Source organism: Trifolium pratense, linkage group LG1 (assembly GCF_020283565.1).
Source record: "Trifolium pratense cultivar HEN17-A07 linkage group LG1, ARS_RC_1.1, whole genome shotgun sequence".
Taxonomy (NCBI): domain Eukaryota; kingdom Viridiplantae; phylum Streptophyta; class Magnoliopsida; order Fabales; family Fabaceae; genus Trifolium; species Trifolium pratense.
The window spans coordinates 19,623,146-19,695,234 of NC_060059.1; the positions used below are offsets into that span (position 1 = coordinate 19,623,146).

The window sequence follows — 72,089 nt, forward strand, 5'->3', positions numbered from 1 at the left end:
GTCGCTTCTCCTCGGGCAATCATATGACATATGACCCCGCTCTCCACATTTGTAACAACTTCCACTTCCTTGCTTCTTCTTTCCACTTCCATTGCCCTTGTTCTCATACGGCTTACTACGATCCAAACCTTTTCCTTTCCTATCATTCAGAACCTTATAGTAGTTGGTCTTAGCTTTGCTATCTTCATCACAAATCCTTGCCTTGGTCATAAGGGTCGGAAAATCCCTGATTTCAGAAAATCCAATCAAAAGCTTGATATCCGGACGAAGTCCACTCTCGAACTTGACACACTTATCCTCTTCGGATTCCACCGTGTTGTAGTGTGGACTAAACACACACAAAGCTTCAAACTTAGCCGAATACTCGGCGACCGATAAATTTCCTTGCTTGAGCTCCATGAACTCGATCACTTTCTTATTCTTCACATCAGCCGGAAAGTACTTCCTTAAAAATTCCCTTTTGAAAGTTTCCCAAACGATGGCAACACCGTCCACTCCTATCCTGAGTCTCACATTCCTCCACCAAACGATTGCCTCCTCTCTAAGGGCGTAAGTTCCCAAAGTAGTCTTGTTCTCCTCAGAACAACTCATTGCTTCAAAGATGATCTCAACCTCATCTAACCACTTGATAGCTCCCTCCGGGTTATAGCCTCCGGTAAACAGAGTTGGTTTATGCGACATAAACCTTTCCAATCTTTTCTCACTATCCCTTCCCGGGTCATTATCCCTTACCACCAATGTAGTCAAAGCAGTCAAAGCTTGTGCAATCTGAGCGTTGGTCCTAGCAGCAGCCATGATTCCTGAACGAATCACAACTCGACGTTAGAATGTATTAACAGTGTACCCAACACATGCTTCATACAAGAGAAAGAAAATCCTAATGGCTCACATGAACCGACCTGCTCTGATACCAACTATTGTAACACCCCGAACTGACTACCCTTAAAAACGTGATCTTAAAAACTTTTTAAAGATAAGTAGCCGGAGCGCTACGGAAAACATTTTATAAAACGATCGTGCACATGACACGAAGCGTCGCAGCGGAAAAACATTCTAAATAAAGGATTTTCAAAGCAATGAACAAAATAGTTCAAAAGATAATTCATCTACATAAAACATAAGTTAAGATGTTCACATCGATATACGACGGAATACAAACGATCCCCGACTCGATGTTACAACATACCAGAGCACTAATATACATCACAACCAAACTAACTTAACAAAACTATACAAAGGTAGCCTACACTAGCTCCTCACCAAAAGTGCTCCACACCAAAACGATCTACAGCTAAAGCTCGATCGAAACCTCGACCTGAATACCTGAACCCCCAAAGGTCCAGCACATAACAAATAGGTAGAGAGTTAGTAAACATAATCACATACATACGAATATAGAAACGCACCTATATTCAACCTATCACGTATTACTAACTCACACACATGCCTCAATAAGCAATACACCAAATAACACATACTCACAAATACACAACCAGATAGTTTCACGTCGTCTCGGACAACACAAAGAACTCACATAACACATAACACATAATTGCACATTTACTCAAATGCGACTAATGCCAAACATTCAATGTCATGCCAACCTAGACACGACTAATGCATGTGGTACCATCTTCTTTATCAAGGAACTTACCATTGATATTCTTCTTTATTGGACAAGTCCAATATCCTTCTTTATCAGACAAGTCTGATATCCCTAAATAATGCATGAGTTTATGAATGCCATGCATTTACCAAACATATGATAATCACTTAGCACGAAGCTACTTCTCACTACATGGATAACATAATCCATTAAACTTCTTTATCAGACAAACTGATATTCTTCTTTATCGGACAACCCGATATACAAAAATACATATACTTCTTTGACATTTTATATAAATGCCATCACACAACACAATTATTAAACATGTATCAACAATCATGTAAGGATACCCTTAAACCATGATACAAGTGCCTAATTACACTTACAAACATTAACAAAAATTGCTGTCACTGAGGCCTTCGCTAAGCGAGGGCTTAGCGAGACTTGGCGAACCACACCAGGAAGTCACCTGCTCATGGCGAGCATTGGCGAACTATTCGCTACAGCGAACTCCTGGTCGCTTAGCGAACTACACCAGAAAAATATCTGTTCTTGAGTTTCAATAAGGCGGTTTAACCTTGAATCCACTCAAAAATTCATCTAGACATGTTATAAATTCTTATAAACAGCTAATTCAAGCATATATGGTATCAAGGAACATTAATCATCCCTTCCAAACATCCAAATACATCAAACACTCAGAATCATGTCAATTTCTTGCAAAATAAGCAAAGTTGCATAAACATGCAAAACCATCATCAAACATATACATATTCCCTCCTAGATGTTCATTAAGCATACTAAGATGAAAAGACATGTTTATGATAAAGAAACTTCACCCAAACCCCAAAGAAATTGGATGAGAGAGTTCAGGAATGGAGGCTAGACACCTCCCCTCTCTTGGATCACCCAAGCTTATGCTTAACCACTCTCACCTTAGATTGAACGATGATTCTTGGCCTCTAAATCTCTTCTCCTTGCTCGTGTTCTTCTTCTTGCTCTCCTAGGGTTCTTGCTTTGCTTCTAAGCTTACAAACCTCAAACTTCTCATGAAAAACAAGTTATGAGACTATTCATGGTTTTGACTTGCTACTTATACTAACCTCTAATGGATCATGAACCAAGCCCAATAGCCTAAGCCCATTAAGCTTCTATCACACACCCCAAGCCCACTAACACGACAAAGGTTTCGCTCACAAACTTATGTTCGCGATAAATAATAATACGTCGCGTAAATAAATATTTAACACTAACCCAAAATATATGCATATATATAAAATATCGATTTACTAAAAATCGGGTCGTTACATGGGTCAAAGCTCCATGCGGGCAAAACAATGAGAATATTATGTCACTAAATGATATTTGGTCTTTAGTTCTTATGATTTCATGATATATGCTTGAATCTAGGATTGATTAACTTAGATCAGAATACAAGTTTATTATATTGTGAAACATTTAGTAATAAATTAAAATTAAGAATTAATATAGCTAACTAGACGATCAACACATACTTGTTACTTAATGACTTAGAACATCACAACAAAGAACATTGACACTAGAAACAATGATTAACCTACTTTCTTTGGTGTTTCAGTTTGGACTCTCTGGAAAGAAAGAAATAACCTACTAGTTTTTCCTAAAGACTAAGAGACTGAACTTGGGAATTACATTACTTCCAAGGTGGTTAATATGGCTTATCAGATTGAGAAAGAGATAAAATTTTCTCTTGCATCCAGTGATAAGAATACATCTAGACGCAATACTCAATGGATAAAACTTTCTATTGGTTTTGTTAAAATAAACATTGATGACTCTTACATAAATGGAACTTCGGCTTGTAGCGGCCTCATTAGAGATTACCATAGTTACTTTGTGAAGATTTTTTTTACGTACTCTTGGAATAGGAAATGCTTTGCTTACCGAGTTATGCGGTATTTTATTTGGTTATCAAATGGCTAGAGACATGCAATTGACTCACGTCATCCTAAAAACTAATTAAACCCATGTCGTCAATATGATCAACAATCGGTTTACTTCCATCATTCATCTTTAGTCTCTCTCCATGAGGTTATCTCTCTTATCCATCTCAAAAGTTTGACGATCTATGTCAATCAAATCCACCGTGAATTAAACTCTTGTGCCATCGCCCTTGCGTTTAGAGGTCATGATGTTGGTTTCACGCTTGTAGTTTGACAATCTATGTCAATCACATCCACCATGAATTAAACTCTTGTGTCATTGCCCTTGCGTTTAGAGGTCATGATGTTGGTTTCACGCTTGTTATGCTAGATTCAATTCATCCTTATATTAGTATTCTTCTTGATAAGGACTTAGTGGAGTTTATTTCTATATAGTCGTGCCTTTATTCTTCTCTTATTTTCCTTTATATATTAAAAAAGAATTTAATTTATATGCACCGTTAGTGTAAAGTTATTTTACACATGCATCCAATAATATACTGACACATCATGTATGATATTTAAAAACACATGATGTGTCACATTTATTAAATGATGTGGCAACATATGAATGCATGTGTAAAAAATCTTTACACCAACAGTGTACAACAATTAAACTCATTAAAACAATTGACCAATTAATTTGTAAATTCTTATTTTGGCTTTGACCCTCATTTAATAAAAAAAATTCTTAGAAAATTAATTTTATCATTTGTTTATTGACGTAATCATTTTTTTTACCACCAGTTAAATCTGGTTCGAGGGTCAGTTCCAACATCAAGTGGTTGTCTCCTCTCGATCGCAGTTGCGTGTAATATAATCGTGGTCCTTCATATTAAGTTCAACGTCAATAACCATTAAACCAACTAACGATTAATTAATAAATTTTTTATTAAAAAAAGTAATTTTATCATAAAAAATTATATACTTAATATTTTGTTAATAAAGTGTCCAACCTCTTATCGAAAAAAAAAATATTCAAACCTTACACGCCACCATCTTTAATTTTTTAATGGAGAATACTTATTAAAAAAGGGAAGATCAGATTATTATTAAATACAATCATGCATTTAATAATTCCCCCCATGAATAAAGCAAACGTAATCAAACTAAAATAAAAAGGCCACAATCAGAATGAGAGAGACACAGAACAAGTGCCGTAGTACTCCTTTCACAAAGCCTCTGTCTCATCCCTACCAAATTAAACAACCACCGTAGACGGTGATTTTCCGGTAACAAACCGCCATTTCTATCGGTAACTAATTCGCACTGATTTTGATTACATGAGAGAAGAATTCAGAATCTCATGGATAAAACTAGAAGATCATCCATAGCTTCAATCAATGGATTTCTCAAACGAAAACATCGAAATATTACTCTCAGAGATTCTTCCGGTATGTATTTGAACGATTCTCTTCTGTTTTCTCTTTACGTCTATTTGTGGTTTTTTATACAGATAAATTTTTCATCTCTGACAGAGGAAGAAACAGTGGAGTTGAAGGAAGTACCGAGTAAGAGAGGAAGGAATCACGATAGAGATTCGTTGAATAGGAGTAAGAGGAGAAGAAGCTCTCACTCTTACGGAGACGAAGGAGAACGAAGCACTGAAGACAGGTTCGGAAATGAACTGGACGATCATGCTCGAGATGCTGGTTTATCGCGGATCTGTTTGCCAAATACGACGTCGTTTGTCTCCGATCAAAATCATCGCCGGAAATTTACGCCGTTGAAGAGAACCGACGAGATGATCGGTGTCGTAGTTCCAAGGAAGGCTCGTTCAGGTTGATATAATTCAAATGCGGTTTTTCGTATATTTCATTGTTTTTCTTTTTTCACTCTATTCAACTTTGTTTTTTTTTTTCTCAGTAGACTGAGTTTTATACTTTTATTGTGTTTGTGTTTTTCCGCAGCTTCAGTGAAAAGGACGCAAGAAAGTTGGATCTCCGGCGGCGGCGGGGAGAAGCAGATTTTACGGGCGAATTCCCCGGGGAGACGAAGCGTTGAGCCGTCGGCGTCGCCTTCTAAGAGTGTTTCTGTTCAGCAGAACATGGTCTGCTCAAGTTTTTTTTTTTGTTTTTTTAATATGTTTGAATTAGAACTTTTTTCAATGTTTGAATTAGAACTTTATTTAACATGTTTGAATTTGAAGGACTAAATTTTCAATTTTCATTTGTATGTTATTTGCAGGAAGCTACTGGTGAAGTTGGGAAGACATCGGAATTGTCTTCATCAGAGATGGAGATTGAGATAGCAGAGCTTCTGTACGGTTTGAGGACTTCCAAGAACCATGACTCTTCATCACAAAAAGTTGAACCAACCATTAATCACAACACCTCTACAGATGCTGGTGAGTTTGAATTTTTGGAGTTTTTCTCGTTATTCTTTGTTTGTTTGTTTGTTTGTTTGTTTATATATGTGTGTATGTGTGTGTTTTGACCGATTTTAAATGGCATTTTTTATCACCAGAGAAGAATAAATCGAAAGACTGCAATTCAACTGAAGAGTTGGCTAGAGTTCAGGGTGAGAAACCTGCGGGTGTGGGCAGTCATCATGGTAATTCTACTTGTCATGAAAAGGGATCATCAGAGGTTCCTAAAGAGGACATTGGCGAAGACAAAGTGAATTCCGGTGCTGGAGCAGATGGAAGGCCTTTATCAACCACATGGGGGTCGCAATCATGTTCCAATTTGGAAGCTGATAAACAGGATTCTGCATCTACTAGAGAGTGAGCACCAATGAATAATAATTTTTATTGTATTGCTCTTGAACACACTTATATTGGATAGCTGATCTAAGACCTTATTTTCCTGGGTTTCAATTTATTAGGATGTCTATTGTTCCGGAAGATAAAACCCAGAGAGTAGGCAAGTTTGACATAGATTTGATGGTGAGGATCCTTCTTATTCACATTCCAATTACATTTCCCTTTGTTTTTTACTGTCAAATAGCTGAAGAGTGCCTTTTTTTAACAGGCTCCCCCTCCTAAGATGTTGTCCCCAAAAGGGAATGACTTGTCACGGGGTAATTTGACATCAGAAATAAAAAAATTGGCTCCGGACTTAGAAATGGTGAGTAGGTTTGACTATAAATCTTGCATTTTTTTTACTGTCCCGTTTTTCTGTACTCCAACTTAGAACTTCTGATGCAGAAGAGCGAAGCTAGTATCAAGGTTGAAGACAAGGTGGAAATGCTAGTCACAGTAGAGAAAGTTCCTGAAGAAATTGAAGACACGGCAAAGATGGCCGCGTTTAAGGATAAGTTGGATGTGCTAAAACATTATTTGGAGATGCCAAACAATGACATAAAGATAAACAATAAATTAGAAGAGCAGGATAGGTATAAGGAACAACCTACTGCATTGTCAAATCCCAAAATGGAGAAAATTGGTAAGTTTTTCAATTTTGATTTTAATAATACAGGATGAGTAACAACTCTGATTTTGATATTTGTTGATTGTGTAGAAGTCTCTTATGTTTCTTTCCTTATTCAGATCATTCCAGTTCAGCGCCTCTATCAGCAGTTGTATCAGGACCGCCAAGCAGTCTCTCTCCTATTGGGTATTAGATCGCCATATTTTGAAGAATATGCTTTTTCTTCATTCTTAACCTCTCTAAACTTACCTAATAATGTTCATATCTTTAATGTGACTTTGCTCAGGTCAATGATTATGATTGGCAGATACACGCCGCCCTTGCAGACAGCTGTGAAGACAAGTAAAACTACAGGATCATCAACAACCACACAGGTATTATAACTTCTCGCAATTTTGTTCTTCTACCTGTGATCATCTGAGTCCTTTCTTTATTCTCGCTAGTACCAATAATCTGATATACTAGTATCCTACACCTATCTACATGTAACAGTATGGTTAATAATTCCCTTCATAATTCAAACATGCAGCATGTGGATTTTGCTCTCTCTGAATCACAACCTAAGAGATGTGCAACCCATTATCGCATTGCTCGTAACATCCTACACCAGAAGTTGACAAAGATGAACCCCCTCTTGCCAGCAATTATTGGCTCTGGTTCACTTTGTGCCACAAAAACCAACAATGTCAACTGTCTTATCTCAGCAGAAAGTATGGTCGTTAACAAGCAATCTCAGAAACACTTGCCGAGTTCTGACCAAAATGGTACACAAGAGAAAGGGTTGGCTGCCACAGGTAATCATAATCTCACTGCAACTGAAGGTTCTAATTATGTCAATCCAGTACATAAGATGCAGTTTGTGCTACAACGGGGTCCACACCCCGGATCAACTGGGAATCTAGTGGTATGGTCTTATCATTTTATTGCTTCTATACAGTTGAAAAATAAGGTGTTAATATCCATTTTACATATGCTCAGATGGGTCTTTTTCTAAAGTAATGTGCTATAATTTTGAATGCAGCATGGTCCTGCTTTCTTATTTTCTCAAGCATCAGTTGCAGCAGCTACTAATCAGGCAGGAGGTGTGAATTCTTCTAACAATGCATCCTCATATAATAGGTCCCAGAGTTCAGTTGCCGGATCTCCTTGTACCAACTCAACTTTGCCAGCTGCTGCTACTGCAATGAGCTTTAGCTACCCTCAATTTTCAGCCAATAATTCTCCTTATGCAACAATAGTTCACAATAACGGGTATTCGTTCCCCATTTCAACTAATTCTCTTGGAGCAACTGCAGCAATCAGAGGTGCAAGCTCTGCACAAACAACACATATACTCGGTGGGCCTTTGTACTCTTCTCAAATATTCCATCCTCTTCAGCATCCACAACAGCACCCACATTTACTCGGTGTGCAACCAAGTTATCTTACTGCACAGACATCAAGTAGTTCATCTTCTCATATGCAGTCGCATGGTGCGCAACTAAATGGTAATAATATCTTGAACTCCACATCTGCGGAACGACAGTCACAAAAGCAACAGACTCTACAGTCACGCCCTCACAAGCAAGAGACTGAGGTGAATGAAAAGAATGTAACATCTGTTGCTAATTTAACATCTTACCCCCTAAAGAATTTGCAAGGGCAGAACTACACAATTCCAGTTCAGCCAGTGAACTTTTCTTTCAAGCCATGTGCAACATCCGATATTGTTGGTGGCAACAGCGGAAACTTTGGTGACAAGCAGCAACAGGTTTCAAAGGGTGGAGTTGAAGTTGTACCATCTCAAGCATTTGCAGTATCATTTGCTTCATTTAATGGAACCAATCTTCCTTCAAACCTTAACTTCTCATCCATGAAACAGAACCCACTGGTAATTCAAAGCCTTCCTGATGTTGCACGGCAAGGATATCAAACCGCAAGTGCACCTCATAATGTTCAGCAGAAGGCTTGTTCAATTACTGTAGAAAAGAGAGGAGGGAATTCCTCCCACCAAGATGATGAAAAGAAAACCACTCATGGTAAGTCGTCAACTAATGGGCCAACCACCCTTGTTTTTGATAATTCGTCAAAGAATATTAACTTTGTGCTATCTCCTTCAAATGGATGTTGGCCTAGTCACTCCGTTGCTTCAACTGTGATAACAACCATGCCTTTTTCCAGTAATACTTCAAGTTCTCAACAGTCATCACAATTGCTTCAGCTTCAGAAACAACATGGTGTGCAACAGCATCAACATTCCACGGCTAATCGAAATAAAGCTTCATCCACCAATACCGCTTCTGCCACAAAGTTTGCAAACAACGTCCCCATTTTGTTACAAAGTCATTCTCAATGCAAAAGTTCTAACCAAACTTCTCATTCTAAGATTACGGGAAGAACCACAGGTTCTCATGTTCATCACACATCTAGTATAACATCCAAGACTCCAACCACCAAAAATGTTTCGGAGAAAGGAAGGTTTTCACAGGGTCATATGCAAATTTCTTTTGGGGGAGATTACACAACTTCTCTGCCACCTGAAGTGCAACATCAACTCAATAACAGCCAGCATTTGTGTACAAAAGCTGCAGGACCTCCATTTAATGGGGGAAACTTGAAGCCAAATTCGGAAGGTTGGAAAATCGATTCGTCAGCGAACATTTCACAGTTGCAACAACCTGAGAATTCTTCTGCTGGGAGTAGCCAAAAATCTTCCCCAGTTTGTGGGAGAAATGTTCCATCAATATTAAGCTCAGGTCTCAGCCATCTATCTGAGCTGAATTAATAGAAATCAAATTGTATCCTGTAACAAGGCAGTATATATTGTCTCCAATTCCACTCATAATCTTTTGTAATCAGAATATTCTTGAGGTTGTTGCTGCTACTGCTTCATGTTCAAACTGCAGTTGTTGGGTATGTTACCGTCCTTGTGGTGGTTCTCCACATTCATCAAGGTCGCATGTAAATTTGAAGGAAAAAGTCCATGTAGCTTATATCACACTCATGGAAGGTACACAGGTTTTCTCATAGCAGCCAGGTCCTAGAGTTTCACTTGTCGTTCTTTTACTTAGGTAGCAATGATAATGTGGGATACACTCAATTGAAATTTAATGAGGTGATAGGACCGACGTATGATACCACAGTTGCTTGCTGGTGGGAATTGACAGAAATGGTGGATAATGAAAGGAAGTTGGAATCTATTGGGCCTGAAATTTTGAAAAAGTAGGGACCTCTCGTTATAATGTCATATTTCTTGGTTGGTTAGCTTCTTGTAAGCTTCAACATTGTAGTGGGGTCTAATTAATTTAACATAGAAAAGGTATTCTATTAATATGTATATATGATTTTTTTTTGTCTCCCACATGAGATGTACTTACTATATTAATTCATTAATGAAAAAGCTGCAATTATTTCTTTCATTTTTACTTCTCCTACAAGCACAATTATGTGAATGTCTGGTTCATTTCTTTGCTTTTTGCTTTCATGTTGCATGATTCTTTATTTAACGCAATCTCAATATCCTGAAAGCATAGCTCACAGTTTACGGGCAGTTTAATTTCAATGTTATACAGATGTCTCAACTTTTAGTTTTCTATGGATATTTTTGGATTTGTCTGTTTAGTTGTTCTTAATATCAGCTGTCACTTTTTTCTGGGGTTAAGTTCATTTGTAGCTTAACTTTTTTTTATGAAAGGCAAGAACAAACAAGTAAAAAGCTTTAGAAAAGCCACCAGAGTTACATCAGTGAGTAGAGAAAGATGAATACAATTAGGGGAATTAAACCATGAGCTACTTTGATTGGCTTCTTGGAAGACATGCTTTCAATGGATAGTTCCTCCCTGGTCCTTTTAGTGCTTGCAAATGAGCATCGAAACAACCACCATTCAGAAGATGAAATTTTAACAAAAATTTCTGGATACCACAGCCTCAAGGCTCAAGCTATAGGCAAGCCATGAAGAATACCCTGAAGTTCACTTGTTGATATTGACAGTCTAACTCAGCAGCGCAGATGGAATTTAATCTGGAGTTTTCAAGTTCTGACGTTGGTTAAGAATTTTCTGAGGTGTGAACTGTCGTAAATTACGCTGGCAACAACAAACAAGCAGCAAATGAGTTGCTTGCATGATGACAAGTGTTTGTTGTAATCAGGAGGTTAAAATAACTGGCATAGTTTCTTCAAATGTTTCAAGGTAGACGGGCAACATTGGTTATGTGGATTGCTGAATAATCTATCGGAATCTTCTGATAGTTTTGAGCACCTCATTTTCCATTCTTTCAAGGCTTTGAAAATTTCCTTCATCACACTTGTGTAGCTATGTTATTGTAGAGAGTTTTTGGAGATGTTGTAATATGAAATTGTGGGAGATTGTTGATGTGAGCAGCAACAATGCATTGTGGTGTAAACCATCCACATAAAGGTTCAAATGCAACTAAACAATGACGCTTCTTTCTCTACTGAACAAAATCCTATTGGCAATTTGACATGAGAATGTTTGTGGGAGATGATAATGGAAATTTTGTTAAGACATACATAATGCTTCTCTTCTTTGTGTTCAGTGGAAGAATGTGAAGCTTGCGATCTTTTTACTCAGATTCTAAACGAGTTGTTGATAGTTTTTACAATGACAATATGGATGTATACAAGCAGGGACGTCTATAGAAATTTTGGGGCTTAAGAAAAAAAAAATAATTTTTTTTTATATTATACGTACATTATTAATTTTTTATATTTATCTTCCAACCTTTTGAACTGCAAAGTCACTTATCAAAGTTTTATGCTCAAAACTCAATAAATTCTAACATCTCATTTTCAATAGATAAGATGGTTAATTTGTTCGATCTATCTTGTAACATTGTTGATATCATGTAGCGTAAGTAATTTTAATTTTGAAAATTTTGGGAGAGAAGAAGTTGATGTTTTGATGAATTGAGAGAGAAGAGTAAATTTAAGAGAGAATGTGCGTAAAAATTGAAAAGTTAGAGTAATGAAAATTTAATTAAAAATAAGAAGATAAATTTATGGTGACTGTGGATAATAGACATAGTCATGGAGGCTTAAAAAGAACAATAATTTACTAATATTAAAGGAAAAATATATTTTTTGGTGAAGGCTTGAGCCCCCATTTGCTATAGCCTGCATTCGTCCTTAGAGTCATGTCTACAAGTCACGTGCTATATTAGTTAATTGTAGATAGGGACGGAACTCCGTATGGATTGGACAACCACCCCATTAAAATAAATAATAGGGGAAATTACAGTTACACCCTTACTATATGCTTCATCTGGTGCCTTTTATAAGAGACAATTCATCTTTCTAGATTCATTGAATAATTTGTGTACCTAGACTATATACATCAAGAAATGTGAATTGTCTCTTATAAAATGACCGGAGCGAGTACTAATCAATTACAAAAAACTTAAAAACCCTACCTTCTCAACAATTATCTTCTCTCTCTCTTGAGAGTCTCAACCTTGACGGCGCCTCAGGCTTATGTCCTTATTATACCGCCTTGGCCACAAACTCATATCTCTGTCACACCTCATTTCCCCGCTGGTGGTCAACAAGTTCTCTCTCTCATGTTTCACCTCATTGTGCCTTCCAACTCTTCTCTCTTTCGTCCCACCTTAATCATTGACTCACTTTAAGTTCGACAACAAATTATCTTCTTGATTTGATGTATTGTGTGGTTGGTTGTTGATTTCTTGTGAGGTTATTAGTTTATGAATTCTGATTGCGAGGTTGATTTATTGTGAGATAATTGATTTCTGATTTTTATTTATTTATTGTGATGTTGGTTGTTGATTTACGAATTCAGATTTTGATCTTGATATGTTGACATTGTTGTTGTGGATTTGTTATTTGATTGTTACTGTTGAATATTTATTTCTTGATTTTTTGTTGTTCTTGATTTGTTAGGTTTTTAGAATGTTGATTTCTTGATTTATTTCTACAAGTATAAGTTCATAGACATTTATTGATGATTTCAAGGTCTGTTCAACGTTTAATGCATCATTTGAACTTGAAATGTTTTAATGACCAAGTATGACTTATTTTTTTACAAAAGAGGACCGAAGCTCAATTGTATGTTTGCATGCTTGTATACTTATTTTCATAGTTTAGATTTTATGCATATGGTGAGATCAATCAAATCAAATTGTGTGTCAAAAAAAAAAATCAAATCAAACTGTCTAATATTTATTAAATTTTTTCTTACTTAAATATTTATCTAAATATATATATATATATATATATATATATATATATATATATATATATATATATATATATATATATATATATATTTTTTTTTTGGTGAGTTAAATATATATTATTATAGTGTGAATTATAATACTAGTATACAATAATAATATTTGTTGTTGGAGTTTCTTTAAAATCGGAGAATATAGTAGCCGAAGATAGAGGCAACCCTATATAACACACAAAGTCCTCTGTTTGGACTTCAGAATTTCGGTGGAAATTAGACATTCAATTGAAAAACCAAAGAAAGCAAAAAAAAACAACGAGGGAGACGGAGAAGACGAAGTGAATCAATGGCGACGAGTACGACTAGCAGCAACGGCAACCAACCATTCAAACCGTACCGTCACCTCAAAACCCTAACGGCACACACTCGCGCCGTTTCCTCCGTCAAATTCTCCAACGACGGTAAACTCCTCGCCTCCGGTTCCCTCGACAAAACCCTAATTATTTGGTCCTCCACCACCCTCTATCTCCTCCACCGTCTCACCGGCCACTCCGAAGGTATCTCCGATATTGCCTGGTCATCCGATTCCCACTACATCTGCTCCGCCTCCGACGACCGTACCCTCCGCATTTGGGACGCCAACAGCGGTGACTGTGTCAAAACTCTCCGTGGCCACACACACGTTGTTTTCTGCGTCAATTTTGATCCTCAGTCCAATTTCATCGTTTCTGGTTCGTTCGATGAAACCGTTAGAGTTTGGGAAGTGAAAACTGGGAAGTGTATTCATGCTATTAAAGCTCATACTATGCCTGTTACCTCCGTTCACTTCAATCGCGACGGTTCTCTCATCGTTTCTGGTAGTCATGATGGTTCTTGTAAGATTTGGGATACAAATTCTGGTGCTCCGTTGAAAACTCTCATTGATGATAAGGTTCCTGCTGTTTCCTTCGCCAAATTCTCCCCTAATGGAAAATTCATACTCGTTGCTACTCTCAATGATACCCTTGTGAGTTTTTTTTCTTCATTATGTTGTTTCTTTCTCATATTTATACTACAGTTTCATAATCAATCATGCTCATAGTTATTTTTGAAATTTTCTGTATGTTTTTACCTTTTTTTGGCTTAGTTTGTGATTTTTAGTTCATGTAGATTGCAGAAATTTAGAATTTTTTTGGAATGTGCTTACAAAGTGAAAAATAACTGAGATTAATTATTAGTGTACCGGCATGTTTTGAATGGAATTCATGGAAGTATTTAGATAAGGAATCGATTGATATGATGTTTTCATTAACAACTTAATTAAGCTCTTGATGTAGAAGTGCTTTTGTGTAAGTTCTTTCTTCAATTGAATAGAGAATTAGGGTAAGTTATTCATAATTTATTCTCATAGAGAATTAGGGTAAGTTATTCTCACAAGTTTTTATGGGCGCTGGATATTTCACAAGTTATTCTCATAATCTCTTCCAAAAGTACATGCCAGTGTTATTGCATAATGTAAGCTTGAAAATTTTATTTGAGAGGGTAAATTTTGTTTAGTGTAAATATAGTTACACATCTAATTTGATAATAAGATAGTTTTGGCATAGTTGTTTGGCATTATTCACTTTTGCATTATTTTAGAGTTTATTTGCTTAAAAAATATAGAAAAAAGGCCAAATGAAAACTTACTAATTCAAACTCGGAAGCAAGTATATGAAACCTGAGTGTAAATCTAAAGGATCTCTTTCAAACATGTATATGTAATCACTACGAGTTTTGTGGTCCTTATGTGGATTGAAACATCGGAAAATATGATCTGTTTGAGGTTTTGTTGCGGTTAATGTGATGGTTTTCTCTATTTTTGTTGTTTAATTTTTAGTGGCTAATGTAGTGTTAGTTTGGTTGATTGCTGGCGGTTTTCTTTGATAATTTTCTTGAATATGAAATTCCTTGGTGCAGAAATTATGGAACTATGCTGCTGGGAGGTTTTTGAAAATGTATTCGGGACATGTGAATAGAGTGTACTGCATAACTTCCACATTTTCTGTAACAAATGGGAAATACATTGTCAGTGGTTCAGAAGATCGTTGTGTGTATTTGTGGGATCTTCAAGGGAAAAACATGATTCAAAAACTCGAAGGTCATACAGATACGGTTATATCTGTTACATGCCATCCAATAGAGAACAAAATTGCTTCTGCTGGCCTTGATGCTGATAAAACTGTGAGGATTTGGGTACAGGATTCTTGAATAATAGCAAAAATGTCTCGAGTTTTTAAGAGTTGAATGCTCTCTTTTTAGAGTCCGATGCATTATAGGGATGCGAATATCGTATGGTGATGTAAAAGTTCGCCGTGATAGAGCAATTGTTATTAGACTATACATTAATAATTAGATTATTTGCAATTTTGGGTCTATAATTATGATTTTAGAAAATTTGAAGTTATGGACATTGCATTCGGATGGTCTGTCAGACCCAAAGATCTGCAAAAGCTGAGGTTAAAAATGAATTCAAGAAGTCTTTTGTTTTGAGGGTTGTTGTAGTGGCATGAAATAAAACCAGTGACAAAAATAATAGCTAACAGATCCAAATTTATTCAAATTAATGAAAACTATGAACATTTCCCTTTCCCTCAACTATTTATGTGCCTAACTTCTACTTTTGCCCCCTGAATCTAAGTTTCGAAAAATAAAATTATGCCCGCGTTTTAGAATGGTAAAAAAATTTCGGAATTTTTGACCAGGAACAAAAGCGTAATATTGGGGAGAGAAAATTTCAAAACTATTGGCTAAGGAAGGACCATATAGTGATTAAAATTAGAAATGTATGGAGGACTGCATTACAAGTAACAACAAAGTTTCCAGGTGCTTTGTAGTTTTCATGTCTACTTTCAAATAAATATTAAATATAACAAATAAAAATGAAGAGTGTATCTTTACAATGAATAAAAAGTCATATTGATAATTAAGGAATTATTATGTATGATTTATTAATATTAAAATTTAAATTTTTAAAATTGAATTTTATAATTGGTTGGTGATGTTATGAATGTAAATGGTAGTCTTCTTGGTGATTGATATGTATGACTTCAAGAGTCATATTTGTTTTTGTACTATGATATTGGTACGAAGTTTTCATCACCGTTAGCGATGATTAATCTTCGTCGGATAACCTGTGGGACACACAAGGTGAAATATTCTCTTCCAACCGAATTTTCTCCATACACATAAGTAAGGAATCGAACCCCTGACCAGATGTTTAAGGGGACCAAAATCCTTACCACTTGGAGCAATTCATTGTTTGGTCTTCAATAGTGATATTTAATATATGAAAATTGTGATAAACAAATTTTATACTCCCTCCGGTCCTATATATAAGGAACGGTTTGAAAAAAAAACACAGACCAGGAGGCCTATTTTTTATTATTATTAAATATTCTAAAATGTCATGTTTAATTCCAAAAATAACCTTGGTGTCTTAATTGATTGTTGTCTCTTGTAATTATCAATATACACAAAAATTTTGATTTCATTTTAAACTAACAATCTCTCGTTATCATGGAATGTTCTTGGATGCGACACAGAATAACGAACTGTTGCAGGCTGAGCTTCATGAAGCTCAGAATCAAATCGTTGCACTGCAAGCATTTATTTAAGAATAAAATGGAGTGATCAACCAGCTTCAGCATGACATATTGGCGATTCAAGATGAACATGTTGTTGATCAAGTTGGAAATCAAGCTAAAGTTCAACAACTTAATGCCCAAATTCAGCATCAAGCTCAAAGGATTCATGATTTAGAGGAACAACTTGGTCGAAGTTATTTGAGCGCAACCTTAAGCAAATCATATTGATAGCAATTAAACAGTTATATAAGTTTATTAAAAATTAATATTATAATATTAATAAATCATACATATTCCTTCATTTACATGTATTAAATATGCATACTAATGTATTAAATATTTTTTGAAAAAGGTAATGTATTAAACATTAAATATGATTTGTTAAATTAGTTGTTTAACCGGTCATCCATGCCTTTTTTTGGACGCCAACCTACATCATATATATATATATATTGGATAACCCAAACTACATCATATTTATAGCAATTAAACAAACATAAAATATAGTATATTGATGTATAAAATTAATGAATGTGAGAAAATTTCCCAATGCATCTAACTTTGTTAGTCTTGCTTAGAGCTGGGAATAGGCTAGACCGAGCTAGGCTTTGCCAAACCTGGTTTATGGCATATCATATGCTTATATTTTAGGCCTAAGTCTGGTCTTTTGAAAGTCTATGTGGCTTGTTAGTCTCTTTAGAAGTCTATTTCACATAAACATATTTAAATAAAATAATTATATTTATTTTTAAATATACTTATGAACTAATAAACCAATGTCTTTTTGATATTTAACATGATATTTTAGAGACTTTGACTATATATGTCATCATATTTCAACTCTAGTTTATAACAATACATTTATATATATGAAAAACTAATGTAGATTAATAAACTTAAACTACTGAAAAAGTTAATAAATTTATAATTTAATGAAAGTACAAATTTTAATAAATAATAATAGTAATAAAAATATTATTCATATTGACTTAAATAGGCCGACCTAGGCTAAAAGGCTTTTTTTAATGGCCTGCAGCCTGACCTATTTAACTAATTAGCTTATAAAAAAATATTGGTTTGCTCTATTTAAATAAATAGGTTGGTCTGACCTGAACCTATGTAGCCTAAACCTTAAGGTCATGTAGGCCCGCCTAGCATATTCCCACCTCTAGTCTTGCTTCACCATTTTGTTTTACAAGAAACTTCTCTTTTAACTAATCGATTTGTCTCAATTACTCTTCTTTTTCTATTTCAGTGTTAAAAATATGTTTAGAAAGGGTATATATCCATTTCATTTTTTCTGTTAAAATTTCATCTAACAATTAATTTATAAATTTAATAAAACTTCTTTAAAATCTGTCGTTGGAAGCAATTTTTACCAGCATTTAACACTTGTTTAGTCTAAATATACATGTTAAATTTATAACGTTAAATTTCTTTCTTAGAAACAACTTGCTTTGAAATTGTTTCATCTATGTAATTGTCAAACTCATGTTCACATGTTCTACTTCATTTCTTAAATATAAAAAAAGTCACATGTATTTAATTTAAATTTCAATCAAATACAAATGACTCTGTAATTATATTTAAGATCAAATGAATAATTGTTTAGAGAGCATGCAATTGATCAATCTGATGATTGATATTTCCATTTTTTCATGTGTTACTCATAAATCATTAAAATGACCATGATACACTCTGAAAAAGTGGATTGATTATATAAATTATGTAATAATATTTAGTAATCTATGTGTTTATCGTATTTTAGTAATTTTGGATAGCCATATAAAATTGTGAGTGTCCAATGCCATTCTCGAAATATGTTAGAATTGGTGGATTACTTTAATATTAATCATGACAAAAATTGTCACCAATGAAATGGTTTTCAAAACACAACTTAATTTTTGAACACTCCTCTTATGACATCCAAATTGTACTTAACGTGGATGCTTAGATCATGTATTTCTTGTATGTTACACAAATCTCAACAATGCTTACAACAATACTCAATTGATAAGGATTCATAACGAGTTTGATATTGAAGCTTCTTCGAACATAATGTTCTTTGCTATATATATATACTAATTTCCGACTATTCTATCTTTTTACAATAGACACATAATCTTTTATATTATAAGCTTGTATACACAAGCAAACTTTAAACCCTAATTTGTTTTTCATGTTTTCCCTCCATTTTATCTTGCAATTTTTATTAAAAAATAATACAATTTTGTCTTGACTTGGATTCGAACCCGCAACCCTTCAATGCAAGGCAATATTTCCAACCATTATGGCAAGTATACCAATTGTGCATAAAAATTATGTGCAATAATTGATAAGCACCATCAATTTTAAAAGTATATCATATCAAAATTATTGTTGACTATATTATTCATCACGAAATATTTTTATGTCTTTCCTGATCAATGATTTTTTTTCTACCGGATCATAAATTTAGAGAATAATTATCATGTGAGATTTGGAAAAGTATTATCACGTGTAATTTGGAAAGTTATTATCAAACTCAATTCTACTAAATCAATTTTTTTTTGCAATACAACCAAACACAACCATAGTCATGTCACTAATCACATTCATTATTTTGTTTTTAATATTGCAGATTTAATATTAACCGATGATCAATTGATATAATATGCACTAGCAGACCAATTGTGATTTAAATTATGTCCACAAAGTGTTAAGCTCCATCAACTTTCATAGGAAAGATTTCATACGACAATTAAGCACCATCAATTTTCATTGCACAATTTAAACAATTAAAAACCGATAATCTCTTATATTATAAGCTTGCTAACATAAGCTAACCCTAAACCAAATTTGTTTCCCCTCATTTTCTCTTTCTTTTTATTGCAGCTTTATATTAAAAATATACAAATTTGTCATCGAACCTGCATCTCTTACTTACAATAAAATCTTTCAACCGCTAAAACATGTGCTTCAATTATGAAAGAATTTAGGAATCCTAATATGTTAACCCTGTTTTCAATAAATTTGAACGGCGAAATTAATCACAATTTTTATTTATTTATGGATGTCTACTTAAGTTTATGTTCTTGATTACGTCTTTAATTTTTTTTTAACCTTTAATTATCATCAATTTTTTAACCTTTAGTTATCAGCAATTTTTTTTAATAAGTAAACAAAACGATGGGGTTCAAAAATTATTTAAAAAATATATAAAATATAAAATAAGCACATAAACAAATATAGAATAATTAGTCCATGAAATTCCCTATACTACTCTTATTGAAAATGCTCTTAGAATTTTTGTATTTTATTTTTTATTATTACATATTACACCTAATTAGACGGACCCATGCACCGCATGGGTCAAAGTTCTAGTCATAATTAATTACTCCATTCATTCCTTTTTATTTGTCGTTTGAGAATCTTGCGCACTATTCATATAATCTACTTTGAACGTAATCTTCTACTAGTATACGAAAATAAATATTAACATATAAAATATTGTTCAATCTGTCTCGACGAGTATTTTCAAAATATAAAATTTTCATAATTTTTTTATAAAAAATAATTAAAAATATTAGTGATCAAAGTCGTGCATTGACATATGTGCATAAATCTAAGACGACAAATAAAAAGTAACGAAAGGAGTAATTAATCTATCAAGAAGACTACACACCATTTTCTTAAATATAAAGATTTTAAATCTAAAATAAAAACTAATTAAAAGAGTGATATTCCATATCATAAATTAAAATATATATTTAATCCTACTTTTTACTATTGAAAATCCATAAAACATTGAAATATTCAATGCCTCAACTTTTTATAGAATATTTTTTGTCTTAACTAAAGTTAATAAATATTTTAATTCATAATTCAAATTCAAACTAAAGCTATCAATAATTGTCTGTTCAGTTTCAAAAAAAAAAGGTTATAGATTCACTCTTTTTTTCGACACATGTTAAAGATTTAGTGCTCAATCTTAGATTATTAATGATGAATATTTGTTTAAGTAATTTACCAAAAAAGAAAAAAAATTCAGTAAAAAATTATTCAATAAAAAACAAAAAGAATAATAATAATTCAGTCAAAAATGAAAGAAAAGGAAATGAAAAGACGAAGAAATATCGCAGTATAAAAATGAGAACACAGGTTTTTTCTCCACAGCGTTGTTTTCTTTTCTTTCTTCAGTCTCTAAACCCCGTTTTTCTGTCTCTTCATTTTCCCTTTGTCTTTTCATTTTCTCGCTCTAAAACCTAACACAATCTTGGAACAATGCTCCTCAAAATACTTTGATTCATCGCACCAACTTCTAGGTTTCGAAAATTTCTCTCCGATCGTTATCACATTGGTAAGGTACGAAACATTTTATAATATTTTTTCTGTGTTTGATTTTGATCTGATAATTTTTGTTTGATTTTCTTAAACTGTTTTTGTTTTTTGTTACAGAGATTTTGTTGGTGAGTTTGTTGTAAATCTTGCAATGGAATTTTCTTCATCTGCACTGTAACTGTAAGGTTTTTCGGTTAAGAACTGAATGGGGGTTTTGTTTTTTCTATTTTGGTTTAGTTCAGTTTTAAGGTGTTTGTAGAGTTAGGGTTTTCTGAAAAATGAGAGAAGGGTTGAGATCTCAGACTCGGTCTGGGAAGGGTTCTGTTCAAGGAGAAGTTGTTCATAAGAAAAGGGTTCGTGTGAAGAATGAGGTTTTGGTTTCGGGTGATGAGGGTTTGGTGGAACGTAAGAAGGCCGTAGTCGAGGCTCTATTTTCAGGTGATGATGATTTAGTGGAACCTACCTCATTGATTGAGAAGAAGGGTGAAACTGAGTCATTAGTTTCGGGTGATGAGGGTTTGGTGGAACGTACGAAGGCCGTAGTTGAGGCTTTATTTTCAGGTGATGAGGCATTAGTTTCCGGTGACGAGGGTTTTGTGGAGCCTACTTCATTGATTGAGAAGAAGGGCGAAACTGAGGCATTAGTTTCCGGTGACGAGGGTTTTGTGGAGCCTACTTCATTGATTGAGAAGAAGGGCGAAACTGAGGCATTAGTTTCGGGTGATGAGGGTTTAGTGGAGCCTACTTCATTGATTGAGAAGGGTGAAACTGAGGCATTCGTTTCGGGTGATGAGGGTTTAGTGGAGCCTACTTCATTGATTGAGAAGAAGGGTGAAACTGAGGCTTTAGTTTTGGGTGATGAGGGTTTAGTGGAGGCTACCTTATCGATTGAGAAGAAGGGTGAAGTTGAGGCTTTATTTTCAGGTGATGAGGGTTTAGTGGAACCTACTTCATCAATTGAGAAGAATGGTGAAACTGGGGCTTTAGTTTCGGGTGATGAGAGTTTAGTGGAACCTACCTCATCTATTGAGAAGAAGGGTGAAGTTGAGGCTTTAGTTTTGGGTGATGAGGTTTTAGTGGAACCTACCTCGTCGATTGAGAAGAAGGGCGAAGTTGAATGTGCAGGCGTTGTTGATTGTGCCGTGAAAACAAAATTTGATTTTGATTTAAACCTGGATTTGAGTGTAAATGTTAACATAGATGAGAATGAGAACAGTAGCCCTAGGAGTTGTTTAAAAGATGGGCATAGTATTGCAGTAGCTGATAAGAAGGAGAATGAAGGGTTGAGTGGGGGTCGTATATTGCGGTCCAGGTTAAAGAGGGGAGATGACAAAAGAGCTTATAATGGAGGGCATGATTGCATACCTTCTGAGAATGATGGAGAACATGGTCAGTTGGAGATGATACAAGTCAAGAAGGAGCTTGAAGAAGCTGATGAAGTTTTAACTGATGGTAAAAAGAATGATAGGGTTATGTTGAAAATGGGAGGGAAGGGCAAGAAGAAATTGAAACGGAAGCGTGGGAGGCCTCCCAAAACAGAAATAAAAGAGAAAGACCAATTAGATGATCAGCCACCACGGAAGCTTGGGAGGCCTCGGAAAACAGAGATAAAGGAGAAAGATGAATTAGATGATCAGCCACGGCGTAAGCTTAGGAGGCTTTGCAGAACAGAGTTAAAAGAGGATGATCAGTCACCGCGTAAGCTTGGGAGGCCTCGCAAAACAGAGCTAAAAGAGGATGTTCAGTCACCGCGTAAGCTTGAGAGGCCTCCCAAAACAGAGTTAAAAGAGGATGTTCAGTCACCGCGTAAGCGTGGAAGACCCCCCAAGACCGAGCAACAAAAACATCTCATGACCCTGGCACATAATAGTAAAGGAAAGGTGAGCCGTGAAGACGGTAAAAAAGTTGTAACTGTAACAGATAGTGAAAGTGAAGTTGATGATACACGCTCAAGGAGATCTTCCGGTAAAAAGTTAAAAAAGAAAGGATTTTCTCCTGTAAGGAAAAATAAATTGCGAAAGGTTTTGAAAACTGAGAATGGTGGGATGGCATCAAATACTGTGGATGCACCTGTTGCTAAACAAAGTACAAGCCGTGAAGAAAAGAAGTTGGTGAGGGATAAAATAATGGAATGTCTCTCGGCTGCAGGATGGACTGTTGACCGTAGACCTAGAAACGGAAGAGATTATATTGATGCAGTATATGTTGCTCTGGACGGAAAAACACATTGGTCAATAACCTTGGCATACAAGAGGCTTAAAAAGCATTATGAAGCCGGGGACGGTGAAGGTAAGTTGTACAGACCAGGATTCAAATTTACACCAATATCGGAGGAAGATTTCAATTCATTAACTAGAGTAGCTACCAAGTCCAGGATAGATAGTAAAGTTAAACGTGTGCCATTTGGAGGAAAGGGTGGAAAGAGAGTCGATGGAGTCAATCGAAAAAAGAAAAAAATAAAACCAGGTTCTGGTGCAGGCAAGGGTAAGTTAGTGAAAGGGAAAAAGAAAAGGAAACGATCACTTCCTGAGGAGGGCAACTCAAATGTTACATCACCTAACAGGGATCGTAAACGGCATAAAACACACAACAAGACTCGATGTGCTCTGTTGGTTCGTGATGCTACAGAGGAGGTAGATTCAGAAGTTAATGGATATGTGCCATACAGTGGAAAACGAACTGTACTTGCCTGGATGATTGATCTGGGCACAATCCTCCAAAATGGGAAGGTCCATTATATGCAAGATAAGTTGGAAATTGCTTTCCAAGGTAAGATCACAGGAGATGGCATTCACTGTGGATGTTGTAATGAAATCATAACAATTTCAGACTTTGGAGCTCATGCAGGAAGCAAACAATCTGATCCTCTGAAAAATATATATACGGAGGAAGAAACTTCACTCCTACAATGCCTGCTAGATTCATGGAATAAACAAGATAAATCTGAACTTAAAAGTTTTCACTTCGTTGATGTTGCGGGTGAAGATCCAAATGATGATACATGCGGTGTATGCGGAGATGGTGGAGACCTGATCTGTTGTGATGGTTGCCCATCAACATTCCATAAAAGCTGCTTGGATATAAAAGTATGTCTCTTGATGCATGGCTACACGGTTTACTTTAATTTTTTTAGGAAAAAGAACTCATTCATTGGCCGTTCAAAAAAAAAAAGAACTCATTCACTGTCTTCTTCAAAAAATAGAACTCTTTCATTGCAAATTTCTTATTAGGATATTAATTTTGACTGTTATGAACTACACTTTTGTTGTCCCTTTTCCTTTAGTATCAATTGTCTCACCACTGGAAAAAGAATTGTCTTATCAGTGAAAAGGGCTGGAATATATGCTAAATTTGGGGAAAAATTTGTTGGATTTGTTCAACATTGTGCCTTTTTCCTTCTTTTTGCTTGGTGAAAATATATATGGTTGTTGATTGTGTTTTTTTTTTCTTTTCGCTTCTGAACTTCTATAAGATTTCATGAGAATCAACGGGAAAATCTTTTTGTTATTTTATATACTTCATAGTTTTCATAGTTTTTAGATTTATTTATGACATCTGAATTTTAAAATTGTGCAACCTAATTATGTTTGTTCTGGAAAATAAGATATCTGTTTTTTAACTTGCAGAAGTTCCCATCTGGTGACTGGCACTGCATTTATTGTTGTTGCAAATTTTGTGGGTTGGTTGATGGAAGTTCAAACCAAACAGTTGTCAATGATGATTTTACTATGCCTACACTGCTCACATGCCATTTATGTGAGGAAAAATGTATGCCCTATAATATATTCTTTTGATATTTAAATACTTATTTCTCATGAGGAGCTGTGTTACTTCCCAGCTAGAAATGAATATGGCTTTTTTACCTTCTGTAGTTCACATATCCTGTATTGTGGCAAATGGCGATAAGACCGATGATTCCATGGTGGCAAATGGCGATAAGACCGATGATTCCATGATGGCAAATGGCGATAAGACCGATGATTCCAGGAATACATTTTGTGGAAACAAATGTCAAGAGGTATGATCTATTTTTTTTCCATCTGCTCGAATCTGGATAACTGTATCTAATTGGTTGAAGCTAAGTTATTTTTAGTTGTAAGTTGAACTGAGCTAAATTCTTACTTGAAATAGACTAATAGAGGCTACAATTTCAATGGTTTGTTAACTCCTGTTGATAAATATATTGCTTATCCTTTCGACATTCTAGTCATTACAATCAAACTTATTTTTATTTTATTTTTATTTTGACCTCCAGTTATCTGAGAGACTTGAAATGCTTCTTGGGGTTAAACATGAAATTGAAGATGGATTTTCTTGGTCTTTTATTCGGCGGTCAGATGTTGGCCTTGATGTTTCTCTGACAAAATCTCAGACGGTAGAATGTAATTCTAAGCTAGCTGTTGCATTATCAATAATGAATGAGTGCTTCATGCCATATATTGATCATAGAAGTGGGACCAATCTGATCCGCAGTATTCTATATAATTGTGGGTAAGATCACATGTCTCTTATCTTTCTTCATATCAAACAAACATTATCCAGATCCTGCATTTGCCTTTGTAGATATTCCTTTTGGTTCAAAGTGGTAAATGAGTGTCATCTCCCACTTATAACAATTATTCAAGTCATATCACTATCTAATGTGGGAGTCTTAACAAAAGGAAATGATCCCACATTTCGATAGCAGAAACTACTCGCACAACATTATTGTGCTAGCCCTAAGAGAGTAAAACTAACATGATATCGGAGCCTATCTGTTAGGAGGTCATCCACCATATCTCCACTCCACACACGAGGTATAATAGTACTAGGCATGAAGAGCTATATTATTGGGAAAATTGAAGCCCCACATTCAAAAGTGATAAGGTTTGAAATTAGTTTATAAAGGGTGATGCCCCTCCCCTTACAGGCCGTTATGTAAGGATGAGTTAGAAACCCAATCCAAAACCTAAAATAGTATAAGATCCTATCAATGTTGGGTGTGAAGAGATAACGCCTGAAAATAATATTCATGTACCAAACTCAATAATGTTGGGTGTGAGGAGATAAGGCTTGAAAATAGTTTATAAAGACAAAGAGTGACATTCCTCATCTTACAATGTAAGGATGGGCTAAGCCTTCTGCCAAATCTGAAAACATTTAAGAAAATTATGGTGTCCTAGTTTCATCTTTCATGCGTCAAAAACTTAATTAATGTGTTAGGATAGATAACTATTATTCTTATATGATACGCGGTGCTTATATGCTTGTTATCATTTTTAGGTCAAACTTCAAACGGCTGAATTATAGTGGGTTTATTACTGCAATTCTAGAGAGAGGTGATGAGATCATCTGTGTCGCATCTATCAGGTATTTGTCCACTGAAATTTTAGATTTGCTCATAAATGTTTGCATAAGCAGTCAATATTTAACATACATATATATCTATATATATATATATATATATATATATATATATATATATATATATATATATATATATATATATATATATATATATATGTATATTCAATTTCCTCTGCAAATGGTCGGGTTTATTGGTTTGATGTCTTTAGTAGGTGTTTCAGTTACCATTCTTTGGAAATAAATGTGATATAGGTATTCTTTGCAAGGTTTGATGTCTTTAGTACGTGTTTCAGTTACCATTCTTTAGAAATAAATGTGATATAGGTATTTCTCGCCAAGATGTAATCAATATTACCTTTCCTTACATTATTGTAAATGGATTAATTATTGGACTACCTAGAGTTGAATCTTCTATTGATCATGTGCATATCAACAGTTAAAACATCATTTAATGATGCATGAGTGCTACACATATTAGGTACATATTCAGGCATTGGTTCTTGTTGGACACTCATTGATACATATCCAATACTCTGTTAACAATAAAGCACAAGCTGGTTCAATTAAAACAGAAAAAATTGTTACAAAAAGATTTGGTTTGCTAATAAATAAAACAAAATTCATGCTTCAATCCGTTCAAAAAACGTGCTTGATATTTTTACTTGAATTAGAAAATCCTGAAAATTATATTTGATTTTATGATCTAAAATACTGCGAAAAGATAGTAATGTCTCTTAACAAAATATGGTATGGTAATGTGTGGAGGAGATCCCTGAAGCATCAGTAATTGTAAGTTTGGTTGTGTTTTACTACCGCCGTCGTACGTTTGATAGTGTTTAAACATGAAAATAGAGAAACCACTATTTGTAGCTTCGTCACAGTGCGTTTACTTTACTCCCACTGCTAAAATACACACTCACTAAAGAGTTAAGAAGGTATACTTGATGGAGGATAGCTCAATAGTTGATGATAGAGCGAGTTCACAGAAAACTATAGGCCATAGGCCAAACATTGACAACAATTTAGAGTTAAATGGTCTATCATTGGGCTTAATTCATGACTGGACATTATATTGTTGTTTGATCCATATGTAGCCAATTTCATCTAGTGGAAAAAGGCTTCGGTTGTAATCAATCTAGTGACTTTAACTTAATTATTTTTGTTTTTTCTGTTTCTATATAATATAATTATTCTGTACCCATGCCCCAGTTTTTGAACTTTTGCTGTACTTATATAATATATGGCCGTATGCCCGTATCTAAGTAATTTAGCCATCAATTTGGTTATATATGTTAGGATATAGAATAGGTAGAATTAGTTAGGATTTTTTTTATTCAATTAGGAAAGTTAGTTAGTTGGCTATTTGGTTGGAGAATAATTGTATACATTGGGGATTACAAGGATAGAGAGGATGATCAGTGAGTAGTGTAAACATTGTGAATAGAGTTGAGGTGCCACCAATTCCTCCAATCTTTGCCACATCAGTGTTTCCCTTCTTCTCGCTTTTATTTTCCTAACATAAACTTCCACATGGCTAGGAAGCATGAACCCACAATTGGGGTCCTAACTTATTGTTACTCACACAAATCCTCTCACCCTACAATTAGCTACACAGTTTCTCTTTCCTTTTCCACCTTCCAGAATTTTTGCATGAGGTTTAATTAATTCTTGACTCACATGGTTACTTGGCTGCCTTCTAGAACTCAACTGTTCTGACTCAGCTACTTGGTTCATTAAAGAAGTATCCAAAAAAGGTTATATGTTATCCACTGCTAACTAATTCGATTTAGGAGGCAGGTTCAGGGGTTTAGTGTGAAATTGGGTGCATGTGCCCGTGATGAGGTGGCTACTGTGCTTGTTTACTAGTATTCCACGTATGGTAGTTGGGGATGGAACATCATCACAGTGAATAAAAACTGGGAAGCAGAAGCAAGGACAGAGGAGAGACATTCTATGAGATGGGCATCACAATAAACCCAATGAGCTTAACCCAACTGAGAGTTCTGGTGGCCTTGTATAAGTTTTCACAATTCTTTTTTTTGTTGAGCCGATTGTATACCTGTTTTGCTTGCAAGCTAAAATTGCACCTAAGGTGTTTGGGAAATATTGCTCTGGTTTGGCACTTTGGCTACTATGGTCAGAAAGTATAGAACAATGGATGATGAATCTGGCTGAAGCTGAAGTTGATTCATCAAGCTCCCAATAGTGGGATTCTGGAGGGGAATTTTATCTTTTTATTTTCTATTAGAACCATTGAACATGTGCTGACTATAGCAGATTTTAACATCAAGGACAAGGTTGTTTTGAGGAGGAGTGTATTGTTAGGATATAGAATAGGAATAATTAGTTAGGGAAGTTTCTAGTTAGCTATTTGTTTAGTTAGAAGATAGAGAGGAGGATCATTGAGTATTGTAAACATTTTGAGTAGAGTAGGGACTAGCGACTCTATTGTTGAAGGGGGAACCTTTGGAGGAGATATTTTTCTCATTCTTTTTTATTTTCCCAATAAAAGTGTTCTTTCTTTAATTCTTGGAATTCAGTTATTTGGTTCCTAACCTCCTACTATTGCAAAACCTTCATAATGTATCACTAATATCTGTTGGTAGGATGTTTACCTTATTTGGTACTTTGAAATATTCCTTTTATAAAGTTTCCTTACTCATCTAGGATAAGATATCATAATCATGAACTTTGTCCTAAATTTTCTGCGCTATAGCTAAATCAAAATTTTCCTTGTATATATATACTTCCCTGCCCAGCTAGCAGGATTGTAATCTATCATGCTGTGTGAAGTATTTTCTTTTAATCGATGCAAGAGAGTGTGATTTTTATTCTGATGGTTTTAGTTTTTTAAATTCATCAAATAGGATCCATGGGAACCAACTTGCAGAGATGCCATTTATTGGAACCCGCTATATGTATAGGCGACAAGGAATGTGCCGTCGGCTTCTAAATGCCATTGAATGGGTAAGTTCAGTGTTTTTATGTCTCTTCAGTTTTAGTTACAGAATTTAACTGGGTCATTATTGAACTCATTCATAACCCTTTTCAATTTTTTTTCTCTTCCTGTTTTTGCAATTATGCTTTTTTAGCCTATAACTTTTGTTTTTTGGCTATCTTTCTTTTGTCACATTTTATAAAAAAAATGATCCGCACCGTGTTAACTTAGGGCTGGGTTTGTTTTTGCGATACAGAAAAAGCAATAAATAAAATTGCTGAGAAATTTTTCACAGATTGTAAGCAATTTCTTTATATTTAATGTGAAAACAAAAATAATACCCAAGCTTAGCAAGCAGTTCAGTCACAAAACCAGATTTTCTGCAAAATACTGCAAGCCAAATATGCCTGAGAAAAAAACATAACATTAACTCCATTAAATACTCTTCCTTGGTCTTGATGACTTGGTCTTTTGTTTCTTTCAAAGTGGACCAAAGGTAGTATGTGGCAAAGTAAAACAGAGTTTTAGGTTTTTAATTTGAGGGAAAGAGCTAGTCTTATTGTAGGACAACTGGAAAGAATCGTGCTGCACTTTCACGTTATCTGTTTTCCTTTGGATATTTCATTTTGCTCACTTAAAAACTCAATCTCTGACTGTTTTCAGGCACTTAGTTCTTTACATGTTGAGTTATTGGTCATACCAGCTATATCAGAACTCAGAGAAACCTGGACCTCCATTTTTGGGTTTGAGCCACTTGAACAAACAAGCAAGCAAATAACAAAGAACATGAATCTGTTGGTATTTCCACATGTAGATATGTTACAGAAGAAGATATCAAAGCATGAAATTGCAAATGAAAATTTGATTGCTACTGAAGGTACATTTTCCTAGATGCTTGGCACGGTTTTTATTTGGTTATGTATGCCTGGAGATCTACATCCTTGTTGTCCTTTTTCTAAGTTTGAACTTGTTTTTTGCATAATGCAACTTTTTGCAGTTTCTAATCATAAGAATCTTACTACATACAAAGTAGCAAAACTGGATGGGGAAGACTCATCTGTATCTGATTGTTGCCCGAAGATTGAAAAAGCCATATCTATTGAATCTGGTTGTCGGCATTTTGAGAACTCATTGAATAATGCACCTGCCATTACTAGTGACACCATACAGAATAGTATATCCCTAAAAGATGTCACATGTCATGCTGTATATGAGACTGTTCATGAAAAATTGGGCGTGGACCACAAAAGCACCGTAAATGCTGGTGAGGATGTAGCTAAGTCTTGTTGCCAAGTAGAAGATAAGGAAAGACACTGTCTCAGTACATCTTGTATTAACACTGAAGCTTCACAAGAACATTACGTTGGTGCTATGTCGGAGGTTACTGAGAATTTTTCCAAAGAGGTCAAAGTAACAATTGAGGTTGGTTTAAATAACAACAGTGATGAAAAATCTGCACCCTCTTCTGAAGAAAATATTCCTATTGACTCACAAATTGAGTTTAGGACTAGGGAATCAAAATATTCGGCTGAAAGTAACCATGATTCACCCAAGATTTCTGATAGTTTTGAACCGAGAGTTGAGACTAACTGTGCTCAACCAGGCTGTATTGGATCAGAAGTATATGCTGAATCTGTCAATGGTTGTGGCTCTCATTCTAGACTAGATGGTGATAGTGCCACTGGTGAAGCAGGTCTCACAACCAACATGATGCATGTTGAATCAGAGAATACTACCAAAGATTTGCCCGCTAATTGTGAAAACAACTCTAGTTCTGTTAGTGTGCCAAATGCTGATGAAGCAGATCTATATAATTCCAAAACAATTGATCTCCAGAAAAACAAAAATCCTGGAGGTTGCCAATCTATTCTAGTTTCTTCAGGTATTTGTGAGAAAATTGCTGATGGTGTCAATGAGACGAATAAAGCCCTTGATGATAAGCCTGCTGATATTGAAGTAATTCTTGATGATAAGCCTGGTTCCCATTCTAGGCCCAATGGTCATAGAGCCTCTGGCGAAGCAGGTCTCACAACTAACACTTCGATGTATCTTGAATCTCAGAATATCACCAAAGATTTGCCTGTTAATTGTGAAAACAATTCTAGTGTTGGTGCGCCAACAATTGATCTCCAGACAAACAAAAATCCTGGAGATTGCCAATCCATATCAGTATCTTCAGGTGATTGTGAGAAAATTGCAGATGGTGTCAATGAGAGGAATAAAGCATCCAGTGCAGTTGATGTTTTTCCGTTTGATGTTGAAGTATTTCCCAATAACAAGTCTGGGATAAGGAAGTCTTCAGAGCTAGCAGAGCTTGATTTGCAGGTTGATCAAACTGAACCGAGTAACGCTAACATTGCTTCAGGTGTGGCTCTGCACTGTATATCTACCGACAGTACTTCACGTGGTAGTACTGACGGGACAGTTCCTGCTAACCAAGGTAGCTGAAGTATCACCACATGAAGTAGTTCATGTGGTAGTACTTCATTTTGGAAAGAGTCACAGGTAAGCCCTTGGTCATTAATTCAGGAGGTGTGGTCTCCCCTACTTAATGTGACGAGATTTGTCTTTGTAGCAAAGTATTCTGTAAAAAGTTGTTAGAGAATAGGGTGATCTTATGCTTAGATAAAGATTTTTGGAGGTTAGCTCCATTTTTTAGGAGGGCGGAGGAGCTAGGGGAGGAAAACACCATGACTTGAGACTCGTGTATTTTGTTACTCACGTGGTTATTGCCATTTTTTACAATTGTCGCTTATATTTTCTCCCTTTTAGGTATTACATTGAATTCGTTCGTCATTATTAACTTGTTTTGGTGGTAGAAATTGACATGATTAATTGAGGGTCATGGATGGCAATGAGCTTGTACCTTAACTGGCAATGCAACTGAAAGTTGAGACTTGCGTTTAAAGTTATTTTCAGTGTCTATGTAGCAAAATTTATTTTTTCTCATTTTAGGGGATATTAAATTTTTATAATTTTTACTAATAAACAATTAAAAATATTTGTAATCAAAATTATGTATTGGTATACATGTAATGATAAATGAGTTTTTATATTTTGTGCCAGAGGGAGTAATTTTATATGATGACGATCAAGTCTATGGTGCAGGACCGGTCCTTGATTATTTAGATGCTGTGTTTAAATTAGAAATGAACTTTTAATAAAAGAAAGGCAAATAAAAACTACCCTCTATTTAAATTATAAAATAACATCAATGACATAAAAAATAGTCATTCTTAATTTCTTATAACTAATATTGTAAAAAAAAACTAACATAAAAAGTTATATTTTAATTAACAAATTAACTGAGACTCTGACTTTTTCATTTTTTTTATTGTTGCTCTTAGTGTGCCTAGCTAATACTGTATAATTAAAATTTGGAGGCCCCCATAAATTGGAGGTCCAACTTATCAAAGCCTACACTATTCAAGTTGAAGGTGGTGTAAGTCTACTAAATTAATAAGTAATGTTAAGTTTTATTTTGAGATATGGATTCTAATTTGATGACATTTTAATTAAGTTTTACTTTATAATAATATAGTTTTAAATCTTATATGTATTTTCATCTTATTATATATATTCAAGATAATTACATAGAAATGAAAGTCAAGCGAGTAATAAGTTGTGCTACTAACCATTTTTGAATGACAAAATTAACCATATTAAGAACTATGTATCGAACTGGGCCAATGGACCAATTATACACGCTAAACTGGATCATCCGACCCATAAACAAGTAAAGCAGACTGTACGATGGACATACCCTAATTAGAGATGATCACCGCTCAACAGGGACACATGGACTGTCTGGTAAAGCCGCACTGCCATCAGACAACACCTATCACAATCACATGGGGGAAGAAGAATATTTTAGGTCTTTACAACACTAATTCTTTCCTTATATAAAGCTTGCCAAAAGGCTACTTCAAGTATGCAATATCTAACCCTAAATACCTCCCACTCTAAGGTGCTTACTGACTTGATCGTTAAAGCGTGCACAAGTACCACCCTCTCCTTCACAACGGGGTTCAACGACCAACTAAAGTCCTTACTCGGCGGCTTCCACTGTCGACCTTATCATCCATATCTCAGGCTCAGAGAGTAACTAACTATATCTACAAATTTATGAGACACAACATTGTTATGCATGACACTTTGCACTTTTTCTAGAAGATTCACAATATCTAGTGCTAAGAAGCCAAAAGTATTAAACATAAACGATATAAAAATATGTTGATTATTAAAACACATTTTCTTATGTTTGGCAACTTTAAGGGTTACCTGTTCCATAATAAAAATCTCGGTCGTTAACTCACAAACGGGAAACCCCAATCAAATTCATACATACATGTTTCCTCTAACCCACTAATATTTGTCTATCTTTCCTCATGCAATTTGGTGAAGGTGAAAAAAATATTTACCTATAAAATATTTTTGTATTATACAGAAAACTGGTCATTCAAATTTTTGTAAAATGAGTCAAACTATCTAAAAAGAAAAATTAAAATACCTATAAAACAAGTGAATCTTCAATGTGGCTTATCCCAAGCCATCATCATCTCATTAAAATAATATACTCCCTCCGTCTTAATTTGATTGACACAATTGACTGTTGTGCACTATTCACACATGTTGCTTTGACCTTATTTTTTTACTAATAAATAAAAATAAATATTAGCATATAAGATGTTGTTTGATTTGTCTCGATGAACATTTTCAAAATATCAAATTTTTATAATTTTTACTATTATACAATTAAAAATATTAATCGTCAAAGTTATGCATCGACATGCTAAAACAGTCAACTGTGCAATCAAATTGGGACGGTGAGAGTAGTAAGGATCAAAACATAAAAAATGAAAATGAAAATGATAGGGAGCAGAAAATCGAGATTCCTTGATCATGTCTGTTTGCCACTTTGCCAATTCTTATTTTACTGATTTTCATTTGTCTCCTTCTGACTCTGAGCATCTCATGATTTTCATCGTCTGGATGCATCGATTCTGCTCAATCAAACAACGATTAAGTAATCACTTCCATTTGTTTATTAGTGGTGCAATATGAATTTCCTCTTTCCACTGCCCAACAAGTCAAAAACATTTTAACTACTAATTAATAATTAATTAATATTAGTAATTAAACATGGGCTTGCTTATCAGCCAAATTGACTATTGTAGTGTAACCGATTGCTAATTGGTCATTGACTCCGACCTTAATACGGAAGACCACGGTTCGATCCATTACAACTATGATCGAGAGAGCATTATAATAACTTCATGTCAGAATTGATCCTCAAATTAAATGAGTGATTCAGTATGTTGGATATTGGTGGTAAAATAAAGTAAGTAAAATTTGATTAAAAATTGTATACTACATTTATATTTATATTAAGATGAATGAGTAGTAAAATTATGAATGTCGTCAAGATCTAAAAAGAGACCATAGGCTATACAATTTATTTGCTACTTTGCGTCTTTCATGATTTATCTCAAAAAAATTCAGTATAATTTCCTCACTGCAAAATTAAATGAAATCAATAACAATATTAAAAAAAGAAGTTATTAACACATCGTTTTATTTATTAATCTGAACACAAAAGTCCAGGAATTTTATGTTTCTTTAAAATGACGTGACACATACTCCTAGTCATGATTTTATGAAGAAGTTCAAGGTTTTCCGTATTGATTACATATCCTAATTTCAAAATATTTCAAAACAAAACTACTACTATACTAATAAGATGCTCTCAGAATACAAAGGGAAATTATGGTGCATTTGATTTGTAAAAAATAAGGATTGAAAAAATAATTTCAATTGTAGTATGTTTAATTTTAAAATTGTTTGAGATTGAACAAATTAACCAATAATATATTGAATAAAAATTGAAATTTCTGATGTACCAAAAAAAAAAAAATTGAAATTTTTGTTTTTCACTGAACCAGATGACAACTTTTTGTCCGTATTCCTTAAAAAAACTGTCCTAATACAAGTTTAAAATACCAAAAGAATTGATTGTCAATCAAACAAGATAAAAAATTGTTCAATACTTTTTCTTGACCTATATAAAGCTTGTATGAACTAATTCAACATAAGAAATGATATCAAGAGGGAGATTCAAACCCCAACTTGAGAGGAGGACAATTTAAGATCTCAACTCTTCACCATCAGAACATGTGAGTTTGTTGTTCACCTTAAAATAATTTCATATATCGAACATCTAATACTTTTACGAATCAAATTCATATATCTAAAATACCCTATAAATAATATTAAAATTAACGTGACTCACGGCCCCAAATTTCATGAAAGGTCTTTGTCCAAAGCAAAAACAAAAGCTATAATATAAAAATAATTAACAAATTATATTAATTAATATTAATAAGGCCATGAATACAGAACTGAGGGGACCAAAACTTTGATTAGATGTTGCCCACCTTCAAAGGAAAGAAACCAAAATTTTTAGTACTATACTCAAGTACTCACTTGTTAAAATTAACCAAATCAAGAAAAAAATGAACATGGATGAATGAAGTAGCAGATTAATTGATTATGATGAGACAAATCATTATCTGGCATCCACGTTACATTCTTTGATATCATTTTAATTTACAACAAAATAATCTAAACAACAACACTCTGCAATTGCGACCGCAATATAAAATCTTAGAAGTCTATGCAATAGGTACATTTTCTTGCAATATAAAAAATATGTAGCGTATTCGTAACTGCAATTTAGAATCATGACTAGAATGACATGAGGGTAACGAGGAGATCCGCAAAAGCACCAAGAATGTACTTGTGAGTATTCTTTGGGTTTAGAGCAAGGTAACATAGAAGCAACTCATGCAAGATATTCCAATTTGATTTCACATCCATCAACTCGGGCCGCGCCTCCACCATCTCTTGCATCGACCTCCTGAAATCTGTATAAGGGTCGGGAGAATAGGTTGGTACTGCCACACTTCCGTTGAACAAAACATCCTCTTTCTCTATCTTCTCTTTCTTTTCACGCTTAACACTATTGGACTTATCTGTCAATGGTATTGAAGAATGTTGGATGATATTTTTGTTTGTGTATTCGATTAGTGAGTTGGAGCTTCCGGGGGAGGAGAAGAAGAAGCGTTGAGATGCAAAGGCTGCCGCGAAGTCCACTGGCTCAGGTTCGGGTTCGATTTCGAAAGAAGTGGATGTGGTAAAAGTGGTAGAGAGTGAAGAAGAGCATAAAGTGTGGTTAGAAGAGGTTAAGGAAGGGTCATAGAGAGAGTTGAAGTTCTTGATCATAATTGATGTGGAAGATGTAGATGAAGAAGGTTTGTCATGAATTTGATGATGATGTTGATGTGAGGAAGATGCACTAGTAGTGGTAGGAGTGGGACTTGTAGGTGGAGATTTTGATTGAGGAATGGAATTTGAAAAGCATAGGCCAAGGTTCCTAAGATTTCTTGTGGTACTTGACATGTTTGTAAATTGTATGTACTTTGGTAAATGAAGATGTCAACAATCAAGAGGCCCTTTGCTTTATGATGACAATATATATAATATAGTTGAAATAAAATATGTACATAAGAAAAAGTCCCTCATCAAATAATAAAAATATGGCTAAATTGCAGATGGTGGTGATGTGGCATGTCAAAATAGATTTTTAATTTTAAAATTAACATTTTTTAAAATAATTTCTTCAAAATTAAAAAATCGAAAGAAAAATTAATTAGGATTCTTCATCACCATTTGACTCTGAATTTCTCTCTATCAAGTACCAAGAATATTATCATTTTCACTCACAAAAAACCGATAATTTAGATAAACAACACCAACTTCTACAATTGAAGATGATTCAATTCCTCATTGCTCGAGGGATTGTCTAAAAATAGACAACTTAAGAAGCATATATAGCTTTGTTTTTATTTAAATATCGAAATATTGGCAACGTATATGTGGTATTGTATGTATTTATTTTCATCTCTCTCATACTTTTTATTTTTTACACATTACAAATATTTCAAAAATACATGTAAATTACATTGCTAACAAAATTTTATTGTACAAAAGTTATTTCTCTATAACCTAATGCACGGTTAATGTAGAGATGTTTTCTATATTTTAAGCTTCTCTAGTAAATCAACTATAGTCATAAAGCAGATAGTTCATGGTTGGACTAATAATGATTAGCTCATGAGAGATCTATAAGAATAAAGATGAATGAATTAGAGAGTACACTAGTAAAGATGTCAGGAGTTCGATTTTCACCTCCAATGAAACTTTTTTGGTTACATCACCTCCGTCCCATATTATAAGAAAAAAAAAATTACTTTTTCATGTCTCAAATTATAAAAAAAAAACTAACTTTTATCATTTTCAAAATAGACTTTGTACTTAATTTACTCTATCTCTTCTTTTTCCCATAACCAATAACCAATAAAAACTCTTTTTACATTTTTTCATGAAACTTATTTCAACAAAAACACAAAAAGTCATCATTGAAATTATCCTATTTTACTTTTCTTAACTAGTAATAGACCCGTGCTATCGCACGGGTCGTAACGTTACGCCATATTTTTTTTTTCAGTTCGACTTTTCATAAGCTGACATATATAAAGTAACATTAACATAACTGAATTACAAATAAAACTTGTCAAATGAAACATCAAACTAACTGAATTACAATACTTGTCAATGTCTATTACAATTTAAAGGAAAACTTGAAACAAAAAATTAAACATTTTGTAGGCTTACATATGGATCTCACATGAATGTGTCCAATTAAGTTATAACCTTAAAAACTTTACCAACATTTGGATAAACATGTTTGAACTCAATTCGAAGCCTATCACCAAATTGTATTCCATTGTCAAAACAAAAGTTTTTTTTATTATGTGACGGAGGAGTATTTTATAGGAGTAGTTGTGTGAAATTAAGTCAGATATACATTTTATATTGCAATTGCATGTGCTGAAATTGGACAATGTTTCTTGGACCAATTATTCACTTTTCGTTTTAAGGAGCGAGCGTAGCTACACGCATCAAGAATCTTTTGTCATCTACTTCATGTAAAATAAATACTACTATGTAGTAATTGGAAACTACACCAAATTAATATTTGTGTGACAATTTTTTCATGTAGTAAATTATAATATCATATTTTAACTTGAAGCTTTCTTTAATTAAAACTAGTACTAGTATAGCCATAATAACTAGAGGGTAAGAGGTATCAAACAAAAAGCAAAACACAAACAAATAATAAATCACTAGACCAAACCAACATAATTAATCCTCAAGTTCTATTATTTTCATATCACATAAAAAATGCAACAGTAAATAGAATAACAAATATAATAAGGTGAAATTCAAGTACACATCTTATTGATTTGTACCGGTATATATATTATCGAGGTGAATAATTCTGATAGGTCTACAAATTATTAAACACTATTTATGAATCTATATCAGAATTATCCACAGTGTACTGAAAGTAGTACGGAGTCAGAAAAATTATAGAGTTGACAAAATTTCACATGTGACATAAAAGTCCACAAAAAAAATTAGATTTATCATAAACTAACCCCTAAAAGCTAAAGATCTTAGTTTTGCTCTAAATTAACTCATAAAAATATCAATTTTTTTGGCCAAGCCTAGTGAAGTATCCAGATTTACTGGACCTTATTAACTTCACTCATATACCGATACATATTCAAATAAAATGTGTACAGAAAAATTTATCGTCTAATAAATGATCAATATATGTGAGAAAACCACCAAAAGGAAGCTAGGATTCCAAATAGGAAAAGACAATCCTATTGTCTACTGGGATACTTATGGTTGGTCCATTTCATGCACAAATCTATTAAATCAACACACAAGAAAGTGATGTATCATAATAGATATCGTTTCATTGTTCATAAAAAAACATCATAACAAAGGCTCGTCTCAAATTCGACCCACTAGTCCTTCATCCACTCAAAAAGGATTAATTAATAGTCCTTCATATTAACTCAAAGGAAATTAATTTCCTTCATCACCAATAAAAAGTTGTATCTATCTTTGCTAAAAAAAAAAAAGTTGTATCTATCAGTAGTATCGGCAGATTTCATTGTTTCTGCATCCACATGTCGTAATGTGTATATATAGAAAGATAATTACACATGTTGAAAGGTAGACGAACAATAAGCTGCGTTGTTAAACTTTTTTGTATAGGACAACACAATCTTTGAAATACTATATTCATAGATCTAGACGATACAACATTACTATATGCATGATCGATATTCTTAGAACTCTTTTCAGAAGGTCTACGACCTCTGATATTAGAAAGTCAAAAATGTCAAATACAAATAATATAAAAATATGTTGATTATGAGCACGCTTTCTTCATATTTATTCATTTTACTTAAAGCTGCCTTGAAGACTTCATATTAAATCTAAGCGTGTCTATTTTTTTTTTTTCACTAGAAGATTACCACATATTATATTGTGAATTAATTAGCCATGCAACTTAATTATATCACGGCTTTATATTATATATATTATTTTTTTGAAGGAAATATTATATATTATATATACTTTAAATAAATATGTAAACAAACCGTACTACACGTATATCAAATCCATTATAATAATTGTACCAAAAAAAATCCATTTTAATTTAATTTGTTATGTTCCTATGATATGACATGCAATATATTATTATTGTGATTTGGCAAAGCCCACTCTGCAATTTCGTATAAGATGGCCCCTGCCTACTTTCTCAAGTTTAATTGATTTTCCTCTCTTTATTAAAACCGGCCCCTACATTAATATTTGCTTACTTATGTACTTGACTAATACACTTTTTAGATGGAGGTAACGAAACTGAAGTGAAGAGCTCACAAAAGGAATTTTGTCTTTTTTAATTTTGGCTTAAATATTTTGCGTTAAGTTTTGGTCGACCTATATATTTGAAGATGTTTTCTCTTCCCACCCCTTGCGAATCTTTTATCCTTATTGAATTTCAAATTTTGCCCTTGAAAAAATTTCGGTTTGTAGAAACCAAAATTTTTTTTTCCTTGAAAACAAATTTCGGTTTTTAAAAACCGAAATTTACTCTGAATCTGCACTAGTAAAAATTTGGTTTATGCAAACTGAATTTTTTTGCAAAGACAAAATTGAAATATTGGGGTATAAAAGATTCATGGGAGGTGGGGAGAGAAACCATCATATTTGAATTCACAATTGTAATTTGGACTCATAATTTTTGTAATGTCTGTAATTTTTTCCATATCTGTATTTGGAATTAGAATTCTATATCACAAGGTGTGCTTAAAGGGTACAGCAAGTCTGGAACAATATTAGAGCACCATTATCCCATTTCCCATGAACTCATATGTGTTCTTTAAGTGGGTCATATTTTATTTTTTATATTATTTTAATTTTTTTAATTATTTAAACAACTCAATCATATTTCTCAAATATCCATACAACTCATCAAAAACTTTAAAATAGATCCCACTAAACATCAGAATATACCCACAAATGAGCTTTATAAATATGGTTTTAATTCATTTTTTAAGTTTATATTATTTTTTAATTCATCTAGGCAGAAAAGAAACGTTGTTATGCAGAACAACGTTGGATATTGTAGGAACGAAATTGAAAGCCAAATATCCATGTGCTTCTGACATATATCAGTGTAGGAACGACTTTGTTCAGCCGATATTTATGCTCACAAAACCAACATAACCAACACAAGCTAAAGGGTTAGAGAACCAATGATTCAAATCAAAATAAAAATATTTTTTCTTATTTTTTGCCACCACTAAGCCTGAACTTTGATTTTGTCCATCAACCTATCAAGAGGCAGAGTCCTATTACCAAAAACTTGATTATTTCTTTCCTTCCAAATACCCTAAACAACAAACCAACCAAATAGCCTAAAAATACAGATGAATGGCCTTCCTAAAAGGAGATGCATCCCATAATTAAGCAGCATATGCAAAACAAAATTAGCTAAAGCAGTACAACAACTCTTCTTCCCATGCCAACAAAACATATCAGCAACTGAAATTTCTTTGTATAAAAATAGTTAAATTATTAAACTAATTGTATTTTATGTTCTTAACAATGGTACATTTTTTTTAAAAAAAATTATTTAGAACATGGTACATGAACTTTAAAAAAAAGGCAACGACAAAAATTGAAAACTGAAAATTTAGAGGAATCAAAATTCGAAAGAAATTTTTATAATATCAATAGAGACAAAATTGCGGGAAAATCAAAATGATATTCACTATTGCAATCTATACCTACGAAAGAGCCATAGGTAAATTTTTTAAAAGTTCTCATTAAGCTCTATACCTTCGGTCAAAATCCAAAAGTAATATCCAACGACTAATTAAAAGTTCGTCACTATAGAATATAGTGACGAAAAATATCCGTAGGAATAACAAATTAGTATGTACCACAAAAAACAAGCCTCGTTGATGTTATACTTAGGCATTTAGACTTTTACTTGCGCGCATTTGCTGTCACTAAAATTCAAGCCTCGTTGGAATTGGAAAAGTGTGTAGGTTGACAATTTTATTGGAGTTGTTTTTGTGACATACTATGTATATGTTTGGTTCAGCGGTGAAAATGATTGATTTTGACAGAATTGAGTTAGAAAGAAGTGATTTTGATTAGAAGTGAGTTGAGCAGAATTGATTTATATTTGGATATATTAATGTAAAAGTAATTCTTGATATTTAATGTTGTTTGGATAAATTGAACCAAAATTACTTTTTGATGCATAATTACCAAATTAGGTTTTAATGCGTTTTTTCATAAAAAAAAAAACAATTACTAAAATTACTCAGTTATAATATTTTAATAATTCTTATTAAATTTTGTTACGTTTGTGTTAGGAATTTTCAATTTTTCTTAATAATCTATATACTACAACGAATATAAAAGAAAATTTCTTTTTTAAGAAGCTACCAATTATTATCCAAAATGCATATTAGATTTTTTTTTTAAAGGATATTGTATTATTGTTTTTTCTAATATTGCAAACACACACAAAAATATACAATGGGCATTTGTGTTGAAGCAAAATCCTTTTTGATATGTGTTTTAATGATAACAAACCTTATGGAATAAATGTTAAGTTTTATGAATGGTGATCTACTGATGGTTGCACTTGAGTTTTTGTTCAAAGACAGATAATGACAAAAGTGGACGAGCTAGAGGCCGCTCACATCAACAAGTGCATTTTATATACTCAAACAATGAAAGAATTGGAGTATCATCAGATAATTACAACAGTAGTATCACAAGCTTCATGAAGATTTTTAAAGACTGTTATTTGAATCATACGAGGATTCATTGAACGTTCAAGCAAGAAAGTGAACTTCATGGTTAAAAGTCTTCATCTTCACCACAAGGTTTACAATGGGAATTAAATATTCAAGGAAGATTAAGAGGACCGTAGTTGAAGAATCAAGATAGAAAAACCTGCATCACAAGCTACAAAAGAATATATTTGATGTTGTGTGACAACACTTACATTGAGTTTTGTACTACATGCTTTGAAGAATTACAATTGCAATTAATATCAAAAGGAATGATGCATGTACGAAAGATCGTCAAAAGCTACTCAAAGTATCATCCTTCCAAAGCTTGTCAAGATGACAATATTTGAGAATGATCTTCCACGAGGTTTTTAAAGGAGCTTATGCACAATGCATAAAAGTTTTAATCACTCTCAATGATGAGTACACTCACGCCTCCACTATATAATCCTAAAGATACTCATTGAACAAGCAACGATGTGTGCAAAACATCAAAGAGAAATTGTGGAAAGTTTTGCAACAACAAAAGAATTCAAAGTTGATTGACCAAAGAAGATATTATCTTCTCATATAGAAAAGAAATATTATCAACTCTTATGAAACAATGTTCTCATCATGAACATGTTTATTTCACTCAAGAGCATTCATATCAGTTCAGCACAATGACAAGAATCAACTTTGAAGAAGAAATCATTTCAAAGGCTGAATTATTTATAAGTCAGCAGAACGTTCTCAGAACGGTCTCCCAAGTTTGCGTGTTCAAGGATAATCATTTTTCATAAGTCAACTTGGTACAAGACAAGAATGAACTTTTATATGAGAGTTATTCCAAGGCTCATAGCAGTGGAATAAATCATATAAGGCAACGAATGAATTATGACTAGAGAACATTCTCTTGTTGTCATATTCAAGGAGTTACATGAACATATCTCTTGCCAAGGTTTATGATTCCCTCATGGACAACTGGTGCTGTTATTTAGACCAATGAAAATGCAGCAACAAAGAGTACATACAGCTTGCAAGGAAGCTTCAAATCTGATCCAAGTACAAGAGTATGACAAGGGTGGCTACATTCTTCCATAAAAGAATAATTCCTTTACTATTCATGTGTCCTTTGAAGGACAAGTGAACAGTTGCTACTCTATTCCTTTGTTGAGTGTTTACAGCTGTTTGACAACTTGCAACAGCTCATTAAGCACATGGGGATTATCTACACCAGCACATAGAATGATCTCCAGAATTCTGGAGAATGGTCTCCCAGATTTTTGCACTTATGTGGCAATCTTATCCAAAGGCATCCCAATCTGATTTCCACACATGGGGAATATGTTTGCAACGGATATATACTCAGAAACAACTCATTGACAGTTGGCTAAAGAATATTTCTGCCATCAAGTACAATGTGACAGTCAGAGACCATCGGAAGAATGATCTCCTGAAGCATCTAAAGGACAGATTCACATGGACTGTTTTGTTTCTCTCACAACAGCTATTTCTATACTCTCAACGGTTATAATTGATGTTCAAACTACAGAGGGACATCTCCATCTATAAATAGCATGGTTGGTTGCACAAGAAGAGCAAGAGTTCAAGCTACAAATCATAAAACACTTGTTTTTGTCTACAAGTCATAAAACTCTTCTACACTCAAAGATCTTCATTCTCATCTATACTTCTGGTATATTGAGTGTTTTTATTTGCTTCTCAAACTAACCTTTGAGTTTCAACAAAGCAAATATCTTAAGAGACCACTTTGGTACACAACTCACTTTTAAGTGGTTGTATCTTTGTCTCTTCTTTTTCACTCATACTCCAAGCTCTCTAGAAAAATAGGATCTATATTTCATGAGTATTTTGAGTGTAATTCATTTGTAAGCTTCACAACCGGTTAGGTGTGATTAAAAGCTTAGATCCAAGAAACCATTGATAAATCCTTAGGATTCTCTCAAGTCAATTGGGTATAATTGATTGAGGTTACCTTGTAAAGGTAGATCAGCTGGTTATAGCTGGATACTTTGTGATCTTGGTTTTAGGTCACAAAGGGTCTTTGATCTGGGCTTAGATCAAAGGGAAGTTTCTGTAATCTTGGTCTAGATTATAGTGGATAATCTCACGCAAGTGGGGACTGGAGTAGCCCATACTATTAAGGGGTGAACCAGGATAAATTCTTTGTGTGTTTTTCTTCTCCCTTACTCTTTTATTTTGTGCAAACACTATACACACTAATCACTTAATTATTTGCACTTATATTTCTGAGGAGAACGTTCTCCAGTTGATCTAACAAACGTGGTATTGTAGGCTGGTATTATCTTAATTTATTTTGCAGTATAAAATTTTAAAGGGTCACAATTCAAACCCCCCCTTTCTTGTGAGTATTTCTTCCACTTCAATTGGTATCAGAGCACTGCCTCTAAGGTTTGAGCACTTAACAGTGTCAGAGGAAAAGATTCGGGAAGAAGTGATGTCAAAACCTGCAAATCAAGAAGAAAAAGAAAGCACATGTCTAATGGTAAATGAAGAGGTAACAAATTCTAAACCTTGCTTTTTATGTATAGAAAGGTGAAATTCTGGTATCACTAGAATGATGTTGCCTAAGATGTCCCAACAACTACTTTGTGAATAATGTTGTTTTCTATTGTTGGCACATCTTATATAACATATAAAAACTGACAGAGAATAAATAAATGACACAGGTAATTGTTAACCCAGTTCAGCCAACTGCCTACTCTGGGGGATACCAATCCAGGAAGGAAATCCACTAATAGCTCTAGTTACTAAGACCTCCAGCAAACCCTAGGATTTACGCCTTAAACTAAGACCTCCAGCAAACCCTTGGTTTACGCCTTATAACCTCGACACTACTCATGCAACTTCTGCCTAGGAACTCCTAGACATGAGATCCCATCTCACTTCCACTCACACAACACAACCTGTGTTGATTATACAATGTTGGGAATGATGTGGCGACAACTTGCCAAGACAACACTTCACTTTTGCTTAAAAGCTTCAAGTGAATCACACACGGTAAACTCCGTACTTCAAAGCTTAGGAGTCACCTTAAAATAACAAACTTACTTCTTAACTCGTGTTATAGAATCCACAAGCAAGAATTACAATCAAACAATAAAAGACTCAACAAAGACTCAATATGTGAACTAATATTTTTCAATGAGATATCTATTCTTGAGCTTGGTCTTCGTATATATAATGATTAGTACGCTCCTCTTGCTTCAGAATCAATAGGACGCTCCTTGTCAATCATAAAAGGTGATCTGATATTTTTTTTCAATCTTCATTAAGGATATATCAAGACTTTCCAAAAGTGTTTAAAGGACTTTATATGATAGGATAAGTCATCCAGCTATTCCATTAAGTTTGTCTTATCCTTAAAGCTCCTGATCAGATCAAATCTCCATTGAGCGTGCTCTTTAAGTGGATTTCCATATATAGCAGATGCTCTCATAAATGCGCGAGATTTCCTTGAATAAATATGATGTTGTAACATGTTTTCCAACATCTTGTTAGTATATTTGTTTTAGCAAAATTAAGCCAATTCAAATATCCAACAATCTCCCCCTTTGGCAATTTTTGGCTAAAACAATTTCAGGCCATTACCTTTGAGAGATAAAAAAGCGCAATCCTTCAAATCACCATGATCACACAAAAGAAGGAATGTTAGAGCATCATTTAAACAAAATTTCACATAGGTGAAAAAAATATGCATCAGAGGCAGCAGCAGCGGAGTTATCATCAAATTGCCTCGAGCAAAATAAAGCGTGGTATCAGAGCAAAACATATATCATATGTCATATGTCATCAAAGATGTTGTGACATATGGGAGCACATCTTCTAGCACATGTTCGTCCAATCAGGGCAGCATCCATTCAGCAGCAAACTCCCCCTGACTTCATCAGCTTGTGCATCATCTCAGGGTAAAAAAAAATTTTACTCCCCCTGAATACTTGCTTACTGCTACTTAAAACATGTCATAACAAAAGACACAACAACATGTAGCAGAAACAACCACAAATCAAGTACTACTCCCCCTTTTTAGCCACAAAATGTGCCAAAACAGGAAAGTTAAGTATCCAAAGTGCAGAATTTAAAAGTACAGACCATGCACTCAGAAGGTGCTAAAATCCAGGGCACAAACACAACCCACAAACCAAATAACAAAGTGCAGAAAAAACATTAAAACAGATTACAAAATCATTCATCATCACTACTGTCAGAGGCTTCATCCTCATCTGTAGCAGTAGCATAACCTTCATCCTCATCTGCATTGTTTTGATCACCTGTAGCAGCCACATTTGCACTAGCTTTCACAGGTACCTCATCAGCTTCCAATCCTTCAATCATCTTTAAGAACACATTCTTCCTTTCCTCAAGCTCAGCCTGCTGTTTATCAATGTCCTGACATTGAATCTTCAAACTAGCAATAATTTCCCTTTTGGTCATAACACCAGCTCCAGCAATAGATGTCCCAACATGATCAGTAACATTGTGATTACCAAAGAGCTTATGATGAAAAGTAAAACCAGATTCCCTTTTCTTGGGAGTGTCAGTCACAATCTTAATGTCTGGATATTGGGCCAAGATAATTCCACATAGCAAAGATGGAAATGCTATTGGCATCTTCACAGCTGTTGATCTAATATGCCTAATGGTTTGATCAAAAATAAAGGTTCCATAGTCATAGTCAAACTTGGTTCCTACAGCATATATAAATCTACCCAGGTTTGTAGCAACATTGGTTGCATGCTTGGTTGGCACCCAATTTGTTGACCCTATCCTATTGAGGATGGCATATTTGACATTCAATTTACTCGTGGGTATCAGCTTCTTTGTAGGCCAGACCTTAACCTTACCACCAGTTATCTCAGCACTCACAACATCATTAGCAACCTCTAATTCAGCCTTAGGTTCTACAGACCTACCTAAGTAGTTATTTATGACAACAGGAGAGAAATTGATACATTTACCTCTGACAAAAACTTTGTGGTAGTCCTTGCTCAGTGGGTTATCACATTCTTCAGGGATGTTCACCAGAAATTCTTTCACAAGCAGCTCATAGCAGGGACTGAAATCACAGACTGTCTTCATCAGACCAGCTTCTTTGATGTAGTCAAAGATGTCTTGACATTTGAGAGCATCTTTGGTTAATTCCCTTTCAACAGCCAGTCTCCTCTGGTAGATGTAATCCCATCTCAGTGCAAAGGCAGCACGATGGAATGAAATGTTGTCACAGGGGGCTTCTTCAACACCTTGAGGAGCCTTCTTCTTCTTAGGATTTGGAGATGAGATGTTAGCCACATCATCAGCAGCATCATAATCTGAGTCACTGGATGACTCCTTCTTTCTCTTCAGTGTCTCCTTCTTCTTGACAGGAGGGGAGAGAACTTTGCTCCAACCCTTGACTGGTCCAACACCTTTTGTTTTCACTCTTGGTGCAGGAGTCTTGCTAGCAGTGGCCACAGCCTTCCCTGTACAGCTTCTCAATCTCTTTGTTATACCACCAGTTGATTTTTCAGCAGTTTTGGTGGTGACATAATCATCAACATCAACAACATCTTTCTCTTTTTCTTTCTCAGGTTCTGCAGGCTTGTCAGCTTCAACCTCTTGCTCATCTGTAGGAATGGACTGGTTACTTTCTTCAGATTGAGTGTCCCCTTCATTATCAGAAGTACCCTCATCAGCAGTTCCAGTTTCTTCATCTGTGGACTCAGATGTTGTGTCAGTTGTCTCAACATCTTTTTCAGCAGCAGTTTCCTTCACAGGTTCTTCCTCAGCAGTTGCAGTATTAACTTCTTCATTCTCATTCAAAGATGTTTCAACATCCTTCATAACAACTTCTTCAGTAACAACATGGGTTGATTTTTCAGCCACCATCTCAGCAATTGTTGGTGATTTTTCAGAAATATTAGGATCAACCTCTGTAGGAGTGTCTTCCATCTCAGTATCAACATGCACATTATTCAGATCTCTCTTCTCAGCATCAGATCCCAAATTTTCTTGACTAGGGTTACCAGCAGTGGAAATAATTGTTTCAACAACTTCAGACACAGGTTTAGGTTTTTGAGGTTCTACTTCAGTTGCCTTCTCGGATGTGTTAACATTCGAATCAAACACCAAATCAGACATAGACAGAGAAAACTTAGATTTGTAATCCCTTCTTTTCCTTTTAGAACTCCCTTTACTAGATTTATTACTCAAAGGAGAGATAGCATCACTTACTTTGATGATTTCTTCCTTTTTCTCAACAGATTTCTCTTTTCCTTTCTTCTCAGCGGCATTTGTTTGAGCTTTGGGTTTGGTAGCACGAACAGTCGTAACAGGAACGGCGTCCTTAATGATCTTTGAGGAATCGATCTTCGCCTTTGATCGAGTAGAACGGCCAGTCTTTGTAGTTTGTGATGATTCAGACATGTTTGAACGAAGGTTTTTGAAGTTTGAGAAGTTGAATAGATGAAGGTTGTGATGAGAAGCAGTTGAATAGGGTTCACGATCAGAAATTAGGTTTTTAATGAAAGTGTATTGATTGCGTGTACAGACACATTTAAGGGAAGTTTGTAATGATTTCCCTAAATTAGCGTGCATTGAATGATGGGAGAGAAAACGGTTTCTTTTTGCACGCCTCAACTGCTGTAACTGCTATGCATCTTCATGCAGGCAAATTCCCAATTTGCCCCTTAAAGATTCAAACTGATTAGCATCAAGCGCCTTTGTAAAAATGTCAGCTAGCTGTTCACTTGTACCAATGTGCTTAAGTTCCACACAATTTTCTTCAACAAGGTCTCTAATGAAATGATGCCTGATGTCTATGTGTTTGGTTCTTGAGTGTTGAACTGGATTCTTGGATATATTGATCGCACTCAAGTTGTCACAATATAATGTCATGACATCTTGGTCGACATTATATTCTTTCAGCATCTGTTTCATCCACATCAGCTGGGAACAACTGCTTCCTGCAGCTATGTATTCAGCCTCTGCAGTAGACAGAGACACACAATTCTGCTTCTTGCTGAACCATGAGATCAAGTTGTCACCCAAAAAGAAGCATCCTCCTGAGGTACTCTTCCTATCATCAGCACTTCCAGCCCAATCTGCATCACAATACCCTATCAAAGTTGAATTCATTGTCTGGGAGTACAGAATCCCATAATCACTGGTGCCCTTCAGAATTCTTTTGACTTGTACAAGATGGTTCTTCTGTATTCTAATTGAAGGAGCTTTACTAACAGGACCAGGTGTAGGAATTGTTGATTCATCATCTGAATCTGATTCTTTCTCTGCTACTTCTTCTTCGGATGTTGGCAAAGTTGTTGCAACATCATCTTCAGTGTCAGATGTTTTAGCAGATGTCATATCATCTATCACAACGTTGATAGACTCTACTATTACTTTGGTTCTCTGGTTGTAAACTCTATAAGCCCTGCTGTTTGTTGAATACCCAAGAAATAATCCTTCTACACTTTTAGGATCCATTTTTCTTCTGTGCTCTCTATCAGCTAGGATGTAACACTTACTTCCAAACACATGAAAGTGTTTGACAGTTGGTTTTCTGCCTTTCCACAGTTCATATAGTGTTGTAGAGGTTCCAGTTCTGAGTGTGACACTGTTGTGAATATAACAGGCAGTATGCATAGCCTCAGCCCAGAAATGATATGGAAAATGTTTTGCATGCAACATTACTCTGGCTGACTCTTGTATTGTCCTGTTCTTCCTTTCAACAACACCATTTTGTTGTGGTGTGATTGGAGCTGAGAATTCATGCTTGATTCCTTCAGAGATGCAGCATTCAAGGAAGCTTGCATTCTCAAACTCTTTACCATGATCACTTCGTATTCTAACAATAGCAGAGTTCTTTTCTCTTTGGGGTTGAAGACAAAGTTCTTTGAATGCATCAAAACTTTCAGACTTGTCTTTCAGAAATTCAATCCATGTGAACCTTGAAAAGTCATCTACCATTACGAACGCGTACCTTTTTCCTCCAAGACTCTCCACTTGCATTGGCCCCATCAGGTCTATGTGCAATAGTTCTAGTACCCTTGTTGTGGTAAGATGTTGCAACTTTGGATGCGACATCTTTGTCTGTTTCCCTATCTGACATTCTCCACATATACTTCCTTCCTCTATTTTGAGCTTTGGAAGTCCTCTGATTGCCTCTTTAGCTATTGCCTTTTTCATGCCTTTGAGGTGCAGGTGGCCAAGTTTTTGATGCCACAATTTTACCTCATCTTTTTTGCTAATAAGACATGTGGATACATCTTCTTCTTTAGGAATCCAGAGATAACAGTTGTCTCTAGACCTTACTCCTTTCATCAACAGTTCTCCTTGCTCATTTGTAACTAGGCATTCAGCTTTTGTGAAGTTGACTTTCATGCCTTCATCACAAAGTTGACTTATGCTGATAAGATTTGCTTTAAGCCCTTTTACAAGCAGCACATTATCTAGCTTTGGTAAGCCATGGTTTGCAAGTTTACCAACTCCCTTGATCTCTCTTTTGGCCCCATCTCCAAAGGTCACAAAGCTGGAAGCATATGACTTCAAATCTTCAAGATAGTGTTCAACACCTGTCATGTGTCTAGAACAGCCACTATCAAAGTACCAAGTTTCTCTTGAAGAAGCTCTCAAGGATGTATGAGCTATTAGACCCGTGATCTTCTTCTTTTCTCTCCATTCCATTCTGGTTGTAACATTAGGAAAAGCAGGTGTATAGCTTTCTTGATGAACTCTCCTTGGATATCCGTGCAGCCTATAGCAGAAGGGCCTAATGTGTCCTTTCCTTCCACAATGATGGCATGTCCAGTTATAGAACCTGGGCATAGGATGTCCCATCAGATGTCGCGACAATCCTCCTGACACAAACGTACTGCTGATTGGAGTATGTACAGTAGCATTGTTGAACTTCATCTGCTGCTTTACTCTTTCATGTTCAAAACCAATGGGCTTAGGTTTCCCATAGTTTTGTCTCTGTAACATTTCCTCAAAGGCATCAGTACCTTTGGTCATCATTTTAGCTACTTTTGTGATTTGATCCAAGTCAGCATTTAACTTGGTCACTTCTTCACCTTGTTCAGCAACTTTACACAGGAGGTTAGACTTCTCCATTTCCAACTGTCGAATTTGACTACTCTGATCTTCAACCTTAATGTTGAGATTATTAATGTTCATGAGTAAGTCATTTCTTTCAGCTTGTAGTTTGCCACTGATCTTCTTTTGTTTCTCCAATGCTTTACAAACTTCTATACTTCTATTATGAAGATCTTTGTAAGTTGCAGCTAGTTCCTCATAAGTTACCTCCTCATCACATGATTCTGAGTCAGATACACATACCCCTGTTAGAGCATTAACAAATTTGGCAGATTCTTCCTCCTCTGAATCTGTATCAGACCATGAAGCCGCAAGACTCTTCTTTTGCCTTTTTAGAAAGGTTGGACATTCAGGTCTGATATGGCCAAAACCTTCACATTCATGGCACCTAACTCCTCTTTCATCTTCATTTGTCTTCTTCTGAAAGCTGGACTGTTTGTTGTTGTTGAATCGACCATTTGGCTTGGCCCTTTGATCTACTTTCTTCATCAACTTGTTGAATTGTCTCCCAAGCATAGCCATGGACTCAGCTAAGCTTTCTTCACTTTCAGATTCAACTTGTAAGTCATCAGCAGTGCTTTTTGAGGCAAAAGCTAGATTCTTATCTTTCTTTTCATTCCTCCTGTTCAAGCCAATTTCATAGGTCTGAAGTGATCCTATGAGTTCATCTAGATTTAGACTTGAAAGATCATGAGCCTCCTCAATAGCTGTCACCTTCATATCAAATCTTTTAGGCAAAGATCTGAGTATTTTTCCAACTAGCTCCTCATCTGAGATAGGTTTTCCAAGTGCATCAAACGAATTTGCAAAGTCAAGCACATTCATCTGAAAGTCATGAATGGTTTCTTCCTCCTTCATTCTGAGATTCTCAAAATTGGTTTTGAGCATCTGAAGTTTAGATAGCTTAACTTTTGATGTTCCTTCATGAGCTTTTCTCAGAATTTCCCAGGCATGCTTAGCAGTAATACATCTCTTCACAAGCCTGAACATGTTTGCATCCACACCATTAAAAATTGCATACAAGGCTTTGGAGTTGCCAAGTGCCAGATCATCCTCATCTTTAGTCCATTCATCATTTGGCTTCTTGACATCAGTTTTATTGCCATCTTTGTCAAGAACCATTGGTGGTTCCCATCCACGTAACACAGCCTTCCATGTCCTGCTGTCAATTGATTTTATGAAAGCCTCCATTTTAGATTTCCAATAATCATAGTTCTCAGGACCTGTCAGTAAGGGGGGTTTAGACACAGACCCTCCTTCTTTATCCATTGTACCAGAAAGTACTCTCCCTGGAGCTCACCCTAAATAACAGAACAGGGTGCCTGCTCTGATGCCAATTGAAATTCTGGTATCACTAGAATGATGTTGCCTAAGATGTCCCAACAACTACTTTGTGAATAATGTTGTTTTCTATTGTTGGCACATCTTATATAACATATAAAAACTGACAGAGAATAAATAAATGACACAGGTAATTGTTAACCCAGTTCAGCCAACTGCCTACTCTGGGGGATACCAATCCAGGAAGGAAATCCACTAATAGCTCTAGTTACTAAGACCTCCAGCAAACCCTAGGATTTACGCCTTAAACTAAGACCTCCAGCAAACCCTTGGTTTACGCCTTATAACCTCGACACTACTCATGCAACTTCTGCCTAGGAACTCCTAGACATGAGATCCCATCTCACTTCCACTCACACAACACAACCTGTGTTGATTATACAATGTTGGGAATGATGTGGCGACAACTTGCCAAGACAACACTTCACTTTTGCTTAAAAGCTTCAAGTGAATCACACACGGTAAACTCCGTACTTCAAAGCTTAGGAGTCACCTTAAAATAACAAACTTACTTCTTAACTCGTGTTATAGAATCCACAAGCAAGAATTACAATCAAACAATAAAAGACTCAACAAAGACTCAATATGTGAACTAATATTTTTCAATGAGATATCTATTCTTGAGCTTGGTCTTCGTATATATAATGATTAGTACGCTCCTCTTGCTTCAGAATCAATAGGACGCTCCTTGTCAATCATAAAAGGTGATCTGATATTTTTTTTCAATCTTCATTAAGGATATATCAAGACTTTCCAAAAGTGTTTAAAGGACTTTATATGATAGGATAAGTCATCCAGCTATTCCATTAAGTTTGTCTTATCCTTAAAGCTCCTGATCAGATCAAATCTCCATTGAGCGTGCTCTTTAAGTGGATTTCCATATATAGCAGATGCTCTCATAAATGCGCGAGATTTCCTTGAATAAATATGATGTTGTAACATGTTTTCCAACATCTTGTTAGTATATTTGTTTTAGCAAAATTAAGCCAATTCAAATATCCAACAAAAGGGATGTTGAATTTGATAGTCTTCTAAAAGACTCAAACTGTTTATCTAAAAAATGTACATTTTTAGAAAATCAATTGTTTGAGATAAAGAAAGAAAATGAGAAACTACAAATCTTGAATGATGAATATTTTAAAACCATTCAAGAATTGCAATACTCTCATTTGAAAATGTTTGAACAACAAAATACTAGTAATAAGAAACAATTCACAATTCAACTTCCAGAATGTTCTAAAATCCATGAAGAGATTGTTGTTTTGAAAGAAAATGTTTTAGAATTGAAAAATGACACAACAAGGTCTGTAAATTCTATAGGAACTTTTCAAAACATAAAGGAATTACAAGTCGTAACTTTTGGAAAAACTAGTTTAGGTTGTAGAACTTTTCAAAAACAAAAGCCGTGTCAAAATTTTATTGCTCATCATAAAGATCAAAAAATACAAAGATACAAATGCTCATTTTGTTGCAAATATGGTCATATTGAATCCTTTTGTTTTAAGAAAAAAATTCAAAAGAAAAGAACATTCTCAGAACATTCTTCAAAGACATTCTTACTCCAAAACTACCTATAAGAGATCAACTTATCATCATAAGAAGAAATCTTATAAAAGGAATAACACTAACCTCCAAGGACCCAAATTATTATGGGTACCAAAATCATTACTAACTTGTGTTGCAGGAATGTTTTCAAGTAATCAAGAAAAAGCTTTGAAGCTTGAAAAAGTAATACTCAATGAGTATGACTTTAGAAAGATAATATTTCCTCATATTTAAAAAGGAGTAATGGTGAATCTGCAACCTTTGGAATCATTGACCAAAATCAAACCAAAGGTACATGTATCATTAGTAAAATATTTTTTGCATAAATTAAGGACGATTGATATGGTTAAAAGTCAAACACATATCTTCTTTACATTTTATCAAAATTAAAATTGAAGTGATTTCACATTCATTCTTCTGATCATGATCTTTCTTTTAAAATATTTGTTTACATACTTAGATGAATTTTAAAACCAAATCATGTGTTTTGAAAAAGACAAACGATTTTGGCATAAAAAGAGTTTGTCAAGTAAGTATGAAAATTATAGCAAATTTATCCAAATTTGGTCTAGTAAGATATTTTTCAAAAAACTGATTGAGAAAAGGATTAAGTTTATGAAACTTGTATTTATTATGACAAGAGTAGTGTTCATTTTCAAAAATATTTTTTCAACCATAAATTCTTGAAACTACTTCATACTGATTTATTTTGTTTTTTCAAAACTACAAGTCTTATGACTTTGTAATACTTGAGAATTTATTCAAAGATTCACTTGAAATTTATTTTTAACGCATAAGAGTGATGTCTTCTATGCCTTTTGAGCTCTTTGAAAAATGATTCAAATTTTAATCTCAAAAGTCATTTTGTATAAGTAGTGATCATGAGGAGATTTTGAAAAACTTTCTTTCAAAACATGTTTTGATCAAAATAAGTATTTCACTTTATTTTTCTTGCTTTAAAACTCTCCAAAAGTACGATTGTTATATAGAAAAATTAATTGATTGAAATATTTTTAATCTAGAGTTGAAAAACACTTTTGAAAGAAACCATAGATATTGCATGCTATGTTTTTGAATCATGTTTCTATCTTGAGTAAAATCCATGCCATTTTGAAAATATAGAAATTCAATCATATTATCATTTTATATTTTTGATGTAATTATTATTTTTGACATAGTAAAGAAAACATTGAGAAAATTGTTTTAACATAACAAAATCATAGTTTTAGGGATACTACCCTCTTTATTTTCACTAAAGATTATAGAATATACAATCTCAAAACTCATATTTGAAAAAAGCATGCATATTATTTTTTACGAGTCTAACAATAAGAGAAGACATGACAATGGTGTTAATAATGAACAACAATGACAAGATATCATAAATATCATATTTTCATATTATAAGAACCTTCTCCATTGGAAATGGTATTGGTACACCACTTTGAAATTTTGAAGAAATTATTTAATCATGAAGATGTTTAATGCTTTTGGTACTTAAATGAAAAAATCTTTCTCGTCAACTCTCAAGAAGGAAATGATAAAATTTTGCATTATCTTTGACTTTGAAAATGTTTTTCATATAAAAAGGAAAAGAATTTGAAAAAGAAAGTAACTTGAATGAGTTACTTGAAGTTGTGTTCCAGCAGTTCATTCTAAGAATGTTCTCCCTACCAAAACAAAGAAGTTTTACTTGAAGATAACCAATTTCATTCATACTCTTCTTTTACCTTTGCACCTCATTGATTTTACCATTGACATTAATCTTGGATTAATCTCTTTTCAAATCGTTGCTATGACATTTGAAGGTTTTACTTTTACAACCAACCCGATTAACCAATCACTCTTTTCACCATTGGTGAATTCTACCCAAGGATCTTTAGAATCTTTTTTTTCAGTTTTGAACTTTTAAGGAATTGGTTAAAAACATTATTGATGGAATGAGAACTAAATCTTCTTTTGAATAAAGTAAAAGATGAATATACATATGGATGTCATTCTTGAAAAATCACAACGTTCTTAAGGAAAATCAAATGGTGATGAAATGACAATGTTTCTGGCTACAACATTGTGTCATGAGTAAATTGTTCTAAAAATTAATGTCCTAGTCATTTATATTACCTAAAGTTACTCTACAAGGATGATATTTCTTAGAGAAAAGGATAAATCTTTTCTCCTCAATCATCAATCAAGTGTCCTCTATTTACAATGATGAGCATATGGTGGAATTACAAAATAATTAAAGATTCTCTCATTATTGAATCTCACTTGAGGAAATCCATCTAATGAGGTACACTTCTGAATTTTATAATATTTGCATCATAATAAGCTTGAATATCTTTATGTAATGTTAGTATGTGATTAATTGGATAATCTTGAAATCTAGAATGCATTATGAATGTTCTCCATGCAATTATATGACTTTAAAACTTAAATGACATATCATTTTGTTTGTGTCATCATGACTTGTATATATTCTAATTTCACAACTTTAATGCAATATATTTTGCAATCTTTGATCTTACATTTTTCTCATGATTTTTGTTCATACAAGAATAATAATCTCTTCCAAAATATCATGCTAAGTGTGAAAAGAATGAACCTCTTTTGTGCAAATTTGCCTTTTTACACCTTTGTAATGATTCTTTCAAATATCCTCAAATTACTTTATCAAATGTTGTTTTATTGGTTTTGATTTTCAGCATAAGTTTTTCTCACACATTTCACAATGGTCAATTTATTTTATCATACCATAAACCAATTGAAATAACACTTGTCTTAATTCATTTTTTAATGTTCTTGTTGAAAATGTTTTTTAAAAAAAAAAATTGGTGCATTGATTACATTGTTGATTAATATTTATTTTAAGTGCAAGGCATGTTATGTGCTTAATGAAAACTTTTTCTTAATGATCAATGAATAATTTTTGGAGTTAGTCTCTTAATTATCCTTCATGATAGGCCAAACATTTTAAAACAAGAAAAATGACAAAAACTCATGATTTTGATAATCAATTGTATATGTCATATTTCGTTATTACATAAGCTTGACTTATAGTACACCTTTTATGAAAAAAAAATTATTTCTACAAGTCTTATGAACACTTATCTCAATATAAAGCTTTGGATGAAACCATTTTTGTTACACATCTTGATTAATATATATATATATATATATATATATACATTGTTTGATGCAAGTATAACTTGTTGAATATGGTTTTCAAAAAATTGAGATTTTGATATGGCTTTATCAAAAGATCATTTTTCAATGATTTTAAACGAATATCCATTTTTTTGTTGGATTTTTCTTTGAAGGATTTTAACAAAAGACCAAATGACCGGTCTTCATGAGAATAACTTATGTTTCTACTCTCCATAAGATTACAATTTGGTCTAAGAAGAAAAATTGTTACACATTATCTTTTTAAACTCACAATTTGACTATTTCTTAACATCAAAGTGTTGATTTTAATGTTTGATCATATTTCTAGACTTGTGTGTTATGTTGTCAAAATTGACACGTGAACAAACTTTTTTTTACAAATAATCATTCTTTCAATATTTTGCTTTGAAAAATAATCATCTTCAATGTGAGAATATTCGAAAAAGAGAGAAATCGTTTTTGACATGTTTTCAATTTACTCTGATTTCACAGCTTCCTAATATGCGTCATTTTCTTTCTAATTTTAAAAGTTCATGGACAATTTTCAAATAATCTTTTATTCTTTATATAACTACAACATAGTCTTGTTCATCATTTTTAGAATCATCATGTTTTAAAGGAAATGTTACCTCTACCCAAGAAATTGAAACATTTAGAGAATATCTATCTCATAAAATTTAGGGGGAGTTTTCTAAATTTTAAAATGTGTGTTTCTTTACAACTTTCATTGTCATTAAGATCAAAACCACCTTTTCTAAAAAAAAAAAAAAAAAAATTGCTTGCACGTGTTTACATATGATATAATCATTAATGTTATGATTGAAATATTGATTATTAATCATTGTACATGATATGTGCTTTAATGCTTAAATGCAAACTTGATAAGTTTGATATGTGAAAGACCTTCCCAATTATCTGATTTCTATATGCAATATATTCTTACTTTTGATCTCTATCATTTGCACTTCATATTTCATACTATTTTCAATACTTTTTGATAGATGACAAAAGGGGGAGAGATATATATGATGGGAGAGAAATGTTAGATGGAACTAATCAATGAAGAATGTTATGAATTAACCTCTTGCATGTATTTAGGGGGAGTTTAATTAGAATGATAAACATTAAACTCTTGCATGTGTTTAGGGGGAGCTTAATTGCATATCTATAAACATTCTTGCATTTGTTATTATATCCATCCATAAAACATAAGATTTATTCAATAGGTTTGTCATCATCAAAAAGGGGGAGATTGTTGAAGCAAAATCCTTTTTGATATGTGTTTTAATGACAACAAACCTTATGGAATAAATGTTAAGTTTTATGAATGGTGATCTACTGATGGTTGCACTTGAGTTTTTGTTCAAAGACAGATAATGACAAAAGTGAACGAGCTAGAGGCCGCTCACATCAACAAGTGCATTTTATATACTCAAACAATGAAAGAATTGGAGTATCATCAGATAATTACAACAGTAGTATCACAAGCTTCATGAAGATTTTTAAAGACTGTTATTTGAATCATACGAGGATTCATTGAACGTTCAAGCAAGAAAGTGAACTTCATGGTTAAAAGTCTTCATCTTCACCACAAGGTTTACAATGGGAATTAAATATTCAAGGAAGATTAAGAGGACCGTAGTTGAAGAATCAAGATAGAAAAACCTGCATCACAAGCTACAAAAGAATATATTTGATGTTGTGTGACAAAACTTACATTGAGTTTTGTACTACATGCTTTGAAGAATTACAATTGCAATTAATATCAAAAGGAATGATGCATGTACGAAAGATCGTCAAAAGCTACTCAAAGTATCATCCTTCCAAAGCTTGTCAAGATGACAATATTTGAGAATGATCTTCCACGAGGTTTTTAAAGGAGCTTATGCACAATGCATAAAAGTTTTAATCACTCTCAATGATGAGTACACTCACGCCTCCACTATATAATCCTAAAGATACTCATTGAACAAACAACGATGTGTGCAAAACATCAAGGAGAAATTGTGGAAAGTTTTGCAACAACAAAAGAATTCAAAGTTGATTGACCAAAGAAGATATTATCTTCTCATATAGAAAAGAAATATTATCAACTCTTATGAAACAATGTTCTCATCATGAACATGTTTATTTCACTCAAGAGCATTCATATCAGTTCAGCACAATGACAAGAATCAACTTTGAAGAAGAAATCATTTCAAAGGCTGAATTATTTATAAGTCAGCAGAACGTTCTCAGAACGGTCTCCCAAGTTTGCGTGTTCAAGGATAATCATTTTTCATAAGTCAACTTGGTACAAGACAAGAATGAACTTTTATATGAGAGTTATTCCAAGGCTCATAGCAGTGGAATAAATCATATAAGGCAACGAATGAATTATGACTAGAGAACATTCTCTTGTTGTCATATTCAAGGAGTTACATGAACATATCTCTTGCCAAGGTTTATGATTCCCTCATGGACAACTGGTGCTGTTATTTAGACCAATGAAAATGCAGCAACAAAGAGTACATACAGCTTGCAAGGAAGCTTCAAATCTGATCCAAGTACAAGAGTATGACAAGGGTGGCTACATTCTTCCATAAAAGAATAATTCCTTTACTATTCATGTGTCCTTTGAAGGACAAGTGAACAGTTGCTACTCTATTCCTTTGTTGAGTGTTTACAGCTGTTTGACAACTTGCAACAGCTCATTAAGCACATGGGGATTATCTACACCAGCACATAGAATGATCTCCAGAATTCTGGAGAATGGTCTCCCAGATTTTTGCACTTATGTGGCAATCTTATCCAAAGGCATCCCAATCTGATTTCCATACATGGGGAATATGTTTGCAACGGATATATACTCAGAAACAACTCATTGACAGTTGGCTAAAGAATATTTCTGCCATCAAGTACAATGTGACAGTCAGAGACCATCGGAAGAATGATCTCCTGAAGCATCTAAAGGACAGATTCACATGGACTGTTTTGTTTCTCTCACAACAGCTATTTCTATACTCTCAACGGTTATAATTGATGTTCAAACTACAGAGGGACATCTCCATCTATAAATAGCATGGTTGGTTGCACAAGAAGAGCAAGAGTTCAAGCTACAAATCATAAAACACTTGTTTTTGTCTACAAGTCATAAAACTCTTCTACACTCAAAGATCTTCATTCTCATCTATACTTCTGGTATATTGAGTGTTTTTATTTGCTTCTCAAACTAACCTTTGAGTTTCAACAAAGCAAATATCTTAAGAGACCACTTTGGTACACAACTCACTTTTAAGTGGTTGTATCTTTGTCTCTTCTTTTTCACTCATACTCCAAGCTCTCTAGAAAAATAGGATCTATATTTCATGAGTATTTTGAGTGTAATTCATTTGTAAGCTTCACAACCGGTTAGGTGTGATTAAAAGCTTAGATCCAAGAAACCATTGATAAATCCTTAGGATTCTCTCAAGTCAATTGGGTATAATTGATTGAGGTTACCTTGTAAAGGTAGATCAGCTGGTTATAGCTGGATACTTTGTGATCTTGGTTTTAGGTCACAAAGGGTCTTTGATCTGGGCTTAGATCAAAGGGAAGTTTCTGTAATCTTGGTCTAGATTATAGTGGATAATCTCACGCAAGTGGGGACTGGAGTAGCCCATACTATTAAGGGGTGAACCAGGATAAATTCTTTGTGTGTTTTTCTTCTCCCTTACTCTTTTATTTTGTGCAAACACTATACACACTAATCACTTAATTATTTGCACTTATATTTCTGAGGAGAACGTTCTCCAGTTGATCTAACAAACGTGGTATTGTAGGCTGGTATTATCTTAATTTATTTTGCAGTATAAAATTTTAAAGGGTCACAATTCAAACCCCCCCTTTCTTGTGAGTATTTCTTCCACTTCAATTTGGACTTTGGAGCCCATTGCTGTTTTTCTTTTTTGACCCGCAAATTGAACCCATCGTATATCTTGCCTAACCTTGGAATGCTACCGTAGCAAACACCCAAATTTGCAGCAAGAAGAAGCAGTGTCAATGGATCTCTACGATTCTTGCCATAGCAACTCTAAAATGGAAGAAAACCAACATCACAACAAAACAGTTATAATTTTGTCAACAACAAAAAAAGAGTAAACAATCATAAAAGGGAAAAATAGAGACATTTATGTCCTTAAAATTGGAATCGCGTTTGACAAACGTAGAAGCTTGGATTTCTAGCTTCGATTAAACTCGCGTTTGCACTGTCACATACTCGCTTTTGGATTTTGTCCAAACACCACAAAAAATGAAAAAGTTGCGTTTTGAGAGAGAGACGCGCGTTTGGAAGGGAAAAACACTCAAACAAACATAAGCTATGATGATTAGAGATTGGGTGACAAGCAAGAAGATTGGATTTCAATTGATTTTAAGTAGTTTTTTTTATTTTTTTAATTTTTTTTTATAATAAAACACAAATTAATTAAAATAAACTCTTTTAGTTTTTTAAATTTAATTAAATAGATCTACATCCTACGTGACATAGTCTAGTCAATGCACGGTCATTAAAAACTCTTAATGTGACACTGCCACATCATCTACCATTAAAGCTATTTGACAGCCGAGATTAAAAATGGACGGAAAATTTTTGAAGGATTAAAAATCGTTAAAAACCTTTAAAGGAACTAAAACTGAAAGTTAAAATATTTATAAGAATTTAAAATATATTTAAGCTTAAAAAAATACCACATGTAAGTTAATTTGATTTTGAACCCAAGTTTCTCATGGCGAGGGTTTAGGGAGTTATATGAATGGTCCAATCAAACTTATGGTGGGGGTGTGGTTTGCTTAGAGTTTAGTTAATGGATGAAACATTTAGCTCCATTTTCATAGGGTATCCATTGACAAGCAATATTATAGTTACCAATCATTTAGAATTTTTTAGAATTTAGTTAATGGACGAAACATTTTGCTCTATTTTCCACACATCATCTAGTGATAATTATTCAAAGTAACCTTGAAAATTGCATCAACTCATATTTGAAGCAGTAAATAATCTTATGGTTATTGGAGGAGTGCTCAATTAATTTAATTAACTATTTGAATTCAATATCTTGATTAAATTATTGAAGAATTTAATTAATAGATAAAAGTGATCCTTAAATAGGTTGAGTTGAGCGACAGTCCAAAACACATTTTTTATAGGAGCACCAAAATTATTATTTTTATTTCTAAATAATGTAAGTATTAAAAATAAAATATTATATAAATTTATGTTTTTTACTACATATTATTTCAATTATATAAAACAATACAAACTATTTCTATTACTCTTGATCTTGACGGTGAAGTTTTATTTGAAGAACCAAAAGTCCCTTATCTTTTAAAACTGAAGAAAAGATAAATGACAAACTTGAAATTTTTAAAACATAAGTGATCAACTTGAAACATAAAATAAACATAAGGGACCAAAAGTGTAATTAAGCCAAATGAAATTTTAGTTTCTATTATTGTTGCATCAGCTGAAATATTTTTTTTTTAAAAATTAAATTTGTCAACATCCTATTCGAGATCTACTGTTTCTTTTGGTCAAGTAGCCTAGTGGCTAAAATTTTACCTTTTAAGGTGAATAAGTGGGAGTATCAGAGTTCAAACCCTGGTTCTTGCATATTATATGTAATGTCTCTACCAACTGAGTTATGCTCACCAACACTATTTAAGATCTACTATGTCACAAGATAGATTTAAAAAAAATAGTGATTTTGATGTAAAATAATTTAGAGATTAATTAGTTTTAATAGATTTTATACAAAAGTGGAATTTATTTTGTGTTTGTTTATTATAGTTTTATTTTATTTTAATTTTTTAGTAAGAGTCACTAAAATAATTTTTAGTTTGTTTGGATACGACATGTAAAAATGATTTTTTTATTACAAAATAAATTTCACCTTTCAACATTTATTTTCTCTCTCCTCTAGAAAAATCTATTATTCGAGAAACTACTTAATATCTCCATTTAAAATATGTATGCATTTATCCTTTATATACTCTTAGAAATAAAATTTTGAACTCATTTTGTGCGGATGAGCTTTCTTTAATGTTCCAAATAGGTCTGAAAAATCATTCAAAATTAATACATGTTGACTCAACAACAAAGACAAAATTGTGTTTTATATATATATATAAAATAAATTCAGGACTAAACATAAAAATTCTCCATTTTACAGGGAAGAAATATATATTTAATAGTAAATTATTTAGAAGAATCTATAGCATAAAATTTAACTTTATCTTTTTTTCAATGATTTTTTAATTCTATACTAAATATAGAAACATAATAAATAATTAATCTACATAATTAGATATTATATTTATTTATTAAAATATATTATTATAATTATACAGTAGTGACATTGTTTGTGAAATCTTCTATGAGCAAATGAAGATATGAATCTTTGCATGAAGATGATATAATAATACAACTTTGAGTTTGTCATAAAAAATGTACTAGTAAAGGTTAGAGAAACATATAAATTTTGAAGTTTTCTTTACAAAATTTTTGAAGAAAATTATTAAAGTACAAAATACAAATAAAATTATTTGATTAAACGGTTTGATCCCCCGCAACTGCGATCGGGAGGGGGCTGAAATCACTTGATGCCAGAACTGACCCCCGAATCAGATTCAACTGGTAGTGAAAGCCAAAAAATAAAAAAGCTAACATAATTAATTTTAAACCAAATTAATACGGTAACCTCGATATATCACAAATACTATTAATGCACTTCACAATTATTGGATGAGGTGCCTCTGGACAATCATCGTTAGTTTTGCAAGGCACGTCAGCTGCATTGTCAAATAAGGAAAAGAGAATGTTACTAAAAAGTGATATAATATTGTGCATTAGATAAATTTGAAAATGATGTGAAAAATGACATACTCTTATAAGTTGCAACAAGAATTAGAGAGAGAAAGATGATCAAAGCATACACAAATATGAGAATTTGAGGCATATTTTCTCTGTTTTTCCCGTAATAATTAGAATGATTTTGATCGCTTTATAAGTAAAATATTCAAGCTTTGTTAACTTAAATTAAATAGTTTTTAGCTTTTAGGAGTTGCAAGAAGTCATTTATAAAATTTGAATTAATGTCAAATATGTATCTAATCAATATGTCCCGTGTATCCCTCTTTAGTTCACTTATTTAACCTTAGTAAATATCGTACATAAATTTTTAGATGATCATCAAAAGTTCTTTATTTTTTTTATTAGACTGCATTATATGTTTATTATTTATATTTTAGCCTTTCGTAATAGATAGGAGAAAATTTCGAAAGACAAACAACAATAATAAATGATGTAAAAAAATTAGTTGCATGTAAATAACGCATTGAAGATGTGACAACACATATATTTATCAATTATAGTAATTGTCCGTAAAAACGAGTCACTACAAATTTTAATTTATCATTTATAGTAATTGTCCGTAAAAACGAGTCACTACAAATTTTAATTTGATTTTGAACATGAAATCGAATTCAAGAGTCGATTACAAGTAGGTAAAGTGTTATCATCCTAAACCCTCCGTTAGAAACATTTACCTTATAATAATTAGTTGTATAAAATTTATAATATTTTTAACACTATATATAATACCCAAAAAGAAATAATGGACATAAATAATAAATTATTTATGTTTTTGTAAAAAAATAATAATATTTATGTTGTATATATGTTGTTTCTAGGAATACTTAATAGTAGATGTTCTAAGCTAAGTCTGAGAGTGTGTGAGTATGTAGAACGTAGTGGTTAACCAAATGATTGTAGGTGCCTATGTTTATCCCTCCTACTTAAATCATATGGTGAGAATATCTCATAAGAGCGGGGAGCAGTTGGCTTCGCTCTCTCCTTCATACGCGGCCCACATGGTCTATTTCCCCTGACCCCTTAAATCGTGACCCGGTCCATCTCTATCCCATGGGCTGACTACTCAGCGCTAAGATATTAGTCCTCTAGGCATATTGAACCTCTCGTCTTTTGGGCGAGTTAAGCCCAAATAGAGATTATGATCTAGCCCAATCCACAACCCCAAGCACGAAGCCCAGAATGGGGTGTGGTGCTTTCAGGAAGGCGTGGGCTTACGAAACCACCTTTCTAATTGAGGGATGTAATCCTCTGCATCTATCCATTTCCAAAGGGACTTGTATCAATCCCTTTCAACTAGAGCTGTCAAAACGGGCGGCCCGGCCAATTTCGGGTCGGCCCGGTCGGGCTTCAGGCTTCGTCGGGCCGGGCTAAAAAGCCCGAATTAAAAACGGACTACCAAAATTAGTGCCTGAGCCCGGCCCGGTACGGGTTGTCGGGCTTTCGGGCCGGCCCGATTTTTTATTTTTTATTTTACATCTAGTGCTCAAACTCAACCATATAAATATGATTAATAATTCTCGCGCGCCGTATTTTTGTTGGGAAATCGTTTCATAAAACACTTTTATAAACGCAGGGGAATTTTAAAATTAAAATTTCCCATCAATGGATTCTTGTGAATGAGCATGATCAGGTCTAGAATACTACATTTGAAGAACAAATCTGTGGCCGCCTTTCTTGATCACAAACACCGCACTTGCAGCACCTCCACTTAGTCCACACGAACAGGAACCTTCGATCTCACAGTGCTAGCTGTTCTTCGATGAAGGCTGAGGGAATTTTGTGCGGTTTAGGGTTTAGAGAAATTCAGAATTTCTCTAAATTCAGTTAGGGTTTTTAAAAACGTAAATTCTGAACCTCATAAGGCTCTATTTATAGAGTTTCTTATGAGGTCTTTAGTTTACACGAAATTGGGCTTCTCAAGCCCAATAACCGTTTTTCACTAACTGCACCCCCACAATAAGTCTTACTTATTTTTCCCTTCTTGACTGTCCTTATGTGTGTGACCCTGTAGGTTCTTATGACGTTGGCAATAATATTAATCGTAATATTATAAACAGTGAGCGGTATCTAGCAACACATCACTGTTACCCAAGTCACAGGAATGTCACGTGATCTGACTAACCTTTCCGTGATAAATATCTTGTGCACAATTACCCTTTTGTCCTCATGTCTATATTGAACACAAGGCATAGTATGTCATCCTTGTCTAGTTCAATATTGGGCCCATAGACATATCTCCCGTTATGTAGGAGGGACAAATTCCATCTAGGTCACTCATGTCCCTCAGCATGATTCGTGGGATACCCATCAACCAACTTTATAATTATCCAGTTACGGATAACGTTTGAATGGCAACAAGGTATTACACTCCTGCATCTAGGGTACATAGTGGTTTCAGGTCGAAGGGTGGAATACACCTTTTATCACTATGAGAAAACTTATGACATTTCATAACATTCTATGTAGTATTCTCATGGTGGGTCAATCCGATATAAAGTTACCCTTAACATTTATATCTATGTGAAGACTTGATAACTCATTATCCATGATCAGTGAGATATGATCATCAGTCTACCAACATAATAGTCTTTATGCTTTAACGTTATCCCATTTCACAATAAAGCTTGACTATGGATATGTTTAAGAATAGTGTTCTTATATTCAATGGAATCTCACGATTAAGTCATACTTAACGTTCCATAAGTGAACTGACTATTCTAGGGACTTTATCATTTTAACATATATAAAATTAATAAAGAAAAGCCTTTTATTTGATAAGTAAATTATTCAATACATTTATTATGCAATTATAAATAATTGGCCTCTAGGGCTTACACCAACAATCTCCCACTAGCACTAGAGCCAATCAGGCATACTCCTAATACCTATGCCCCTAGTGTGGCCCTCATGCTTCGGCTGAGCAAGAGGCTTTGTAAGTGGATCAGCAGCATTGTCAAGTGTTGGTACTCTGCATATTTTCACATCTCCTCTATCAATTATTTCTCGAATAAGATGATAGCGCCTGAGTATGTGTTTGGACTTTTGGTGAGATCTAGGTTCCTTAGCTTGTGCGATTGCACCATTGTTGTCACAAAATAATTCAATGGGATCCACAATGCTAGGGAATATGCCAAGTTCAGTAATGAACTTCTTTATCCAAACAGCTTCCTTTGCTGCATTTGATGCAGCGATGTACTCAGCTTCGGTTGTAGAATCAGCAACTGTATCTTGCTTTGAACTCTTCCAGCTCACAGCGCCACCATTTATGCAAAACACATAGCCTGATTGCGACCTAAAATCATCCCTATCTGTTTGGAAGCTAGCATCAGTGTAACCAATTACATTTAGCTCTTCTTGGCCTCCATATATTAGGAATGAGTCTTTAGTCCTCCTTAAGTATTTAAGGATGTTCTTGACAGCCACCCAATGAGCCTCACCAGGATCACACTGATAACGGCTTGTTGCGCTTAAGGCATATGAAACATCTGGTCGAGTACATATCATGGCATACATGATAGATCCTATAGCCGATGCATAAGGGATCTTACTCATGCGGTCTCTTTCTTCCTTAGATGAAGGAGACTGTGTCTTCGAAAGACATAGGCCATGTTGCATAGGAATGAATCCTTTCCTGGAATCATGAATATTAAAGCGTCTTAACACTTTATCTATGTATGTACTCTGGCTCAGGCCAAGCAGTTTTTGTGATCTATCTCTATAGATTCTTATTCCTAATATATAGGCTGCTTCACCCAGATCTTTCATAGAAAAGCAATTCCCTAACCAAGTTTTAATTTGTTGCAAGGTAGGGATGTCGTTTCCTATTAGTAATATGTCATCTACATATAATACTAGGAATGCGACTATGCTCCCACTAACCTTCTTGTAAACACAAGGCTCATCTTCATTTTGAATGAATCCGTACTGTTTTACAGTTTCATCAAAACGAAGATTCCAACTTCTGGAAGCTTGCTTCAATCCGTAGATTGATCGCTGTAATTTGCATATCTTTTTGGCTTCTCCTGGAATGCAAAAGCCTTCAGGCTGTGTCATATACACATCCTCAAGGAGACTCCCATTAAGGAAGGCAGTTTTTACATCCATCTGCCAGATTTCATAATCATAGTATGCAGCGATGGCAAGTAAGATCCGAATGGATTTGATCATCGCAACTGGTGAAAATGTTTCATCATAGTCTACCCCATGAATTTGTTTGAAACCTTTAGCAACCAATCGCGCTTTGTAGGTCTGTACCTTTCCATCCATGTCAGTCTTCTTCTTGAAGACCCACTTGCATCCTATGGGTTTAATCCCATCAGGAGCTTCCACCAAGTGCCAAACTTGATTTGTGTACATGGAATCCATTTCAGATTTCATGGCTTCAAGCCACTTCTCAGATTCAGGGCCAGTAATGGCCTCTTGGTAAGTCACAGGCTCATCTTGATCTATGAGTAATACATCACCTTGTTCCGATATGAGATATCCATATCTTTCAGGTTCTTGACGTATCCTGTTGGACCTACGTGGTTCTTGTGTTATATGAGCAGGATTCTCTGTCACAACATCTTGTGCATCCCGCTCTTGTTCCTCCATTGGTGTGTCATTAGTTTGTGGATCGTGAATTTCTTCAAGATCTACTTTCCTCCCACTGATTCCTTTGGAAACAAAGTCCTTTTCTAGGAATACTCCTGTTCGAGCGACAAACACTTTGCCCTCAGAAGGATTGTAGAAGTGATATCCTTTTGTCTCTTTTGGATATCCCACAAAGAAGCACTTATCAGATTTAGGTTCAAGTTTAGTAGAAATTTGACGTTTTACATAAACTTCGCAACCCCAAATCTTTAAGTAAGACATATGTGGTTTCTTGCCACTCCACATCTCATATGGTGTCTTTTCAACCATTTTAGAAGGAACACGATTAAGTGTATAAGCTGTTGTTAATAGGGCGTGTCCCCAAAAGGAGTTTGGAAGATCAGCGTGACTCATCATAGACCGCACCATGTCCAACAAGGTTCGGTTTCTTCTCTCAGACACATCATTCCATTGTGGTGTTCCAGGAGGAGTGAGTTGGGATAAGATCCCACACTCTTTTAGATGGTCATCAAACTCTAGGCTTAAATACTCTCCTCCTCGATCTGATCGAAGGATTTTGATTTTCTTTCCTAGTTGGTTTTGTACTTCATTTTTAAATTCTTTGAACTTTTCAAAGGATTCGGATTTATGCTTCATTAGATACACATATCCATATCTACTGTAGTCATCAGTAAATGTGATGAAGTATTGAAAACCTCCTCTAGCGTGTGTGTTCAATGGTCCACATACATCAGTATGTATGAGAGCCAAAAGATCACTTGCCCTTTCACCTTTACCAGTGAATGGGGTCTTTGTCATTTTTCCTAATAAACAAGATCTGCATGTTTCAAAAGATTCATAATCAAATGAATCCAAGAGCCCATCTTTATGGAGCTTGGAAATGCGTTTCTCATTTATATGGCCTAAACGACAGTGCCAAAGGTATGTAGGATTTAACTCATTAGGTTTAATCCTTTTTGTATCAATGTTATATATTGACATTTCAAGATCAAGAATATATAATCCATTACTCATTTGTGCTGTGGCATAAAAGATATCATTTAAATAAATGGAGCAACAATTGTTCTTTATTATAAATGAAAAGCCAAGTTTATCCAAACAAGAAACAGAAATAATATTCCTGCTAATGGCAGGTACATAAAAACAGTTCTCTAACTGTATTATTAAACCAGAAGGTAAAGTCAAATTATAAATTCCTACAGCTAATGCGGCAACTCTTGCTCCATTTCCCACTCGTAGGTCGACTTCACCTTTAGCCAATCCTCTACTCCTTTGCAGCCCCTGCACATTAGTACAAATGTGAGAACCACATCCGGTATCTAATACCCATGTAGAAGAAGTAGACAAATTAATTTCAATAACAAAGATACCTGCTGAATTGGAGCTCTCTACTCCATTCCTTTTATCTTCCAGGTATTTTGGGCAGTTCCTCTTCCAATGTCCAGTCTTGTTACAGTGGAAACACCTACCCTCCTTTGCAACTCCCCCAGTGGGCTTCAAGACTTTAGGGGTAGGTTTGGGTTTGGCAACTTCCTTGCCCTTCCCTTTGACTCCCTTTCCTTTGTTGCCCTTCCCTTTGTTTCCATTGCCAATCATAAGAACATGGTTGGATTTCCCTTTTGTTTTCATGTTCTGCTCAGCTTGCCTCAACATGCCTAGCAGCTGTGGCAGAGTCTTCTCCATGTCCGACATGGTGAAGTTCAGAACAAACTGATTAAAACTCTCCGGCAACGATTGCAAGATCAGATCAGTTGCAAGCTCATTTCCAAGTGGAAATCCCAATTTTTCTAAGTTCCCCACGTACCCAATCATCTTGAGCACATGTGGACTTACTAGAGATCCCTCAGATAGCTTGGCTGAAAACAGGGCTTTGGAAACCTCAAACCTCTCAATCCTGGCTTGCTCTTGATAGAGCGTTTTCAAGTGTTCGATCATATCGAACGCATTCATGTCCTCATGTTGCTTCTGAAGCTCAGAGGTCATGGTAGCCAGCATGAGGCACTTTGCATCCATGGCATCATCAAGACGCTTCTGATAAGCATCCCTTTGTGCCTTAGGAGCATTGGCGGCAGGTTCATCCTCAGGGTTAGGTTGGGGTTCCTCAATAGCATACAGCTTTTTCTCGTGCATGAGGACTATCCTCAAGTTACGATGCCAATCAAGAAAATTTGTCCCAGACAATTTCTCTTTGTCAAGAATGCTTCGCAAAATGTTGTTCGAAGTATTGGTGTTTGACATGGTGATCTACAATTGTAAAAGTGAAAATATAAGTATTGAACAATTTTAATACACATTTAATTAGGCCTTTAATTAAACATGCTCTCTCACTATTTTACTCAAAACAAATGACCCTCGACATTTGATTCGGAAAATCCCGTTGGAAGATTCTCTAGTGAGAATGAGATCCATATTTCACTTCGTTTTAACTCTCATATCCTTTCTATTGGGTGAATAACACTTATTCTAATCCATCACATGGAATAACCCAATACTTGCTTCTAAAGTCATATAATCTTATTATATTTTCTTTAGTTAAGTTAGACCCATTAAATAGCGATCAGATAAATAAATCACCTCACCGCAACTTATCAATATTGACAATGCACTTCGCGTTGGCAAAACCTACATTGATCGATATTGATCTTGAAGGGCGCTATTCGTTGGAAAGCAATAAAACTTAATATTAATTCCTTTGAGGGCTTTTATAATTAATTTGATCTCACCTTACCACGGCTTACATACAATGACGTCACTCCATACATAACATGCATCAACATACATAATATAATAAAATGATATGGTTATGGCCCCTAGCGTGATTGTTCCCTCA

The 72,089-nt window shown here is 34.2% G+C and overlaps 4 protein-coding genes across 8 annotated transcripts; 3 read left to right on the top strand and 1 right to left on the bottom strand.

Moving 5' to 3' along the window:
- The first annotated feature begins 4,604 nt into the window (after window positions 1-4,604).
- On the top strand, window positions 4,605-10,339 carry LOC123892945 (protein TIME FOR COFFEE-like). Of its 3 annotated transcripts, XM_045943009.1 has the most exons (13): window positions 4,657-4,964; window positions 5,049-5,351; window positions 5,481-5,620; window positions 5,758-5,917; window positions 6,037-6,295; window positions 6,397-6,457; window positions 6,543-6,638; window positions 6,719-6,956; window positions 7,061-7,127; window positions 7,228-7,315; window positions 7,471-7,845; window positions 7,963-9,462; window positions 9,506-9,684. In XM_045943009.1, exons 1-13 carry the CDS (start codon window positions 4,877-4,879, stop codon window positions 9,536-9,538), a joined length of 3,408 nt encoding a protein of 1,135 aa, XP_045798965.1. In that variant the 5' UTR covers window positions 4,657-4,876; the 3' UTR covers window positions 9,539-9,684. The 3 variants fall into 3 exon arrangements, with proteins under 3 accessions (XP_045798898.1, XP_045798840.1, XP_045798965.1); XM_045942942.1 differs by having other exon boundaries at window positions 4,605-4,964; window positions 6,722-6,956; window positions 7,963-10,339; XM_045942884.1 differs by having other exon boundaries at window positions 4,622-4,964; window positions 7,963-10,339.
- A 2,958-nt stretch (window positions 10,340-13,297) lies between these two features.
- LOC123902961 (COMPASS-like H3K4 histone methylase component WDR5B) lies at window positions 13,298-15,525 on the top strand. The gene is made up of 2 exons (XM_045952805.1): window positions 13,298-14,132; window positions 15,065-15,525. The coding sequence occupies exons 1-2, from the start codon at window positions 13,473-13,475 to the stop codon at window positions 15,353-15,355; spliced, it is 951 nt and encodes a 316-aa protein (XP_045808761.1). The 5' UTR covers window positions 13,298-13,472; the 3' UTR covers window positions 15,356-15,525.
- A 5,325-nt stretch (window positions 15,526-20,850) lies between these two features.
- Window positions 20,851-32,206, top strand: LOC123913713. Of its 3 annotated transcripts, XM_045964560.1 has the most exons (10): window positions 20,862-21,075; window positions 21,169-24,137; window positions 24,678-24,819; window positions 24,924-24,940; window positions 24,974-25,069; window positions 25,307-25,542; window positions 26,314-26,400; window positions 29,265-29,364; window positions 29,999-30,212; window positions 30,333-32,206. In XM_045964560.1, exons 2-10 carry the CDS (start codon window positions 21,330-21,332, stop codon window positions 31,781-31,783), a joined length of 5,151 nt encoding a protein of 1,716 aa, XP_045820516.1. In that variant the 5' UTR covers window positions 20,862-21,075; window positions 21,169-21,329; the 3' UTR covers window positions 31,784-32,206. The 3 variants fall into 3 exon arrangements, with proteins under 3 accessions (XP_045820507.1, XP_045820516.1, XP_045820499.1); XM_045964551.1 differs by having other exon boundaries at window positions 20,851-21,070; window positions 24,924-25,069; XM_045964543.1 differs by having other exon boundaries at window positions 24,924-25,069.
- A 3,596-nt stretch (window positions 32,207-35,802) lies between these two features.
- Window positions 35,803-36,833, bottom strand: LOC123885842 (transcription repressor OFP12-like). Its single transcript, XM_045935172.1, has one exon. It carries the CDS (start codon window positions 36,791-36,793, stop codon window positions 36,080-36,082), a length of 714 nt encoding a protein of 237 aa, XP_045791128.1. The 5' UTR covers window positions 36,794-36,833; the 3' UTR covers window positions 35,803-36,079.
- Window positions 36,834-72,089: the final 35,256 nt, after the last annotated feature.

Excerpts from the sequence above, each read along its gene's own strand:
- LOC123892945 (XM_045942884.1), top strand. The coding sequence starts at position 4,877 with ATGGATAAAACTAGAAGATCATCCATAGCTTCAATCAATGGATTTCTC. Across the intron at positions 6,296-6,396 it reads GATTCTGCATCTACTAGAGA|GATGTCTATTGTTCCGGAAG; the intron begins GTGAGCACCAAT and ends TCAATTTATTAG. Across the intron at positions 7,128-7,227 it reads AGCAGTCTCTCTCCTATTGG|GTCAATGATTATGATTGGCA; the intron begins GTATTAGATCGC and ends GACTTTGCTCAG.
- LOC123902961 (XM_045952805.1), top strand. The coding sequence starts at position 13,473 with ATGGCGACGAGTACGACTAGCAGCAACGGCAACCAACCATTCAAACCG. Across the intron at positions 14,133-15,064 it reads CTACTCTCAATGATACCCTT|AAATTATGGAACTATGCTGC; the intron begins GTGAGTTTTTTT and ends TCCTTGGTGCAG.
- LOC123913713 (XM_045964551.1), top strand. The coding sequence starts at position 21,330 with ATGAGAGAAGGGTTGAGATCTCAGACTCGGTCTGGGAAGGGTTCTGTT. Across the intron at positions 25,070-25,306 it reads GTGGAAACAAATGTCAAGAG|TTATCTGAGAGACTTGAAAT; the intron begins GTATGATCTATT and ends TTTGACCTCCAG. Across the intron at positions 25,543-26,313 it reads AGTATTCTATATAATTGTGG|GTCAAACTTCAAACGGCTGA; the intron begins GTAAGATCACAT and ends TATCATTTTTAG.
- LOC123885842 (XM_045935172.1), bottom strand. The coding sequence starts at position 36,793 with ATGTCAAGTACCACAAGAAATCTTAGGAACCTTGGCCTATGCTTTTCA.